We start from the raw sequence: 67500 nt of genomic DNA on the forward strand, positions 1-67500 counted from the left end.
AACAAAAACCTCAATGTAGGTCTGACCTAGACCTAGATTTCATAAACTGACCTACTTCAGCAAAAATCAACAGGAAGTTGGCAAAAACCCCTTCAAAACAAACGTTTCCTAAAAAAGGTAATTTTTGCCTCTTTGAGCTGTAATTTGACCCCCTTAAAATGCTTCAAAACTCACCAAACTGGACACACACATCAGGACTGGCGAAAATTGCGATCTAATAAAAAACCAAACCCTAAAACTCAAAATTGCGCTTTAGCGCCCCCTAGGAATAAAACACAGACAAAACTGCTCCTGGGAAGAAAACAGACAAAACTGCTTGTAACTTCCAGTAGGAATGTCGTAGAGACATGAAACAAAAAACCTCTATGTAGGTCTGACCTAGACATAGATTTCATACTCTGACCTACTTCAGCAAAAATCAACAGGAAGTTGGCAAAAACCCCTTCAAAACAAAAGTTTCCTAAAAAAGGTCATTTTTGCCTCTTCGAGCTGTAATTTCCCCCCTTAAAATGCTTCAAAACTCACCAAACTGGACACACACATCAGGACTGGCGAAAATTGCGATTTAATAAAAAACCAAACCCCAAAACTCAAAATTGCGCTTTAGCGCCCCCTAGGAATAAAACAGACAAAACTGCTCCTGGGAAGAAAACACAGACAAAACTGCTTGTAACTTCCAGTAGGAATGTCGTAGAGACATGAAACAAAAACCTTTATGTAGGTCTGACTTAGACCTAGATTTCATACTTTGACCTACTTCAGCAAAAAGCAACAGGAAGTTGGCAAAAACCCCTTCAAAACAAAAGTTTCCTAAAAAAAGTCATTTTTGCCTCTTCGAGCTGTAATTTGACCCCTTTAAAATGCTTCAAAACTCACCAAACTGGACACACACATCAGGACTGGCAAAAATTGCGATTTAATTAAAAAACCAAACCCCAAAACTCAAAATTGCCCTTTAGTGTCCCCTAGGAATAAAACAGAGACACAACTGCTTTTAGGAAGAAAACACAGACAAAACTGCTTGTAACTTTCGTTAGGAATGTCGTAGAGACATGAAACAAAAACCTCTATGTAGGTCTGACCTAGACCTACATTTCATACACTGATCTACTTCAGCAAAAATCAACAGGAAGTTGGCAAAAACCCCTTCAAAACAAAAGTTTCCTAAAAAAGTTCATTTTTGCCTCTTCAAGCTGTAATTTGCCCCCCTTAAAATGCTTCAAAACTCACCAAACTGGAGACACACATCAGGACTGGCGAAAATTGCGATCTAATAAAAAACCAAACCCCAAAACTCAAAATTGCGCTTTAGCACCCCCTAGGAATAAAACAGACAAAACTGCTCCTGGGAAGAAAACACAGACAAAACTGCTTTTAACTTCCAGTAGGAATGTTGTACAGACATGAACCAAAAACCTCTATGTAGGTCTCACTTAGACCTACATTTGATTTATTGACATCCTTCAGCAAAAATCAACAGGAAAGTGGCAATTACCCCTTCAAAACAAAAGTTTTGTAAAAACCCGTCACCTTTTTTCAAACATTATCTCCTCTGAGCGCGTTTGTTGTGTCGGCTTCAAACTCGGAAAGAGATTGAACACTTCTGAACAAAATTTGCGGAAAGAGTTTTTCTAACTGCTCCGGTTTTGATTTTACGGGCCTTCAAAGTACCGCTGCGCTGCTGCCGTCTCAAGATGGCCGCTTAAAAGCAAGAAGCACCAGCGTGACCACACAATGCAGAGAAGGTAGGTACTGTGCAGGTAAAGATATGTTGTCCGGGTGATGGCAGGAAGCACCAGCATGTATGGGTGAAAGAAAGAAGCACCAGTGTGACCCCAGGATGCAGGGAAGGTAGGTAATGTGCAGGTAAAAATATATTGAATGGGTAAAGGCAGGAAACACCAGCAAAAGTCTGTCCCGTCCATCACTGCTTGCAGCTTTAATAATTAATTTGTTTTTGCAAATAATCATTAACTTAAAATTTAATGGCTGCAACACGTGCCAAAGTAGTTGGGAAAGGGCATGTTCACCACTGTGTTACATCACCTTTCCTTTTAATAACACTCAATAAAAATTTGGGAACTGAGGAGACCTATTTTTGAAGCTTTTTAAGTGGATTTTTCCCCATTCTTGCTTGATGTACAGCTTAAGTTGTTCAACAGTCCCCGGACTGTTGAACAACTCTCCGTTGTGGTATTTCAGGCTTCATAATGCGCCACACATTTTCAAGGTCTGGACTACAGGCAGGCCAGTCTAGTACCCGCACTCTTTTACTACGAAGCCACGCTGTTGTAACATGTGGCTTTGCATTGTCTTGCTGAAATAAGCAGGGGCGTCCATGATAACGTTGCTTGGATGGCAAAATATGTTGCTCAAGAACCTGTTTGTACTATTAATGGTGCCTTCACAGATGTGTAAGTTACCCATGCCTTGGGCACTAATGCACCCCCGTACCATCACTTATGCTGGCTTTTGAACTTTGCACCTATAACGATCCAGATGTTTCTTTTCCTCTTTGGTCCGGAAGACACGACGTCCACAGTTTCTGAAAACAATTTGAAATGTGGACTCGTCAGACCACACAGAACACTTTTCCACTTTGCATCAGTCCATTTTAGGCAAGCTCGGGCCCCACCGAAGCCGGAGGCCTTTCTGGGTGTTGTTGACAAATGGCCCACACTGCCCACATGCGATCCAGCTGGTTGTTTTAGTCCCGATTTTTCGATTTACAAACACATGAATACACTCGGATAACAACGATCGGTTTTCTGTTTGTTATTATCAAACCAAAGAACGGGAGAAATGGATTTAAATGTAATTATTTTTCTGTTCCAAACAACAAACCGATGGTCGCGACGTACACATACCCTCAAACATAACTCGTTTCTTTGGATGCCAATAACAATGAACACCACATTCCCCGTCAAATCACCCCAGAAGTTGAAAACCCATACCTCTGCAGAAGGACCCCCAAAGTTAATCCTAGAACAGACCTGGGAAAATTAAGATGGAGTGATCTTTTCTAATGACCGTAAGTCTTGAACTATACAAACTATTTCAATGGTTGGAATCTGGGATTTTGCATGATATACTAGTTACTATGGTAATCTAATTAGTTACTATGGTAATCTAATTAGTTACTATAGTAATCCAAGTCACAACAGTTCAGACGAGGCATCAAGTAGTGTGGGTGGGGAGCGTTTCCACAGAGCGTTTCCAGAGCCTGAAATTCGAGAGTCAGGGACAGACGCGGAAGATTTTTACAACAAAACTCTAAAGCTTACAGACTAAAAAATGTTGGGTTAAAAAATAACCCAATTTTAACCCAAATGCTGGTTCGGAAAAGGACGAACCCCGTATTTAAGGTATTTTAACTCACCATCCATCCATCCATTTTTCTAACCGCTTGTCCTGTTCAGGGTTGCGGGGTTGCTGGAACCTATCTCAGCTGCATTTGGGCGGAAGGTGGGGTACACCCTGGACAAGTCGCCAACTCAACGCAGGGCCGATATGGATAGACGGACAACATTCCCACCAATTTTTAGTGTTGCCAATCAACCTATCCCCAGGTGCATGTCTTTGGAGGTGGGAGGAAGCCAGAGAAACCGGAGGGAACCCACTCAGTCAGGGGGCGGACATGCAAACTTCCCGATCCTGAACGCAGGATTGAGCCCAGGACCTCCGTATTGTGAGGCAGAGCCACTAACCCCTCACTCACCGTGCTGCCAACATTTTGGGTTAATTTTTTCAACCCAACTTTTGCGTTGAATTATTTAACCAAAAAGTTGAGCAATGATAACTTAATGTTGGGTTAGCCCCAACCCATTTATTGGGTTAAATTATTTAACTCAAAAGTTGAGTTATTCTAACGCAATGATGGTTGATTCGTAACCCAACTATTGGGTTGAATTATTTAACTCAAAAGTTGAGTTATTCTAACGCAATGATGGTTGATTCGTAACCCAACTATTGGGTTGAATTATTTAACTCAAAAGTTGAGTTATTCTAACGGAATGATAGTTGATTCGTAACCCAACTATTGGGTTGAATTATTTAACTCAAAAGTTGAGTTATTCTAACACAATGATGGTTGATTCGTAACCCAACTATTGGGTTGAATTATTTAACTCAAAAGTTGAGTTATTCTAACGCAATGATGGTTGATTTGTAACCCAACTATTGGGTCGAATTATTTAACTCAAAAGTTGAGTTATTCTAACGCAATGATGGTTGATTTGTAACCCAACTATTGGGTTGAATTATTTACCTCAAAAGTTGAGTTATTCTAACGCAATGATGGTTGATTCGTAACCCAACTATTGGGTTGAATTATTTAACTCAAAAGTTTAGTTATTCTAACGCAATGATGGTTGATTCGTAACCCAACTATTGGGTTGAATTATTTAACTCAAAAGTTGAGTTATTCTAACGGAATGATGGTTGATTCGTAACCCAACTATTGGGTCGAATTATTCAACTCAAAAGTTGAGTTATTCTAACGGAATGATGGTTGATTCGTAACCCAACTATTGGGTCGAATTATTTAACTCAAAAGTTGAGTTATTCTAAGGCAATGATGGTTGATTCGTAACCCAACTATTGGGTTGAATTATTTAACTCAAAAGTTGAGGTATTCTAACGCAATGATGGTTGATTTGTAACCCAACTATTGGGTTGAATTATTTAACTCAAAAGTTGAGTTATTCTAACGGAATGATGGTTGATTTGTAACCCAACTATTGGGTTGAATTATTTAACTCAAAAGTTGAGTTATTCTAACGGAATGATGGTTGATTTGTAACCCAACTATTGGGTTGAATTATTTAACTCAAAAGTTGAGTTATTCTAACGCAACGATGGTTGATTCGTAACCCAACTATTGGGTTGAATTATTTAACTCGAAAGTTGAGGTATTCTAACGCAACGATGGTTGATTCGTAACCCAACTATTGGGTTGAATTATTTAACTCAAAAGTAGAGTTATTCTAACGGAATGATGGTTGATTCGTAACCCAACTATTGGGTTGAATTATTTAACTCAAAAGTTGAGTTATTCTAACGGAATGATGGTTGATTCGTAACCCAACTATTGGGTTGAATTATTTAACTCAAAAGTTGAGTTATTCTAACGGAATGATGGTTGATTCGTAACCCAACTATCGGGTTAAATTATTTAACTCAAAAGTTGAGTTATTCTAACGCAATGATGGTTGATTCGTAACCCAACTATTGGGTTGAATTATTTAACTCAAAAGTTGAGTTATTCTAACGGAATGATGGTTGATTCGTAACCCAACTATCGGGTTAAATTATTTAACTCAAAAGTTGAGTTATTCTAACGCAATGATGGTTGATTCGTAACCCAACTATTGGGTTGAATTATTTAACTCAAAAGTTGAGTTATTCTAACGCAATGATGGTTGATTCGTAACCCAACTATTGGGTTGAATTATTTAACTCAAAAGTTGAGTTATTCTAACGCAATGATGGTTGATTCGTAACCCAACTATTGGGTTGAATTATTTAACTCAAAAGTTGAGTTATTCTAACGCAATGATGGTTGATTCGTAACCCAACTATTGGGTTGAATTATTTAACTCAAAAGTTGAGTTATTCTAACGGAATGATGGTTGATTCGTAACCCAACTATTGGGTTGAATTATTTAACTCAAAAGTTGAGTTATTCTAACGGAATGATGGTTGAATCGTAACCCAACTATTGGGTCGAATTATTCAACTCAAAAGTTGAGTTATTCTAACGCAATGATGGTTGATTCGTAACCCAACTATTGGGTTGAATTATTTAACTCAAAAGTTGAGTTATTCTAACGCAATGATGGTTGATTCGTAACCCAACTATTGGGTTGAATTATTTAACTCAAAAGTTGAGTTATTCTAACGCAATGATGGTTGATTCGTAACCCAACTATTGGGTTGAATTATTTAACACAAAAGGTGAGTTATGCTCACGACAATGTTGGGTTATTCCAAACCCAACTATTGGGTTGAATTATTTACCTCAAAAGTTGAGTTATTCTAACGGAATGATGATTGATTCGTAACCCAACTATTGGGTTGAATTTTTTAACTCAAAAGTTGAGTTATTCTAACGCAATGATGGTTGATTCGTAACCCAACTATTGGGTTGAATTATTTAACTCGAAAGTTGAGGTATTCTAACAGAATGATGGTTGATTTGTAACCCAACTATTGGGTTGAATTATTTAACTCAAAAGTTGAGTTATTCTAACGCAACGATGGTTGATTCGTAACCCAACTATTGGGTTGAATTATTTAACTCAAAAGTTGAGTTATTCTAACGGAATGATGATTGATTCGTAACCCAACTTTTGGGTTGAATTATTTAACTCAAAAGTTGAGTTATTCTAACGCAATGATGGTTGATTCGTAACCCAACTATTGGGTTGAATTATTTAACTCAAAAGTTGAGTTATTCTAAGGCAATGATGGTTGATTCGTAACCCAACTATTGGGTTGAATTATTTAACTCGAAAGTTGAGGTATTCTAAGGCAACGATGGTTGATTCGTAACCCAACTATTGGGTTGAATTATTTAACTCGAAAGTTGAGGTATTCTAACAGAATGATGGTTGATTCGTAACCCAACTATTGGGTTGAATTATTTAACTCAAAAGTTGAGTTATTCTAACGCAATGATGGTTGATTCGTAACCCAACTATTGGGTTAAATTATTTAATTCAAAAGTTGAGTTATTCTAACGCAATGATGGTTGATTAGTAACCCAACTATTGGGTTGAATTATTTAACTCAAAAGTTGAGTTATTCTAACGGAATGATGGTTGATTCGTAACCCAACAATTGGGTTGAATTATTTAACTCAAAAGTTAAGTTAATCTAACGCAATGATGGTTGATTCGTAACCCAACTATTGGGTTGAATTATTTAACTCAAAAGTTGAGTTATTCTAACGGAATGATGGTTGATTCGTAACCCAACTATTGGGTTGAATTATTAAACTCAAAAGTTGAGTTATTCTAACGGAATGATGATTGATTCGTAACCCAACTATTGGGTTGAATTATTTAAATCAAAAGTTGAGTTATTCTAACGCAATGATGGTTGATTCGTAACCCAACTATTGGGTTGAATTATTAAACTCAAAAGTTGAGTTATTCTAACGCAATGATGGTTGATTCGTAACCCAACTATTGGGTTGAATTATTTAACTCAAAAGTTGAGTTATTCTAACAGAATGATGGTTGATTCGTAACCCAACTATTGGGTTGAATTATTTAACTCAAAAGTTGAGTTATTCTAACGGAATGATGGTTGATTCGTAACCCAACTATTGGGTTGAATTATTAAACTCAAAAGTTGAGTTATTCTAACGGAATGATGGTTGATTCGTAACCCAACTATTGGGTTGAATTATTAAACTCAAAAGTTGAGTTATTCTAACGCAATGATGGTTGATTCGTAACCCAACAATTGGGTTGAATTATTTACTTCAAAAGTTGAGTTATTCTAACGAAATGATGATTGATTCGTAACCCAACTATTGGGTTGAATTATTTAACTCAAAAGTTGAGTTATTCTAACGGAATGATGGTTGATTCGTAACCCAACTATTGGGTTGAATTATTTAACTCAAAAGTTGAGTTATTCTAACGCAACGATGGTTGATTCGTAACCCAACTATTGGGTTGAATTTTCTAACTCAAAAGTTGAGTTATTCTAAAGCGATGATGGTTGATTCGTAACCCAACTATTGGGTTGAATTATTTAACTCAAAAGTTGACTTATTCTAACGGAATGATGGTTGATTCGTAACCCAACTATTGGGTCGAATTATTCAACTCAAAAGTTGAGTTATTCTAACGGAATGATGGTTGATTCGTAACCCAACTATTGGGTCGAATTATTTAACTCAAAAGTTGAGTTATTCTAAGGCAATGATGGTTGATTCGTAACCCAACTATTGGGTTGAATTATTTACTTCAAAAGTTGAGTTATTCTAACGAAATGATGATTGATTCGTAACCCAACTATTGGGTTGAATTATTTAACTCAAAAGTTGAGTTATTCTAACGGAATGATGGTTGATTCGTAACCCAACTATTGGGTTGAATTATTTAACTCAAAAGTTGAGTTATTCTAACGCAACGATGGTTGATTCGTAACCCAACTATTGGGTTGAATTTTCTAACTCAAAAGTTGAGTTATTCTAAAGCGATGATGGTTGATTCGTAACCCAACTATTGGGTTGAATTATTTAACTCAAAAGTTGACTTATTCTAACGGAATGATGGTTGATTCGTAACCCAACTATTGGGTCGAATTATTCAACTCAAAAGTTGAGTTATTCTAACGGATTGATGGTTGATTCGTAACCCAACTATTGGGTCGAATTATTTAACTCAAAAGTTGAGTTATTCTAAGGCAATGATGGTTGATTCGTAACCCAACTATTGGGTTGAATTATTTAACTCAAAAGTTGAGTTATTCTAAGGCAATGATGGTTGATTCGTAACCCAAATATTGGGTTGAATTATTTAACTCAAAAGTTGAGTTATTCTAACACAATGATGGTTGATTCGTAACCCAACTATTGTGTTGAATTATTTAACTCAAAAGCCGAGTTACGCTCACGACAATGTTGGGTTATTCCAAACCCAACTATTGGGTTGTGCAATTTTGTGCTTCTTGATCCAATAGTTTATCAAAAATGATACCTTTTACTGCTGGTTTGTCCTACTCATTCACAACTATTGATTAAAATTATGTTTATTCCATTAAAACATTCTCAAACGCTAGATATGAGTGACATTTTTATTTTTTACAAGAATTGCCGTCTATGGTCTATGCTCAAATATTTTCATGTAGATAAGACATGTGATTATATATAATTTTAATGAGATTAATCCTTAATAAAATTCCCTTCTATAAAAAAGTACCTTTTTAATTAAAAAAAGCCTTTTACTCCAAAATGCGTTACTCATTGAAAAACAACCCAAAAATGGCTCATAGTTTTGAAAACCCAGATAGGTCTTGAGTTCAAACCCCAACTGAGTCATACCAAAGACTGTAAAAAGGAGACCTATTACCTCCCGACTTGCGGGTGGAACAAAGGGATGGGTCAATTGCAGATGGTAATTTCACCACACCCAGTGTGTGTGTGAGACTATCAGTGGTACTTTAACTTTTAAATTGAGTTAAAATAATACCCTTACAACCCCAAAAAAGATTTCTCTTCATATCAGTAGTCAGTTATCACAAGGCCACCTGCCGCCAGAAAACAAGAAGAAGAAGAACACCTACGTGCGATTACTGCTATCACGGCAGAAGCTGCAAAACAACCAAAGAAACGAAAAGTTTTGTAAGAGGAGGCAAAGAAAAAGAAAAAGGTAAGCTATCCGGATAAAAAGACAGTCAAGGATCAACATTGGCCCGACTTTCACTCGTTGGCGTGAGCTCAAAGACGGGGAATTTCAGACCGATGCAACCTTGGCTCTGTTCATGCTAAACTAGTAAATGAATTTCCGTGTTCAAATAATAATGCTAATGCTATTGTTAGCTATCAAAAATTTTACGTGTTAGCAATAAATAGCCACCACACTACTTCCTCCGTAAAAACTCTCCAGGCGGTCTTTCTTCTTTCTGCATCCATCCCGATACATTCTTGGTTAGAGTGTCCGCCCTGGGATCGGCAGGTTGCATCAGATCTATCAGATTGTAGGCGGTTCTATTTTTTTTAACCCTCCGCGTTTATATTTTGCGGTTTGTTTCATTTTTGTTGCATTTCGCTTGATTGTAAAATATGTCGACAGACAGGGTGGGTGCCGTTCATATGTTGTCAATATTCAGTGTTTTATCGTTCATAGTTAATATTTCAAATCCTGAATTAGTTTAGTCTTTATTTAAAGGGACAATGCACAGAAACATTAAGCTCAAAGACAGAGATGTTCTGTACCAGATTATAGCTAAATAGCTAATTTCCATCCGCAGTCCCAGGCTACCTCAATTAAAGGGATAGAAAAATCAGGCAATAAAATTATTACAATAAAATCGTACCATATCACGTAATCAAATTAAGAAAAGTCGTAAATTGCCCTTTCATGGACACATACTTAATATAGAACAAAACCACACCTCATTTACATCATCACACAAAGACAGGGGCGGTATAGCTCGGTTGGTAGAGTGGCCGTGCCAGCAACTTGAGGGTTGCAGGTTCGATCCCCATTTCCGCCATCCTAGTCACTGCCGTTGTGTCCTTGGGCAAGACACTTTACCCACCTGCTCCCAGTGCCACCCACACTGGTTTAAATGCGGAAAAAATTAGATATTGGGTTTCACTATGTAAAGCGCTTTGAGTCACTGGAGAAAAAGCGCTATATAAATATAATTCACTTCACTTCACTTCACTTCACAATACATGCTCTTGTTCACATTTGTCATCATTCGTCAAAACAACCATGATTTTAACAGACACACCTCACAATTTACAACAAAAATGCTGTCATGGATAAATATGATCCGTCAAACATAGTGGTCACCTTATTGACCGTGTGAGCAGCTTTAATTGATTTGATTTTCATGTACATTCCGGGTGTCCCATTCAGTAAAAAAAACTTAAAATTCCATTTTGGTTTTCAAGCCGGTCTGTCATAACGTTTTTAGCATTCAATCCGAGAAAAAATGGCCCAGGCCTGTTTTACAAACCATGATTATTTCCATAAACGTCATGCTGTTTTATCTTCGCACATTTAACGGCACCACGTCACGCTTATAAACACCACTTGTGCTTGCGGAAAACAAACGCTATTCTTTTTTTTCCTGGCATGATCGCGAAAGGGCGGGAGGTCGCAAGACGGACGGAAAGGGGATCCGTGAAGAATGAGGGGGCACGGCCTGTGGGACTTAGCCTCCATGGATGGCACCAAGCCCCCCCCCCCCGGCCCCTGCTCTCTCCCTTCTGTTGACTCGCAGAGGACACGGACCCCATGGCAATGGATTGGGTTACAGGCCCAGGACTTTCCCTGACTAACTGCTCCACATCGCCACATAAAGTCCACACCAGCAGCTGTCTTTCTCAGCAAACGACACCTCTTGACTCCCACTCTCGCAAGTGTGTTTCTTCATTTAAGGCCGCGTAGTAGAAAGGCATGTTCCCAGGCTCCTCCCCGCTCCCTATTCTCCTTTCACACACCGGCACACCCCCGGCTTCTGTTATGGCCGACGCTGCGTGCACGTCGGCATTCACCAGACAGCTCCGGCATGTCACTCTCCCTGACAGCACAGGACACACACGAACACGCTGAGGACGACAAAGTGGGGACCTCTTCAGACAAAGTGGGGACGTCTTCAGACAAAGTGAGGACGTCTTCAGACAAAGTGAGGACCGCTTAAGACAAAGCGGGGACCGATCAAAGGAGACATTCAAGAACCGAGGTAGGCTTGTCACAACTTTTCCTTGAAGACCTTTCTGCAGAAATGAAAAAGTGTGACTCAAGTCGCTTTTCGGACCAAAGCTTTGGGAAAACGTACCAGTATTTTAAGATGCATGTCAACGTAAACACACACTCGACCTTTAACTTGGGTTCTTCTCGGGTGAAGCTCCAGCAGCTGTTGCACGCTTTGAACTTCAGTTCCACCCGTCACGATAAAAGCTTACAAACGTCGGGACGACTACGATTGCGGGATTAAAACAAGCTACGGGTCTGAAGGCAGTGAAACCCTGGCAAAAAAAAAACGTGCGTTTCAGACAGACAAAGTCGGGCCAAACCGCTTGGTTGAGAATATAAATCTCTTCCAGCCATGCGGTGGAAAAAAATGCTGTCCGTGCAGCCAAGACGGGGTGAAAAGAAGGGACTTTTCTAGGAAGAGATGAGGAAAATGAAAATAAAAAGAGGATGAGGAATATACTCTGTCAAAACTCCCGACATTCAGGGCGATGTTAAACGTCCAGATGTCATGAGAGACCTGTTTGGAGGAGGTCGGATCAACTTTTACTTGCGTCAGGTTCAATCCAGGCGAGCTCAGGTGTGTCCAAAGGTTTTCCACCTAGGGATTGCGAAGAATGCGGGTGGGTCACTTAGATATATGTTGGAGGAAAAAGATGGTAAAATGAATCAGTTGATCAGTAAATGCTGAACTATATGAAAACACATTGTTTTGATAGATTTTGTGTTATTGGCTTCAAAGTAGATATTTGGAAGAGTTATGCCAAATATTTATTTTGTTGTCAATCACAAATTCACTTTAGTCAGATTTAGTCTTAGACCTACATTTATCTGATCTAGTCAGATTTTGATTGGTCAAATCTAGTCTTGGACTTAGATTGGTCAGATCTAGTCTTAAAGTTAGGTTGTTCAGATCTAGTCTTAAAGTTAGGTTGTTCAGATCTAGTCTTAGACTTAAATCGGTGAGATCTAGTCTTATTCTTAGATTGGTCGGATCTATTGTTAGATTTAAATTTGTCTGATCTCGTTTTAAGCCTACATTGGTCTGATCTAGTCTTAGATTTAGATTGGTCTGATCAAGTCTTAGACCTACATTGGTCTGATCTGGTTTTAAGACTTAGATTGGTCTAATCTACTCTTAGACCTACATTGGTCATATCCGGTTTTAGACTTGGATTGGCCTGATCTAGTCTTAGATTTACGTTGGTCAGATCTAGTTTTAAACTTGGATTGGTCAGATCTACTGTTAGATTTAAATTTGTCTGATCTCGTCTTAGGCCTACATTGGTTTGATCTAGTCTTAGATTTAGATTGGTCTGATCAAGTCTTAGGCCTACATTGGTACAATCTGGTCTTAAGACTTAGATTGGTCTGATCCATTCTTAGACCTACATTGGTCTGATCTAGTCTTCGACCTACATTGGTCTTATCTGGTCTTAGACTTAAATTGGTCCGATCTAATTTTAGATTTAAATTTGTCTGACCTCGTCTTAGGACTACATTGGTCTGATCTAGTCTTAGATTTAGATTGGTCTGATCAAGTCTTAGACCTACGTTGGTCGGATCCGGTCTTAAGACTTAGACTGGTCTGATCCAATCTTAGACCTACATTGGTCTGATCTGGTTTTAGACTTAGATTGGTCTGATCTAGTCTTTGACCTACATTGGTCAGATCTAGGTTTAAACTTAGATTGGTCAGATCTATTGTTAGATTTAAATGTGTCTGATCTCGTCTTAGGCCTACATTGGTCTTATCTAGTCTTAGGTTTAAATTGGTCTGATCAAGTCTTAAGACTTAGATTGGTCTGAACTAGTCTTGGACCTAGATTGGTCTTATCTTATCTTAGACTTAGATTGGTCTTATCTGGTCTTAGACCTAAATTGGTCTGATCTATTCTTAGACTTAGATTGGTCTGACCGAGTCTTAGTCCTAGATTGGTCAAATCTATTTTTGGATTTAAATTTGTCTGATCTAGTCTTAGGCGCACAATGGTCTGATCTATTCTTAGATTTAGATTGGTCTGATCAAATCTTAGACCTACATTGATCTAATCTGGTTTTAAGACTTAGATTGGTCTGATCCAGTCTTACACCTACATTGTTCTGATCTGGTCTTAGACTTAGATTAGTCTGATATAGTTTTGGACCAACATTGGTCAGATCTAGTCTTAAACTTAGATTGGTCAGATCTAATTTTAGATTTAAATTTGTCTGATTTTGTCTTAGGCCTACCTTGGTCTGATCTAGTCTTAGATTTAGATCGGTCCGATCAAGTCTTAGACCAAAATTGGTCTGATCTGGTCTTAAGACTTAGATTGGTCTGCTCTAGTCTTGGATCTACATTGGTCTGATTTGGTTTTAGACTTAGATTGGCCTGATTTAATGTTTGACCTACATTGGTGAGATCTAGTCCTAAACTTCGATTGGTCATATCTAATTTTAAATTTAAATTTGTCTGATCTCGCCTTATGCCTATATTGGTCTGATCTAGTCTTAAATTTAGATTGGTCTGATCAAGTCTTAGACCTACTTTGGTCTGATCTGGTTTTAGACTTAGATTGGCCTGATTTAATGTTAGACCTACATTGGTCAGATCTAGTCTTAAACTTAGATTGGTCAGATCTAATTTTAGATTTAAATTTGTCTGATCTTGCCTTAGGAATACATTGGTCTGATCTAGTCTTGGATTTAGATTGGTCTGATCAAGTGTTAGACCTTCATTGGTCTGATCTGGTCTTAAGACTTAGATTGGTTTGATCAAGGTTTAGACCTATATTGTCTGATCTGGTCTTAAGACCTAGATTGGTCTGATCTGGTCTTTGACTTAGATTGGTCTGATCTAGTCTAAGACTTAGATTGGCATATATAACTAAACAAAGCCGTCATTGACCCAACTCTCCCCTGCCACACATAGATTCCAGTCCTGCGTACAATACTCTTTGATCTTCCACTCTTGAGTCAAATCGGCTGTGAAAAGTCTCAAAATTCCTGTCCAATCCCCAGCATTTTTGTGGCTCGGGCCAGGTTTGTGCGAGCAGTGATTATAACGTTGTTGAGCCGGGACAAAGACCGAAAAGGCTCCCGTTCCTGTAAACGTGATGCAGTCTGACGCCCATACCAAGAAAACATCGGTCAGGAAAACCCCGAAGGCATGGCGGACGTTAGACTATGGAGGCACACAGGCAAGCAGTCCCGGTATCTGCGGACTGGAGTCCAGTCAACACTTTATTCTCCGTTCTCTGGTTTCCTGTGAGGTGGACCGAGAGCGCTCCGAGCACAATTGAACTCGTGCCACGGAAATGTGAAAAATGTTAGGCGGTGACTCTTGGGAGAGTCCGAAACCCAAGTGCACTGTGATGTTTTTTTCAGGGGTCGCCCTGGCCAGGAGGAAACCCGGGGCTCTATTTAAAGGTGACACACCGGGACTTGTTTCTTCGCGACACTGAGCTCGAGCTGTGCTACAGTCTTAAATAAATGGGTTGTACTTGTATAGCGCTTTTCTACTTTCAAGGTACTCAAAGCGCTTTGACACTACTTCCACATTTACCCATTCACACACTGATGGAGGGAGCTGCCATGCAAGGCGCTAACCGGCACCCATCAGGAGCAAGGGTGAGGTGTCTTGCTCAGGACACAACGGACGTGACGAGGTTGGTACTAGGTGGGGATTGAACCAGGGATCCTCGGGTTGCAGACGGCCACTCTGCCACGCCGTCCCTTGAATTTCAGTGTTCATTTATTTACACATATACACACACATAACACTCATCTACTCTACGTTGAGTTAAGGGTTGAATTGTCCATCCTTGTTCTATTCTCTGTCACTATTTTTCTAACTACCACTACTTCTTCCTGGAGGCTATCCAGGTCCAATCGCAGCTGCGGCTTGGAACTTACAAGCGTATTTCTTCATCTTACTCGTTGTCGGCGTCGCCACCGGCTGTATCTTCCTCGTTCTTCTGCTTCATCTCCTTGTTGCGGGCCCTGTTGTGCACTGCACTCTCTAAAAGCCGTAGATTTTATTGTCACATATGCATGTACGGCAGTATTTTCCTGTTTAAGAGTGTCACAACATTGCCGTTTGAGGCAGACAAACTGCTTTACGGTACACGAAAACTTGACTGCTGTTGTTGTGTGTTGTTACTGCGCTGGGAGGACGTTAATGAAACTGCCTAACAATAAACCCACATAAGAAACCAAGAACTCACCCTCTATCACTTTACTGTTATAACGTCATTGGGCAGACACGCTGTTTATATTGTGGGAAAGCGGATGTGAAAACAGGTTGTCCTCATGGAGCTGGAGGGGGCGTGGCCTCCAGCTCCGACCGGAATTTCGGGAGAAAATTTGTCCCGGGAAGTTTTCGGGAGAGGCGCTGAATTTCGGGAGTCTCCCGGAAAATCCAGGACAAGTTTGCTTGCAGCCCTATAATCCTGCTTTGATGACAAGTTGAGGAGGTTTCCCGTACTTGATAAAATGGTTCTATTTTTCAGAATGTACAGCAGGGAAGGGATTCATTCCTGGGTGGATCTCGCATGAGCATACTTGCCAACCCTCCCGGTTTTCCCGGGGGACTCCCGAACTTCAGTGCCCTCTCCCGAAAATCTCCCGGGGCAACCATTCTCCCGAATTTCTCCCGATTTCCACCCGGACAACAATATCGGGGTTGCCTTTAGCGTCCTCTACAACCTGTCGTTGCGTCCGTTTTTCCTTTAATATATGCGTCCTTTACACACATAAGTGAATGCAATGCATACTTGGTCAACAGCCATACAGATCACACTGAGGGTTGTCCGTATAAACAACTTAAAAAAATATGCGCCACACTGTGAACCCACAACAAAAAAGAATGGCAAACACATTTCGGGAGAACCCCCGCCCTGTAACACATCAACACAACAGAACAAATACCCAGAACCCCTTGCAGCACTAACTCTACCGGGACGCTACAATATACACCCCCTGCTACCACCAAACCCTACCCACTGTTTAGTATCTCCTGTATTTAGTTCCTGTCTAGTGCTCTTATTTTGTCAGCTTCCTGTCTTGATCCCTGAGTGCTATGTTCCTCCTCAGCTGATTGGCACCTGGCCACACCTGCTGCCAATCAGCCCGCTCCTATTTGTACCCTCTCCGTCTTGTCAGTTGCTGGATCATTGTTTTGTCATTCGGACTTGTCGTTGCCATATGTGGCTCTTGTCGTGTCTGTGATTCTTTTCAGCTACTTCCTGTCGTGCTACATTTTGTCCTTATCGTTGTAGCGGTAAGCTGTTCTTGTTAGCCATTAGTTATTTCCAGTTTTTCTGTTTGCTATCCACTAGCTTCCATGCCAAAGTCCCTTTTTGTTTTCTAGCTTCCAGTGCTAGCTCCCTTAGTTTGTTATTCCGCCCACGTGCGTGCTTTTTGTTTGTTTTTGTTTACGTTTAATTAAATCATGTTTTCATACTTTGGATACTTTGCGCGAATTTATGGTGATTTAACCCCCAATCCCAACCCTTGATGCTGAGTGCCAAGCAGGGAGGCAATGGGTCCCATTTTTATAGTCTTTGGTATGACTCGGCCGGGATTTGAACTCACAACCTACCGATCTCAGGGCGGACACTCTAACCAGTAGGCCACTGAGTAGTACAGCTTCACCTTGGGGAATGTAAACAAGGAAACACCGGCTGCGTTTGTGTGGCTAAAGGCAGCCGCAATACACCGCTTCCCACCTACATCTTTCTTCTTTGACGTCTCCATTTATTAATTGAACAAATTGCAAAAGATTCAGCAACACAGATGTCCGGAACTCTGTGTAATTATGCGATTAAAGCAGACGACTTATAGCTGGGATCGGGCTGGAAAAAAGTGTCCGCTACAATCGGTGACGTCACCCGCACGTGTCATCATACCGTGACGTTTTCAACAGGATATTTCGCGTGAAATCTAAAATGGCAATTTAGTAAACTAAAGCGGCCGTATTGGCATGTGTTGCAATGTTAATATTTCATCATTGATATATAAACTATCAGACTGCGTGGTGGGTAGCAGTGGCTTTCAGTAGGCCTTTAATTCGTCATGTTTCATGTGTCGGGTAATCCCACACTAAACCGTGATCTAATTCTAATTTTGGAGAGATACATGCAATTTTGTTGGGGGGCAAGCCATTCATGTTTACTAAAAGAAGTGACAATGCAGACTGGCCCAGGGGCTCCAGGCTGGTGCTTGGTTGGCCCGGACAAGGTGAGGAAGGGAGGGGAGATATCAAGGGACATGTGGCTAAAATATTGAGATTGAACACAATAATAAATATTATATACATATAAGTATGTATGAGTATATATATATATATGTGTGTATATTATTGGATATTTATACATGCATATGTGTATACATATACGTATGTATATATACACATATATATAAATATATATACATACATATGCACATATATACATACACATATATATATACACATTTACATACATATATACACATATATATATGTGTTTAAAGATATGTATGTATATATATATATATATATATATATATATATATATATATATATATATACACATATATATATGTGTGTTTAAAGATATGTTTGTATATATATATATATACACACACACATACAATTATGTATACACATACACATATACATACATATATATTTATACACATTTACATACATATATACACATATATATGTGTTTAAAGATATGTATATATATATATATATATATACAAAGAAAGAATGCCTGTGTTTGAGGCATACTTGCCATCTGTCCATTTTCTACCGTTTATTCCCTTCGGGGTCGCTGGAGCCTATCCCAGCTACAATCGGGCGGAAGGCGGCATACACCCTGGACAAGTCGCCACCTCATCGCAGGGCCAACACAGCAACATTCACACTCACATTCACACACTAGGGACCATTTTGTCATGATCCGTAGTCTGGATCATGTTTAGTTTAGTTATTTTCCGTTAGTTTGGACTCCCTTTGTACCTTTGTGAGTTAGTTTGGTCACCATGGTAACGTATTCATTTCACCTGCTGCAGGTTCCAGACGCACACCTGTTTTTGTTCATTGCTTTCTTATTTAAGCCTGCCTTGTCCCGTCAGTCGGTCTCGGTCCTTTGTTTGCGGTGTGCAACTGTTTCCTTGGTAATTACTAGATTTCTTGTTACCTGATCCTGTGCTAGTGTTAGCGTTAGCTTCTGTGCTTTCGCCACGCGTTTCTTTTCGTCTGTTTTTGTACCAGTGTTTTTGTTGTTAAATCATTCTTACCTTCACGTTGTTGTCCGGAGCGTCTATGTTTGCGTTGGAGGAACGATCCCGCAATTTAGAGTTGCCAATTTAGTGTTGCCAATTTAGTGTTGCCAATTTAGTGTTGCCAATCAGCCTATCCCCAGGTGCATGTCTTTGTTCACACACCATTCGATACTTATTTAGTATTGTTTATTATTATTATACATATGTTTTAAAGTCCTACTGAAAGCCACAACTAGCGACCACACAGTCTGATAGTTTATATATCAATGATGAAATATTAACATTGCAACACATGCCAATACGGCCTTTTTAGTTTACTAAATTACAATTTTAAATTTCAAATGACGTTACGGAGTGTCAGGAAATATTAGCTAAAAGTTGTCTGCTTCAATCGCATAATTACACCGTATTCCGGTTGCTGAATCTTTTGCAATTTGTTCAATTAATAATGGAGACGTCAAAGAAGAATGCTGTTGGTGGGAAGCGGTGGAAAGCAGCTGTTTTTAGCACCGAGATACAGCCTGTGTTTGTTTGTTTGTTGTGAAGCAGAGCGGTCAAGCGAACATGTTTTCCTTACGTCAACCAGCATGTTTTTTGGATGGGAAAATTGTGATCCATATCTTACCGGAGACATCATTGGATGATTCGTCGTCCTGCAGCAGCTGTCAAAAAAGGCAGCTGTGAGCTTCAATCAGCCTATCCCCAGGTGCATGTCTTTGTTCACACACCATTCGATAATTATTTAGTATTGTTTATTATTATTATACATATGTTTTAAAGTCCTACTGAAAGCCACTACAAGCGACCACGCAGTCTGATAGTTTATATATCAATGATGCAGTCACCTCCCTTACTAACCATAACACAATACCGCACCCTGGTGTCTGTTGCCGTCACCTCCCTTACTAACCATAACACAATACTGCGCCCTGGTGTCTGTTGCCGTCACCTCCCCTCCTAACCATAACACAATACTGCGCCCTGGTGTCTGTTGCCGTCACCTCCCTTACTAACCATAACACAATACTGCGCCCTGGTGTCTGTTGCCGTCACCTCCCTTACTAACCATAACAAAAACCACCCTGGTGTCTGTTGCCGTCACCTCCCTTACTAACCATAACACAATACTGCGCCCTGGTGTCTGTTGCCGTCACCTCCCTTACTAACCATAACACAATACTGCGCCCTGGTTTCTGTTGCCGTCACCTCCCCTCCTAACCATAACACAATACTGCGCCCTGGTGTCTGTTGCCGTCACCTCCCCTCCTAACCATAACACAATACTGCGCCCTGGTGTCTGTTGCCGTCACCTCCCTTACTAACCATAACAAAAACCACCCTGGTGTCTGTTGCCGTCACCTCCCTTACTAACCATAACACAATACTGCGCCCTGGTGTCTGTTGCCGTCACCTCCCTTACTAACCATAACACAATACTGCGCCCTGGTGTCTGTTGTCGTCACCTCCCTTACTAACCATAACACAATACTGCGCCCTGGTGTCTGTTGCCGTCACCTCCCCTCCTAACTATAACACAATACTGCGCCCTGGTGTCTGTTGCCGTCACCTCCCTTACTAACCATAACAAAAACCACCCTGGTGTCTGTTGCCGTCACCTCCCCTCCTAACCATAACACAATACTGCGCCCTGGTGTCTGTTGCCGTCACCTCCCTTACTAACCATAACAAAAACCACCCTGGTGTCTGTTGCCGTCACCTCCCCTCCTAACCATAACACAATACTGCGCCCTGGTGTCTGTTGCCGTCACCTCCCTTACTAACCATAACAAAAACCACCTTGGTGTCTGTTGCCGTCACCTCCCTTACTAACCATAACACAATACTGCGCCCTGGTGTCTGTTGCCGTCACCTCCCTCCTAACCATAACACAATACTGCACCCTGGTGTCTGTTGTCGTCACCTCCCTTACTAACCATAACACAATACCGCGCCCTGGTGTCTGTTGCTGTCACTTCCTTTACTAACCATAACAAAAACAACCCTGGTGTCTGTTGCCGTCCCTTACTAACCATAACAAAAACCACACTGGTGTCTGTTGCCGTCACCTCCCTTCCTAACCATAACACAATACTGTGCCCTGGTGTCTGTTGCCGTCACCTCCCTTACTAACCATAACACAATACTGCGCCCTGGTGTCTGTTGTCGTCACCTCCCTTACTAACCATAACACAATACCGCGCCCTGGTGTCTGTTGCTGTCACTTCCTTTACTAACCATAACAAAAACAACCCTGGTGTCTGTTGCCGTCCCTTACTAACCATAACAAAAACCACCCTGGTGTCTGTTGCCGTCACCTCCCCTCCTAACCATAACACAATACTGTGCCCTGGTGTCTGTTGCCGTCACCTCCCCCCCTAACTATAACACAATACTGCACCCTGGTGTCTGTTGCTGTCACCTCCCTTACTAACCATAACAAAAACCACCCTGATGTCTGTTGCCGTCACCTCCCCTCCTAACCATACCACAATCTCCCGAATTCAGAGGTCTCAAGGTTGTCAAGTAGGGTATGAGGTGTCTTTACGGGTGACGCTGGCTTGATAGATGGCTGATGCTTTCAAACGGTCTCCGTTAAGTGGGCAGTCAAGCCTTTGTCTGCAATTTCAGTTATCTGTGGAGTTAGCGGTTGCTTGTCTGTGGGTGCTCAGAATATTTTTGTTGTGTGTGTCAATGGTGTGATTATTATTCATCATGCAGCTGTAACTAAGATTTACAGTGTTCCTGTTGAATATTTTCCAGAGTGTGTGTTTTTTTGGGGGGGCAAGCCTGTCAAGGAATTTATGTCCGATATTCATGTTGACATTTTTGTTAAATGGGGGATTATACCAAGGTATGTTGTACCGTTTCCTGATTTTTCTTGTTTTAGTGGCTGGTGGGTGGTGTTGGTATCCACTTGAGTGCTTTTTGGTATGGAGGTGTGGCCTGGTTGAATGATTCCCTGTCTGATGACAGGGTTGACAGTCTCCTGGGATGTTCCTGGTTGCTGTCACAGTCTACATATTGTAATGTGGTGTCGGGTTTTGGGAATGGCCGGTATGTGTTATTGCTCAGGCTGAATGTTACATGCAGGCAATTTACAGTGTGTTTGGTTGCCTCGGTTGTGATCCTTTGTCTGTTATTTTTGGAAATGCGGCATATTTCTTTTTTTATTTTATGTTTTCCTAAGCTCTCGGTCTAGCTTTGGAAACGCCCAGTCCCTCGTCTCTGTGCAGCCCGATGTTTATTCCTAATTTTGTGAGCTGCGAGGGTAGGAAGCTTCCTACTAGTTTGCACGTTTCGGCCAAGGTTGGCAACCAGGCTGCTTCCCGGGGACCTGAAAAGGGTTTCAGACAAAATAATGTCTTAAAAGTAGGACATTGTTTATATATATATATGTATCCGTTAGGTGAGGAAAAAACACAGAGGCTATTTCATCCCGACAAGCCTGTTTTGCAATTTTCCCTGCTCTTCAGGGGATTTGAAGAGCAGAGAAACTGACTTAACGGATACATTAGTATATATATAAACAATGTCTTACTTTTAAGACAGTGTTTTCAAATCCTCTGAAGAGCAGGCAAACCTGCAAAACAGGCTTGTAGAGATGAAATAGCCTGTGTTTTTCCCTGACCTAACAAATACATGTGTGTATATGTACATAGCTATAAACAATGTCTTACTTTTAAGACATTATTTTCAAATCCCCTGAAGAGCAGGGAAACCTGCGAAACAGGCTTGTAGAGATGAAACAGCCTCTGTGTTTTTCCCTGACCGAACGGATACATGTGTTTATATGTACACGTATATGTATATAAAAAATGTCTTACTTTAAAGACATTATTTTCAATGCCCCTGAAGAGCAGGGAAACCTGGGAAACAAGCTTGTAGAGATGAAATAGCCTCTGTGTTTTTCCCTGACCTAAGGGCTACATGTGTATATATGTATATATCTATAAACAATGTCTTACTTTTAGGACATTATTTTCAAATAACCTGAAGAGCAGGGAAATCTGGGAAACAGGCTTATAGAGATGAAATAGCCTCTGTGTTTTTCCCTGACCGAACGGATACATGTGTATATATGTACACGTATATGTATATAAAAACGTCTTACTTTTAAGACATTATTTTCAAATCCCCTGAAGAGCTGGGAAACCTGGGAAACAAGCTGGTAGAGATGAAATAGCCTCTGTGTTTTTCCCTGACCTAACGAATACATGTGTGTATATGTACACGTGTATGTATATAAAAAAATTCTTACTTTTAAGACATTATTTTCAAATCCCCTGAAGAGCAGGGAAACCTACAAAACAGGCTTGTAGAGATGAAATAGCCTCTGTGTTTTTTCCTCACCTAAGGGATACATGTGTATATATGTATATATCTATAAACAATGTCTTACTTTTAGGACATTATTTTTAAATAACCTGAAGAGCAGGGAAACCTGCGAAACAGGCTTGTAGAGATGAAATAGCCTCTGTGTTTTTCCCTGACCTAACCAATACATGTGTGTATATGTAAACGTATATGTATAAAAAAATGTCTTACTTTTAAGACATTATTTTCAAATCCCCTGAAGAGCAGGGAAACCTGCGAAACAGGCTTGTAGAGATGAAATAGCCTCTGTGTTTTTTCCTGACCTAACCAATACATGTGTGTATATGTACACGTATATGTATATAAAAACGTCTTACTTTTATGACATTATTTTCAAATCCCCTGGAGAGCAGGGAAACCTGCGAAACAGGCTTGTAGAGATGAAATAGCCTCTGTGTTTTTTCCTGACCTAACGAATACATGTGTGTATATGTACACGTATATGTATATAAAACATTTCTTATATATAAGACATTCTTTTCAAATCCCCTGAAGATCAGGGAAACCTGCGAAACAGGCTTGTAGAGATGAAATAGCCTCTGTGTGTTTTCCTCACCTAAGGGATACATGTGTATATATGTATATATCTATAAACAATGTCTTACTTTTAGGACATTATTTTGAAATAACCTGAAGAGCAGGGAAACCTGCAAAACAGGCTTGTAGAGATGAAATAGCCTCTGTGTTTTTCCCTGACCTAACCAATACATGTGTGTATATGTAAACGTATATGTATAAAAAAATGTCTTACTTTTAAGACATTATTTTCAAATCCCCTGAAGAGCAGGGAAACCTGCAAAACAGGCTTGTAGAGACGAAATAGCCTCTGTGTTTTTTCCTCACCTAAGGGATACATGTGTATATATGTATATATCTATAAACAATGTCTTACTTTTAGGACATTATTTTCACATAACCTGAAGAGCAGGGAAACCTGCGAAACAGGCTTGTAGAGATGAAATAGCCTCTGTGTTTTTCCCTGACTTAACCAATACATGTGTGTATATGTACACGTATATGTATATAAAAACGTCTTACTTCTAAGACATTATTTTCAAATCCCCTGAAGAGCAGGGAAACTTGGGAAACAAGCTTGTAGAGATGAAATAGCCTCTGTGTTTTTCCCTGACCTAACGAATACATGTGTGTAAATGTACACGTATATAATAAATGTCTTACTTTTAAGACATTATTTTCAAATCCCCTGAAGAGCAGGGAAACCTGCAAAACAGGCTTGTAGGGATGAAATAGCCTCTGTGTTTTTCCTAGACCTAACGGATACATATATATTAATAAACTGGCTTTTATACAAACAACCCTCCTGAACATGACAAAATACTCAGCGCAAGCAGATTTAAACCCAAGACAAAATGGTTGTGGGGCAGACCTGTTAACCACACAACCACCATGCTGCACACTAGGAATCATTTGAAAAAAAATGACAGTCTAGAATAAAACTTATGCACAGTCGCACATAAAAAAAAACCCAAAAAAACATCATTTTCCAGCTCGCAAGCAAAAGAAGCAACGGCTGGTTTAGTCATTATTGAAGTTGGACAAAAGTGCGACGTCGGCAGATAAAGTTTAGGGCGGGGAGGAAAAAAAAGGTGAAGATTTTGAGGAGCAGAAAGCAACAAACAAGGAGAGACGTGAAGAACAACAAAGTAGGTGTTCTGGCAGCTTCCACGACTTGAAGAGTGCTTTGTTTAGCACGCCTTCATCCTGGCAGGCCAACTAGCAATCAAGTGCAGCTCAGGCGTGCACCAGCGGAGTAACGGCGCGCACAAGAGCTGGGACCGAATGACTCAGCAGGACTTGGGGGAGGGAAAACCTGCATGAGCACATCTCTCAGAAAATGTCGGGGACCAGGAATTGTTTTGATGCACTAAGATAAACTTGTCCAGGTCTAGGTCTAAGTCTAATAGTCCACAGTAGTCCTGCAAAGATCAACACAAAATATCTCAGCAAGCAACTGACAAAAATACTTGTTTTGTTTTCCCCCCACGAGTCATAAATACAACCATCATCTCAGCACTAAACACTTTATATAAGACTATTTCATTATTATACACTCTATTTATGACTATCTCATTATTATACACTCTATATAGGACTATCTCATTATTATACACTCGTTATATGTTATGATTATGTAATTATTATACACTCGTTAAATAACAATCTAATATTTATATTCTTGTTATACAACTATGTAACTATTATGCACTCATTATATAACTATCTAATTACTCGTTATAGCTCATGAGTATCTCATTTAATTACACTCGTTATGTTTTGACTAATTATTATACACTCGTTATATTTTTTGAGTAATTATTATACACTCGTTATGTTTTTTGAGTAATTATTATACACTCGTTATGTTTTGACTAATTATTATACACTCGTTATATGTTATGACTAATTATTATACACTCGTTATGTTATTAATAATTATTATACACTTGTTATGTTTTGACTAATTATTATACACTCGTTATATTTTTTGAGTAATTATTATACACTCGTTATGTTTTGACTAATTATTATACACTCGTTATATGTTATGACTAATTATTATACACTCGTTATGTTATTAATAATTATTATACACTTGTTATGTTTTGACTAATTATTATACACTCCTTATGTGTTTTGAGTAGTTATTATACACTCGTTATATTTTTTGACTAATTATTATACACTCGTTATGTTATTAATAATTATTATACACTCGTTATGTTTTGACAAATTATTATACAATCGTTATATTTTTGGACTAATTATTATACACTCGTTATGTTTTTTGACTAATTATTATACACTCGTTATGTTTTTTGACTAATTATTATACACTCGTTATGTTTTGACTAATTATTATACACTCGTTATGTTTTTTGACTAATTATTATACACTCGTGATGTTATGACCAATTATTATACACTCGTTATATTTTTTGAGTAATTATCATACACTCGTTATATGTTATGACTAATTATTATACACTCGTTATGTTTTGAATAATTATTATACACTCGTTATATTTTTTGTCAAATTATTATACACTCGTTATGTTTTGACTAATTATTATACACTCGTTATATTTTTTGACTAATTATTATACACTCGTTATGTTATTAATAATAATTATACACTCGTTATGTTTTGACTAATTATTATACACTCGTTATATTTTGACTAATTATTATACACTCGTTATGTTTTGACTAATTATTATACACTCGTTATGTTTTGACTAATTATTATACACTCGTTATATTTTGACTAATTATTATACACTCGTTATGTTTTGACTAATTATTATACACTCGTTATGTTTTGACTAATTATTATACACTCGTTATGTGTTTTGACTAATTATTATACACTCGTTATGTGTTTTGACTAATTATTATACACTCGTTATGTTATTAATAATTATTATACACTTGTTATATTTTGACTAATTATTATACACTCGTTATATGTTTTGACTAATTATTATACACTCGTTATATTTTTGACTAATTATTATACACTCGTTATGTTTTTGGACTAATTATTATACACTCGTGATGTTATGACCAATTATTATACACTCGTTATATTTTATGAGTAATTATTATACACTCGTTATGTTTTGACTAATTATTATACACTCGTTATATTTTTGACTAATTATTATACACTCGTTATGTTTTTGGACTAATTATTATACACTCGTGATGTTATGACCAATTATTATACACTCGTTATATGTTATGACTAATTATTATATACTCGTTATGTTTTGAATAATTATTATACACTCGTTATATTTTTGGACTAATTATTATACACTCGTTATGTTTTGAATTATTATACACTCTTTATATGTTATGACTAATTATTATACACTCGTTATGTTATTAATAATTATTATACACTCGTTATGTTTTGACTAATTATTATACACTCGTTATATTGTTTGACTAATTATTATACACTCGTTATATGTTATGACTGATTATTATACACTCGTTATGTTTTGACTAATTATTATACACTCGTTATATGTTATGACTAATTATTATACACTCGTTATGTTTTGACTAATTATTATACACTCGTTATATGTTATGACTAATTATTATACACTCGTTATGTTTTGACTAATTATTATACACTCGTTATATGTTATGACTAATTATTATACACTCGATATGTTTTGACTAATTATTATACACTCGTTATGTTATTAGTAATAATTATACACTCGTTATGTTTTGACTATTATACACTCGTTATATTTTTGGAGTAATTATTATACACTCATTATGTGTTTTGACTAATTATTATACACTCATTATGTGTTATGACTAATTATTATACACTCGTTATGTTTTGACTAATTATTATACACTCGTTATATGTTTTGACTAATTATTATACACTCGTTATGTTTTGACTAATTATTATACACTCATTATGTGTTATGACTAATTATTATACACTCGTTATGTTTTGACTAATTATTATACACTCGTTATATGTTATGACTAATTATTATACACTCGTTATGTTTTGACTAATTATTATACACTCGTTATATGTTATGACTAATTATTATACACTCGTTATGTTTTGACTAATTATTATACACTCGTTATATGTTATGACTAATTATTATACACTCGATATGTTTTGACTAATTATTATACACTCGTTATGTTATTAGTAATAATTATACACTCGTTATGTTTTGACTATTATACACTCGTTATATTTTTGGAGTAATTATTATACACTCATTATGTGTTTTGACTAATTATTATACACTCATTATGTGTTATGACTAATTATTATACACTCGTTATGTTTTGACTAATTATTATACACTCGTTATATGTTTTGACTAATTATTATACACTCGTTATGTTTTGACTAATTATTATACACTCATTATGTGTTATGACTAATTATTATACACTCGTTATGTTTTGACTAATTATTATACACTCGTTATATGTTTTGACTAATTATTATACACTCGTTATGTTTTGACTAATTATTATACACTCATTATGTGTTATGACTAATTATTATACACTCGTTATATGTTATGACTAATTATTATACACTCGTTATGTTTTGACTAATTATTATACACTCGTTATGTTTTGACTAATTATTATAAACTCGTTATGTTTTGACTAATTATTATACACTCATTATGTGTTATGACTAATTATTATACACTCGTTATGTTTTGACTAATTATTATACACTCGTTATATGTTTTGACTAATTATTATACACTCGTTATGTTTTGACTAATTGTCATACACTTGTTATATTTTTTGACGAATTATTATACACTCGTTATGTTATTAGTAATAATTATACACTCGTTATGTTTTGACTATTATACACTCGTTATATTTTTGGAGTAATTATTATACACTCATTATGTGTTTTGACTAATTATTATACACTCATTATGTGTTATGACTAATTATTATACACTCGTTATGTTTTGACTAATTATTATACACTCGTTATATGTTTTGACTAATTATTATACACTCATTATGTGTTATGACTAATTATTATACACTCGTTATGTTTTGACTAATTATTATACACTCGTTATGTTTTGACTAATTATTATACACTCGTTATGTTTTGACTAATTATTATACACTCGTTATGTTTTGACTAATTATTATACACTTGTTATGTTATTAATAATTATTATACACTCGTTATGTTTTGACTAATTATTATACACTCGTTATGTTATTAATAATTATTATACACTTGTTATGTTTTGACTAATTATTATACACTCGTTATGTGTTTTGACTAATTATTATACACTCGTTATATTTTTTGACTAATTATTATACACTTCTTAGGTTTTGACTAATTATTATATACTCGTTATATTTTTTGACTAATTATTATACACTTGTTATGTTATGACTAATTATTATACACTCGTTATGTTTTGACTAATTATTATATACTCGTTATATTTTTTGAGTAATTATTATACACTCGTTATGTTATTAATAATTATTATACACTCGTTATGTTTTGACTAATTATTATACACTCGTTATATTTTTTGACTAATTATTATACACTCGTTATATTTTTGGACTAATTATTATACACTCGTTATGTTTTGAATAATTATTATACACTCGTTATATTTTTGGACTAATTATTATACACTCGTTATGTTTTGAATAATTATTATACACTCTTTATATGTTATGACTAATTATTATACACTCGTTATGTTAATAATTATTATACACTCGTTATGTTATGACTAATTATTATACACTCGTTATGTTTTGACTAATTATTATATACTCGTTATATTAATAATTATTATACACTTGTTATGTTATGACTAATTATTATACACTCGTTATGTTTTGAATAATTATTATACACTCGTTATATTTTTGGACTAATTATTATACACTCGTTATGTTTTGAATAATTATTATACACTCTTTATATGTTATGACTAATTATTATACACTCGTTATGTTAATAATTATTATACACTCGTTATGTTATGACTAATTATTATACACTCGTTATGTTAATAATTATTATACACTCGTTATGTTAATAATTATTATACACTTGTTATGTTATGACTAATTATTATACACTCGTTATGTTTTGACTAATTATTATATACTCGTTATATTTTTTGAGTAATTATTATACACTCGTTATGTTATTAATAATTATTATACACTCGTTATGTTTTGAATAATTATTATACACTCGTTATATTTTTGGACTAATTATTATACACTCGTTATGTTTTGAATAATTATTATACACTCTTTATATGTTATGACTAATTATTATACACTCGTTATGTTTTGACTAATTATTATACACTCGTTATATTTTTTGACTAATTATTATACACTCGTTATATTTTTGGACTAATTATTATACACTCGTTATGTTTTGAATAATTATTATACACTCTTTATATGTTATGACTAATTATTATACACTCGTTATGTTAATAATTATTATACACTCGTTATGTTAATAATTATTATACACTCGTTATGTTTTGACTAATTATTATACACTCGCTATGTGTTTTGACTAATTAGTATACACTCGTTATTATGTTATGACTAATTATTATACACTCATTATATTTTTGGACTAATTATTATACACTCGTTATGTTTTTAATTAATTATTACACACTCTTTATATGTTTTGACTAATTATTATACACTCGTTATGTTTGGATTAATATTATACAATCGTTATGTTTGGAATAATTATTATACACTTGTTATATTGTTTGACTAATTATTATACACTCGTTATATGTTATGACTATCTAATTATTATACACTCGTTACATGTTAAAATTATCTAATTATTATATACTTGTTAAATAACTAATTATTTTACTGTTGTCATATAACTATCTAACTACTATACACTCATTATAGCTCATTAGTATCTAATTATTATACACTCGTTACATGTTATAATTATCAGTTTGCTGCGTTCTTCCAGGTAAAAACATGATTTAATCTTGATTAAAAAAAGGCACGAACAAAAGGCGCGCACAAGGGGGATTGCAAAAACAACTTGGGACATGAAACATGAACTAAACAACGCAATAAACTGTGGTTTGAATAACAAAAGAACTTACTTGACATTGCATAAAACAAGCCAGACTTGCTGTGGCAAGAACAGAGCATGAAACAAACACAATGACGCCAGGGCGACTGACTGGCAAAGACGAGCTTAAATGCTGCCTCTGATTAGTGCTCGGGAAGCAGGTGAGCGGGCGAGCACTAATCAGAGGCAGGTGGACACAATGAGTAACCAAGGAAACCAGACAAGGGAGTGGAAAAAAAAAACAGGAACTTAAAGAGTCCAAAGGTCAACAGAACATAGCCAAACAAGACCTGATCAAGAAGATATGACAGAATTGTTCATTTGTGTTTGGACAGACGTCAACAGTCCAGCTGAGAATGTGACGACAAGACAGGCGGACAGGATGGAAAGACAAAACGGTAGGTTGCTTTTTTAGTCCCCCGTCACAAAAAAGTGGGGCCCCCCCAAAAAAATTTATTTTTAAGACCTGATGAGGTCCCTGAAAATTCCTGGAGTATATTTTTTTTTATCAAAGAGTCACGTAGTTCAATGACGGCCTATCACCACCCAGCAAACATCGTTTTGCAACTCTCATGCTAGAGTCGAAACGCGGCACATGTTTGCACGGGCAGATCGGGCGGGACCTTATTCTCCCTCACTTTCGCATGCAGAGACTCCACATTTTAATATTTGATCGTTAACCCATCCATCCATTTTCTGCTGGTCCCGTTCCGGGCTCGCGGAGTTCAAGTCAAAGTACCAATGACTGGTCACTCATACACGCTAGGTGTGGGGAAATTTGTCCTCTGAGGAACCATAGCTCGGTTGGTAGAGTGGCCGTGCCAGCAACCTGAGGGTTGCAGGTTCGATTCCCACTTCCGCCAATCTAGTCACTGCCGTTGTGTCCTTGGGCAAGACACTTTACCCACCTGCCCCCCCAGTGCCACCCACACTGTAACTTCGATATTGGGTTTCACTATGTAAAGCGCTTTGAGTCACTCGAGAAAAGTGCTATATAAATATAATTCACTTCACTCTGCATTTGACCTGCACCCTCGTTTACCCCCTCCCAGGGGGTGAAAGATGGCCGCGTTCCGGGAATAATTTTTTGGGGTGATTTAACCAACAATTCCATCCCTTGATGCTGAATGCCAAGCAGGGAGGTAATGGGTCCCATTTTTATAGTCTTTGGTATGACTCGGGCCAGGGTTTAAACCACTCGGGTTAATCCCGAGTCGTTCAGTGGAACAACTATTTACGAGCCCCCTCTATGAGCAAACTTTGCCATTTCCGAACTTTTCGGATCAGCCCAAATATGTCTCTGTGTGCGAGTCATTGCTGAGGAGGCGGAGCCACTCACTTGACATTCCGTGTTCTTACTTGTGTTCTTGGTTTTTCCGCCTTCTGACAAGAGTTTAAACCCCAATCGTCACCCCCCAAAAAACCTCAAAACCAAGAGCCTTTGCGAGGAGTACATTAATGGAACTCGCAAGCCTGACCACAGCCCAGTCAGTAAATTTTAATTGTGATGAGACCAGTCTCTTGTCAGAGCAGACTTGTATCCCAGAGGAGAAAAAGACCCTCTCTCTCTCTTGCCAGAACCACCCCTCGCTCTACCAAAACACAAACATGCAGACACGGCTACCCTTGCCCCCTTTCCACCTGCCCTCGTCCTTCTCCCTCGGTCTGCTCCATAGAAAGTTCACCCGTTACCCCCTTGTTAGGTTAGTTTGACGCACAGTCCTCTATATCACGTTCTCCGGGTTGGGGAGGAGATCTTGCCCCATGTGGAGGAGTTCAAGTACCTCGGAGTCTTGTTCTCGAGGGAGGGAAGAGCGGATCGTAACATCGAGAAGCGGATCGGTGCGGCGTTTTCAGTAATGCGAAGGTGAAGAAGGAGCTGAGCAAAGCTCTCAATTTACCGGTCGATCTACGTTCCCATCCTCACCTATGGTCATGAGCTTTGGGTTATGACCGAAAGGACAAGATCACGGGTACAAGCGGCCGAAATGAGTTTCCTCCGCCGGGTGGCAGGGTTCTGCTTTAGAGATAGGGTGAGAATCTCTGTCATTCGGCAGGAGCTCAGAGTAAAGCCGCTGCTCCTCCACATGGAGAGGAGCCAGATGAGGTGGTTCAGGCATCTGGTCAGGATGCCACCCGAAAGCCTCCCTAGGGAGGTGTTTAGGGCAAGTCCGACAGGTAGGAAACCACGGGGAAGACCCAGGACACATTGGGAAGACTATGACTCCCGGCTGGCCTGGGAACGCCTCGGGATTCCCCGGCAGGAGCTGGACGAAGTGGCTGGAGAGAGGGAAGTCTGGGCTTCTCTGTTAAGGCTACTGCCCCCGCGACCTGACCTTGGATATGCGGAAGAAAATGGATGGATATGTCACTTTCTATCATGTTCAAAGTGTACAAATCTTTACTAAAATAGGAACTCATTATTCATGTTTACATTACACCAACTTTTCCATTTACGAACCATTTTCAAGAACCAATTAAGTTTGTAAATCAAGGTTCCACTGTATTACGGTCCGTTGACCCTCATCTCAAAATATGTTTCCAGGTGTTCTGGGAGTTTGTTTCATAATTTCCTTGTGTGTAGTATACACTGCATCTAAACTTCAAGTGCAATATAATGTTTCACATTCTTGGACTAATTCCAACCCTTAGAGGCACGCAAAAACAAAAGTAGTTAAGTAGACTTAAAGGCTTACTCTACCCAAAAGTGTGCATGTTGGATGAAGGCACGCAGTGACAGACTTAAGTATATCCATCTCTTTTCTACTGCTTGTCCCTTTTGTTGTCACGGGGGGTGCTGGAACCTATCTCAGCTGCATTCGGGCCTTAGGCAGGGTACGCCCAGGAAAAGTCGCCACCTCATCGCAGAGCTAACACAGATAGACAGACAACATTCACACACTAGGGCCAATTTAGTGTTGCCAATCAACCTATCCCCAGGTGCATGTCTTTGGAGGCGGGAGGAAGCCTCAGTATCCGGAGGGAACCCACTCAGTCACGGGAGAACATGCAAACTCCACAACAGAAAAAGCCCAGGCCTGGGGATCGAACCTAGGACCTTTGTACTGTGAGGCAGATGTACTAACCACTGTGTCATCATGCTGCTCCAGACTCAAGTCGACGGGCAGCACCTTTTCCCCACTTAGTTAGATGGGAGAATAGGGCCCTAACTGAGCTAAAAACTACAAAATCGGTGAACAGGCTTTGCAAATAATGTTTGTTTTTTTACTGTTCACAGGAAACATGTCGCCTTTCAAAGCAAATGAGAACTCCATGAAAGGCAAACCTGCGTACTCGGTGGAAACCCCTTACGGTTTCCGTCTAGACTTGGACTTCCTGAAATATGTGGATGATATCGAGAAAGGGAAAACCATAAAAAGAGTCCCCATTCATCGTCGAAGCAAAGGCCCTTTGGCTAACACTCTTCCCCGGCACCTTCACCCCTCAGGCTACCGCCCGAGCGCTTGGGGATCGACCGGAGCCCTCGGCCCCAGGTCTCGACCGCCCGATGACCGTCATCATGGCGCTTCCTGGTTGTTCGATTACAGGAAGCCCGTTTCTCTGAGAGGATTAGCAGAAATGGAGGCCAAGATCAGAGATTTTGATGAGCAGCCCTTGGGCGAGCATATCCGACCTCATCTCCTCCGAGCCTCCAGTCTGCCGCTCACGGTGTTGCTGAGACAAGGATCGGAGTCGACGGATGAACTCCGCAGTCCTTGCGGTTCAAGGGATCACCTCGGAGGCAGAAATAGCTCCTGTGAAGACATCTTTGACGTCCCTCGGGACTGTTCAGGCCTGGTAAGGCGCCTGACGCAAGCTCTTGAACATGTGGAGGAGCTGGAGAAGGAAGTTCAGGTCATTCCAGACCTCAGAGCTCAGATCAGTTTTCTCCAGGAGGAAAAAGAAAGACTGCGCTCGAAAATTCACACGGCATCCTTGAACGGTACTACCGCCCACCCCGTCTCCGCCGAAAACAAAAGGCCGCGGCATGAACGGTGCGGCAACGGTCAAGAGTCGAATCCCGCGCACGGGTGGAGGGCGAGCGCAGATCTGGACGAGCTGCTGACGGTCACCTCCCTCCAAGCCAAAGTCGCCGCGCTGGAGCAGAAGCTCCACGAGACGGAGCTTGAACTCCAGAAGGTCGCAGGGAGGCTGAGGCAGCAGCAACAAGAGGGCAGGAGCAAAGAGGAACAGATCGAACACCTCACCGCACGCCCCGGGGTGTGGGTTTCCGCGGAGCGGGTGGTGGTGGACCAGGAGGGGGAGGAGATGACAAATGTAGAAAGTTCACGGCTGCCCGCGGATGCTGGGGCTCACACTTTGGACACGGCCGTGGTGGTCCACCACATACATCGAATCAAGCGGCTCTTGGATCAGCAGTGGAAGTGTTTGAGCACCACAGACGAGGAGCTGACCAGCCCGAGAGTGATCTCCGTGCAGCAGGAGATGATGGACCTCATCGACGTCCTGACATCCCACTACACGCGGTCTGAGCGCAACCGTGGACAGAGTCTTCAACACCAAGGTACTGCAAGCCCACCCACCACCATAAATACTCTTCTCCAAACCAACTATCAATAATATGTATTTTGTTACAGTAAAAGCCCAAAGTAAGATAATGGTGTGATAATAAATTTGACCAGTAGATGGCAGACAAACATAAGACAGCCTGAAAAATTTAAATAATGACTCTTCATAGTAAAGTCCCATTTAGGATTTTTTTCTGCTGCTATAATTAGCCGTGTGAATTGCTGGTAAAATTCAGCACTTGCATGCTCTTATTTTGTAGACGGTGAATACAGCACTTTCAAGCTCTTATTTTGTAGACTGTGAATACAGCACAGCCATGCTCTTATTTTGTAGATGGTGAATGCGGCACGGAGACCATCGCCGGAGCTTGGACTTCCAACGCTGCTGATGAAGGGTTTGTGAATATTATTATCGTTTCATTTCAGCTTTTATTTGATTTTCTGAACCGTCGTCTGAAGCCACTACCATGTGAGGATAACGATGATCGATCATTTTATTTTGACACAAATGCGTGGAAAACTTCTAAAGTCTCTTTTGTGTATACACATTTTTATTTATATACACATATGTATACATATATATACACATTTATACATACACATATACATACAGTATATATATACACACATACAGTATACATATATACACACATATACATATATATAGTTTTATATATATATATATACACACTTTTACACATATATATTTATATATATACATATATACACACACATATAAATATATATATATATATATATATGTACATACACACATATACATATATACACACACATATACATATATATATATATATATACACATATGCACATATACATATATACACACACATATACATATATATATATATATATACATACACACATATTCATATATACACACATATATATATACATATACACACATATATATACATACACACACACATGTATACACAATATACACAAATTTTTAATATTTTTATGGTGCATAGACATTTTTTTAAATATAAAATCCACAAATGGTGTTGTATGGTGTTATGTGTGACCATGTCTGTTGGCATTTTTTTTTGGTCCGATTTTTTTTTTTTTTTTTTACACCATGACTAGGGATGGTCGCGGGGGAAGATCTCGGATGGATGGACTAGGGAACGTTGTCTGCATTGGGTCATACAAGCAATTGCTGCGAATGGTTTCATCCATCCATTTTCTACCAGGGGTTCTGGAAGTTTGTTTCAATTTTGTTCCATCATTTTCTTGTGTGTAGTATACACTGCATCCAAACTTCAAGTGCAATGAAATGTTTCACATTCTTGAACTAATTCCAGCCCTAAAAGGCGCGCAAAAACAAAAGTAGTTAAGTAGACATTTACAGGGTTGCTCCAGCCAAAGTGCACATGTTAGATGAAGGCACGCAGTGATAGACTTAAGTCCATCCTTTTGTTTTCTACTGGTTGTGCTGGAGCCTATCTCAGCTGCATTCAGGCGGAAGGCGGTCTACACCCTGGACAAGTCGCCACCTCATCCGATGGTTTCGTTCAAAGCATGATAATTGGTAGTAGCCCGCAATTGCTCATGTTGTCCACAAGATGGCGGCAAAGCAGCAGCGTATAAAGTCACTTTTAAAAGGAATTGAAATCTCCCTACAGCCAGATTCCTTATTCACAAATTGATTCACTTTGGGCACCCCTGTTTGTTTTTTCATTCAAAAATATTAAAATTGAGAAATAACTATTTGAATATGATATTTTGGTTTCCCCCATTTATAAAATCTTGCTACATCCCCAGGATGCTCCTTAATTTAAGAATGATGCTTGTTTTCAGAATAAAATACTTATTTCTGACCTATAAGTCCTGCTCATTCCTGGATATATAAATCTTAATTTAGGATGTCTTTTCACTACTTTTAAGTATCCATCCATCCATCTTCTTCCGCTTATCCGAGGTCGGGTCGCGGGGGCAACAGCCTAAGCAGGGAAACCCAGACTTCCCTCTCCCCAGCCACTCCGTCTAGCTCTTCCCGGGGGATCCCGAGGCGTTCCCAGGCCAACCGGGAGACATAGTCTTCCCAACGTGTCCTGGGTCTTCCCCGTGGCCTCCTACCGGTTGGACGTGCCCTAAACACCTCCCATCCTGACCAGATGCCCGAACCACCTCACATGGCTCCTCTCCATGTGGAGGAGCAGCGGCTTTACTTTGAGTTCCTCCCAGATGGCAGAGCTTCTCACCCTATCTCTAAGGGAGAGCCCCGCCACACGGCGGGGGAAATTCATTTGGGCCGCTTGTACCCGTGATCTTATCCTTTCGGTCATGACCCGAAGCTCATGACCATAGGTGAGGATGGGAACGTAGATCGACCAGTAAATTGAGAGCTTTGCCTTCCGGCTCAGCTCCTTCTTCACCACAACGGATCGGTACAACGTCCGCATTACTGAAGACGCCGCACCGATCCGCCTGTCGATCTCACGATCCACTCTTCCCTCACTCGTGAACAAGACTCCTAGGTACTTGAACTCCTCCACTTGGGGCAGGGTCTCCTCCCCAACCCGGAGGTGGCATTCCACCCTTTTCCGGGCAAGAACCATGGACTCGGACTTGGAGGTGCTGATTCTCATTCCGGTCGCTTCACACTCGGCTGCAAACCGATCCAGTGAGAGCTGAAGATCCTGGTCACATGAAGCCATTTTGTCAGCGCCCAATGAGAGGGCGGTACTGGCCTGGTAGTCACTTCACAGTCCGTCTTGCAAGTCTGCGTCACAGAGTTGCGTTAGCTTCACGACCAATATGTAGATTTCCTTCAATGTGATCCAGGTACAAAACCAGTGCCAGCGACAAGCCGGTCGGGCCGAGTCGTGTCCACAAGATGGCTCGTCGTGAGGTCGGCACCAGGCCTTGGGAAACGGACGCAGACCCAGCAAAGGCCTGGACCGAGGAGAGCGGAGAAGTGAGCCAAGACGGGTCGGGACGGACAGATGGAGAGGTGGCATCCGTGGACGTGGCCAAGGTGAAACCGATGCCGACGGGAGAACAGATGGAGGGAAACTCTGAGCCCGGAACAACCAAAGGCAGGTGAGATGACCAGGTAGCAGGAAGGGTTTGTGGTTTCCAGTCATCATCTCTCTCTCATTCTCATCTTTTCAAGCGAGACTGTGAATGCCGACTTTATGGCTGCGTGCCAGTTCCTCAACGATCACATGGACGACATAGAGGACCCGACTGAGGACACGGTGCGTAGTTCTAACACCGATTCCGTCCGAGGACTAAGTGGCGGATGTCACCCGTCTTTGTTGCAGAAGAAGGCCCTGGTCGTGCTCTTTCAGGAGTGGTTTGGTGCGGCGGCGGAGGACGATTCGGTGGCCAGCAGGGTGGCGGCGTACCTGAAGGAGGTCCAGAAGACCACACCGTCCCTCATGGCCTTCCTCGTCAACCTGGCCGACGATAACGGCAACACGGTTCTGCACTACAGCGTTTCTCACAGCCACTACAGTATAGTCAGTCTGCTGCTGGACTCAGGTACTACAAGTACTCCTGGTCACCAAACCCCGTTTGTTCACAGAGACTCCGAATTGTCTCGCAGGCGTGAGTGACGTCAACTTCCAGAACAAGGCGGGCTACACCGCAGTGATGCTGGCCTGTCTGACGGTCCCTGACAACCCAAGTGACGTGGAGGTGGTCCGCAGGCTCATGGGGCTCGGCGACGTCAACGTCCGATCCGAACAGGTACAATGGTCGTGGCAAATACTGCTGACCCGTACGTTGGGTCATTGAAAACAGAACGGAAGCTGATTTCAAATATTTACCCCGGCTTCTTCCCACTTCCAAAGACCCGCACCTGGGGATAGGTTGATTGGCAACAGGTACAATGGTTGTGGCAAATACTGCTGACCCGTACGTTGGGTCATTGAAAACAGAACGGAAGCTGATTTCAAATATTTACCCCGGCTTCTTCCCACTTCCAAAGACCCGCACCTGGGGATAGGTTGATTGGCAACAGGTACAATGGTCGTGGCAAATACTGCTGACCCGTACGTTGGGTCATTGAAAACAGAACGGAAGCTGATTTCAAATATTTACTCCGGCTTCTTCCCACTTCCAAAGACCCGCACCTGGGGTTTTTTTGGTCATTGAAAACAGAACGGAATCTGATTTCAAATATTTACTCTGGCTTCTTCCCACTTCCAAAGACCTGCACCTGGGGGTAGGTTGATTGGCAACACTAAATGGTCCCTAGTGTGTGAATGTGGTCTGTCTACATGTGTTGGCCCTGCGATGAGGTGGCGACTTGTCCAGGGTTTACGCCGCCTACCGCCCGATTGTAGCTGAGATAGGCTCCAGCACCCTGCCCGACCTGGGTAGAAGCGGTAGAAATGGAAGGGATGTACTTTCAAACATCCTATCCTATCTGTTAGCGGTTAGCTACTGTTTCCTCCTACGGTGTGTATTGAAGCATGTTTAGCTAGTCCTGGTCCTGCAGGGATGATACTTGTAAGAAACTCACATTATTCGTCCCCATAGAAGCCAGGATTAGTGATTTAGAAGTAGCTAAAACACCGCCGACTAAGTACGGACGTTAGCTAGCTAGCGGCTAACGTCCGTACTTAGCTAGACTTAAGCACCTCTTGCGGAGCTTCGGTGTTTCTAGCTTCAAAATTGTTATTTTTAAACCCAAAATGCGTCCTATTCTTCTGTTTCTATCTCCACACTATTTCTGCTTGTAAGTTCTCTGTACGTGTGCGTCACAACGGCATCCGACATCCTCTCCTATCTGTTAGCGGTTAGCTGCTGTTTCCTCCTACGGTGTGTAGTGAAGCATGTTTAGCTAGTCCTCGTCCTGCAGGGATGATACTTGTAAGAAACTCACGTTATTCGTCCCCATGGAAGCCAGGATTAGTGATTTAGAAGTAGCTAAAACACCGCCGACTAAGGACGGACGTTAGCCGCTAGCTAGCTAACGGCCGACAAGAGCTAGACCTAAGCACCACTTGCGTAGCTTCAGTGTTTCTAGCTTCAAAATTGTTATTTTTAAACCCAAAATGCGTCCTATTCTTCTGTTTCTATCTCCACACTATTTCTGCTTGTAAGTTCTCTGTACGTGTGCGTCACAACGGCATCAGACATCCTATCCTATCTGTTAGCAGTTAGCTGCTGTTTCCTCCTACGGTGTGTAGTGAAGCATGATTAGCTAGTCCTCGTCCTGCAGGGATGATACTTGTAAGAAACTCACGTTTATCGTCCCCATGGAAGCCAGGATTAGTGATTTAGAAGTAGCTAAAACACCGCCAACTAAGGACGGACGTTAGCCGCTAGCTAGCTAACGGCCGACAAGAGCTAGACTTAAGCACCACTTGCAGAGCTTCAGTGTTTCTAGCTTTAAAATTGTTGTTTTTAAACCCAAAATGCGTCCTATTCTTCTGTTTCTACCTCCACACCGTTTCTGCTTGTAAGTTCTCCGAGCGTGTGCGTCACAACGGCATCAAACATCCTATCATATCGGTTAGCGGTTAGCTACTGTTTCCTCCTATGGTGTGAATTGAAGCATGATTAGCTAGTCCTCGTCCTGCAGGGATGATACTTGTAAGAAACTCACGTTATTCGTCCCCATGGAAGCCAGGATTAGTGATTTAGAAGTAGCTAAAACACCGCCGACTAAGGTCGGCCGTTAGCCGCTAGCTAGCTAACGGCCGACAAAAGCTATTTCTAAGCACCTTTTGCAGAGCTTCAGTGTTTCTAGCTTCAAAAATTGTTATTTTTAAACCCAAAATGCGTCCTATTCTTCTGTTTCTATCTCCACTCTATTTCTGCTTGTAAGTTCTCCGAGCGTTTGCGTCACAACGGCATCCGACATCCTATCCTATCTGTTAGCAGTTAGCTACTGTTTCCTCCTACGGTGTGTATTGAAGCATGTTTAGCTAGTCCTCGTCCTGCAGGGATGATACTTGTAAGAAACTTACTTTGTTGCCGTGGAGGCCAGGATTAGTGATTTCGAAGTAGCTAAAACACAGCCAAAAGCGGATGGACGCTAGCCGCTAGCTAGCTAACGGCCAATAAGAGTTAGACTTAAGCACCTCTTGCAGAGCTTCAGTGTTTCTAGCTTCAAAATTGTTATTTTTAAACCCAAAATGCGTCCTATTCTTCTGTTTCTATCTCCACTCTATTTCTGCTTGTAAGTGCTCTGTACGTGTGCGTCACAACGGCACCCGACATCCTATCCTATCTGTTAGCGGTTAGCTACTGTTTCCTCCTACGGTGTGTATTGAAGCATGTTTAGCTAATCCCCGTCCTGCAGGGATGATACTTGTAAGAAACTCACGTTATTCGTCCCCATGGAAGCCAGGATTAGTGATTTAGAAGTAGCTAAAACACCGCCGACTGCGGATGGACGTTAGCCGCTAGCTAGCTAACGACCGACAAAAGCTAGACTTAAGCACCTCTTGCGGAGCTTCGGTGTTTCTAGCTTCAAAATTGTTATTTTTAAACCCAAAATGCGTCCTATTCTTCCGTTTCTATCTCCACACTATTTCTGCTTGTAAGTTCTCCGAGCGATTGCGTCAAAACGGCATCAGACATCCTATCCTATCTGTTAGCAGTTAGCTACTGTTTCCTCCTACGGTGTGTATTGAAGCATGTTTAGCTAATCCCCGTCCTGCAGGGATGATACTTGTAAGAAACTCACGTTATTCGTCCCCATGGAAGCCAGGATTAGTGATTTAGAAGTAGCTAAAACACCGCCGACTAAGGACTGACGTTAGCCGCTAGCTAGCTAACGGCCGACAAGAGCTAGACTTAAGCACCACTTGCGGAGCTTCGGTGTTTCTAGCTTCAAAAATTGTTATTTTTAAACCCAAAATGCGTCCTATTCTTCTGTTTCTATCTCCACACTATTTCTGCTTGTAAGTTCTCCGAGCGTTTGCGTCACAACGGCATCAGACATCCTATCCTATCTGTTAGCGGTTAGCTGCTGTTTCCTCCTACGGTGTGTATTGAAGCAGGGATGATACTTGTAAGAAACTCACATTATTCGTCCCCATGGAAGCCAGGATTAGTGATTTAGAAGTAGCTAAAACACCGCCAACTAAGTACGGACGTTAGCCGCTAGCTAGCTAACGGCCGACAAGAGCTAGACTTAATCACCACTTGCAGAGCTTCAGTGTTTCTAGCTTCAAAATTGTTGTTTTTAAACCCAAAATGCGTCCTATTCTTCTGTTTCTATCTCCACACCGTTTCTGCTTGTAAGTTCTCTGTACGTGTGCGTCACAACGGCTACAAACTCCCTGCTAGCTCCACAGCTAACTCATCGGCAATCCACTTCTGACGGGGACTTTTGTCAAACGGTACCAATAAAAGATTGGGAAGCACGACTGTTTGTCTCCTCCCCTCCCGTGCAGACGGGCCACACCGCTCTGCACCTGGCGGTGAGACACGGACGGGTGGCGATGGTCCGCCTGCTGCTGAGCTGCGGGGCGGACGCCGACCACCAGGACGGTCAGGGGACTACGGCCCTGATGTTTGCCTGCGAGAGGGGACACACGCACATCGCCAGGCTGCTGCTGGAGAGGACCCGGTGCCGACTCAGCCTCACTGATCAGGTACCACCAGCTAGTCAGCAACCATCACAGGACAGGGGTAGGGAACCTATGTTTCTAGAGCCAGATGTGGCTCTTTTGATGACTGCATCTGGCTCTCAGATAAATCTGAGCTGACATTGCTTAAGGACAGGGGTCGGGAACCTTTTTGGCTGAGAGAGCCATGAAAGCCAAATATTTCAAAATATATTTCCATGAGAGCCATATCATATTTTTTAAGACTGAATACAACTAAATGTGTGCATTTTTAAGTAAGACCAACATTTTTTGAGTATAATAAGTCTCTTATTCTTTTTCATAACATTGTTATTCTGAAGCTAACCATCCATCTCCATCCATCCATCTTCTTCCGCTTAACCGAGGTCAGGTCACGGGGGCAACAGCCTAAGCAGGGAAACCCAGACTTCCCTCTCCCCAGCCACTTTGTCTAGCTCTTCCCGGGGGATCCCGAGGCGATCCCAGGCCAGCCGGGAGACATAGTCTTCCCAACGTGTCCCGGGTCTTCCTACCGGTTGGACGTGCCCTAAACACCTCCCTAGGGAGGCGTTCGGGTGGCATCCTGACCAGATGCCCGAGCCACCTCATCTGGCTCCTCTCCATGTGGAGGAGCAGCGGCTTTACTTTGAGTTCCTCCCGGATGACAGAGCTTCTCACCCTATCTCTAAGGGAGAGACCCAAACTCATTTGGGCCGCTTGTACCCGTGATCTTATCCTTTCGGTCATGACCCAAAGCTCATGACCATAGGTGAGGATGGGAACGTAGATCGACCGGTAAATTGAGAGCTTTGCCTTCCGGCTCAGCTCCTTCTTCACCACAACGGATCGGAACAACGTCCGCATTACTGAAGACGCCGCACCGATCCGCCTGTCGATCTCACGATCCACTCTTCCCTCACTCGTGAACAAGACTCCTAGGTACTTGAACTCCTCCACTTGGGGCAGGGTCTCCTCCCCAACCCGGAGATGGCACTCCACCCTTTTCCGGGCGAGAACCATGGACTCGGACTTGGAGGTGCTGATTCTCATTCCGGTCACTTCACACTCGGCTGAGAACCGATCCAGTGAGAGCTGAAGATCCCGGTCAGATGAAGCCATCAGGACCACATCATCTGCAAAAAGCAGAGACCTAATCCCGTGGCCACCAAACCGGAACCCCTCAACGCCTTGACTGCGCCTAGAAATTCTGTCCTCGGTGAGAAAGGGCAGTCCAACCATGTTTTTGTTTGTCCTTTGGACTCTTTAAGTTCCTGTTTTTTTTCCACTCCCTCTCTGGTTTCCTTGGTTACTCATTTTGTCCACCTGTCTCTGGTGGACAAAACGCCCGCTCACCTGCTTCCCGAGCACTAATCAGAGGCAGTATTTAAGCTCGTCTTTGCCAGTCAGTCGCCCTGTGCTGACTTGTTTCATGCCTTGCCATAGTTTCGTGCTTCATGCCATGCCAAGTAAGTTTTGTTTGATTTATGTTCATAGTCTGTTTATGCGTTAGCTTTCTTCCTTAGCCCAAGTTGTGCCTCCGCTGTGAGCGATTTTTGTTTGTAGATTTTTTTAGTTAAAATTAAATCATGTTTTTACCTAAATGCCATGTCCCGAGTAGTCCGTCTGCCTTCCTGGTAGAACGACCCCCCCCCATCATGACATAAAATACTTCTTACCATCAATGCGACTTCTTGAACAGGTGTGGTAGGAAACGGATGGATGGATTTAAATGCATGAGAATTCAAAAGTGTATTACAACTGAGTACCAAAACTGGGAAACACATTTTTTGGGGCGGCCCTATGGCTACGAAACACAAAAATGTATTATAAAGGAACCAGAATGTGAGCAAAATAAATTTTATCAAAACTTGTATGTTTTTCAGGAAGTAATTTTTTATTATTTTTTTTATTATTTTACAAAGTAATGCTGACAAATTCACTCTAAAGGAGGAATTTTTTCCCCTCATATTCTGGTTCCTTGATATTCAATTTGCCAGTTTTACTTTGTAAAAAATAAAATAAAAATAATATACAAAACATTGAAACAATAAAAACACAAAAGTTCAAATGAAATCCATTAGTCATAATTTTTGCCCTTAATAAACTTCTCGTAGTTTGATATTGTCATTACTGCCACAAGTGGTGGAAAAGTGTATTGCAACTGAGTACCAAAACTGGGAAACACATTTTTTTTCCCGGCCCTATGGCTACGAAACACAACCAGGAAGTAGTCTTTGCCGCTGAGTACTTAAATTATTATTTCTTTTTCTCTCTCTCTCCGTTTCCGTCTCAGGGCGGTCGCACCGCACTCGCCATCGCCGTGCAAGGTTGCCACGGCGACACGGCCGCCCTTCTGCAGGCCCACGCCAGGACTCCGGCTCTCTAGCGACCTCATTTTTCACAAAAGCATGCTCCCTATTTTACAACTCACCCTCCTTATTAAATCCAAACAAAAGGCAATCTTCCCGATGCCCCTGAAGGCAACACCCGGGGTTGGGACGAAGAATCGGAAACCTTTCGGGTTTGACTAAAACCCGCACGCAGGTACTATCTTCACACCTGTGCATTGTTGAAATAGTCCCATTTTGTTGAAATGTTGTAATAAATCGGTTATAACTCTTGTCATTTCTTTGGTTTTCTTACACGTTTTAGTCCCGTTTGCAAGTGTTGTAGAGTCAACTTTGCCCGCAGTCGCCATTCCAAGACGTTAGGTGGCAGTAGTGTGCAGGATTCTTATTTTTTCTTCTCTTTGTCATTAAAAAGTTTTTTGGGCTCGGTGCACTAATTGTAAGTATTTTAATGTTGATTTGATTAAATAAAAACAATAAAATAAAAACAAAATTCAAAATTCTTCCGCGGCCCGGTACCACTCCGGTGGATGGGGACCACTGCCCCCCCTCTGTCAGCTTACGTGGCCTACCACTTGGCGGCTGAGTTGCTGTTGTTCCCAAAAACTTCCATTTTGTCATAAGAAAGTTGACTTTGGAGCATTTCCACGCTGGAAATCACTGAAAGCGGCCCGTTCTTTCACAAATGTTTGTAGAAAACGGTCTCCGTGCCTAAGTGCTTGATTTTATACACCGGGCCTTGCGATTAGGACACCTGATCATTTTGATGGGTGGCCAAATACTTTTGGTAATGTGGTCTCATTGGAATCATGGAGCCGAGCTAACTGATAGCAGCGGTCTGATAGCAGTTTTCTAAACTGGACTTTCAATCGAAGCAGTAGGTAATAAAGGAAGATCTCCATCGAGACAGAAGAAAGATAAGGAAGACTTCTATAAACAAGTTATCGATGCTTTTGATCAGAAGGAGCTGGCATGGATTTCACTTATAGGTAAAGGTAAGACCATAATAACGTTTTTTTTTTTGTTAAATGTGCTTTTCATGATGGTATCCTTACATCAAACTCAAATTTTTACCGCATGCCTTTGGTAAGTGCCAGAGTGAGAAGAGGTTTTAAAATAATTAGCACATGCTTACTTTTACTGCATGCCTTTGGTAAGTGCCGGAGTGAGAAGAGGTTTTAAAATAATTAGCGCATGCTTACTTTTACCGCATGCCTTTGGTAAGCGCCGGAGTGAGAAGAGGTTTTAAAATATTTAGCGCATGCTTACTTTTACCGCATGCCTTTGGTAAGTGCCGGAGTGAGAAGAGGTTTTAAAATAATTAGCGCATGCTTACTTTTACCGCATGCCTTTGGTAAGCGCCGGAGTGAGAAGAGGTTTTAAAATAATTAGCGCATGCTTACTTTTACCGCATGCCTTTGGTAAGCAGAGGAGTGAGAAGAGGTTTTAAAATAATTAGCGCATGCTTACTTTTACCGCATGCCTTTGGTAAGTGCCGGAGTGAGAAGAGGTTTTAATATAATTAGCGCATGCTTACTTTTACCGCATACCTTTGGTAAGTGCCGGAGTGAGAAGAGGTTTTAAAATATTCAGCGCATGCTTACTTTTACCGCATGCCTTTGGTAAGTGCCGGAGTGAGAAGAGGTTTTAAATTAATTGGGGCTCCGGCAGTAATTATACAATAACTTTGGGGCGGCATAGCTCGGGTGGTAGAGTGGCCGTGCCAGCAACTTGAGGGTTGCAGGTTCGATTCCCTGCTTGTGCCGTCTTAGTCACTGCCGTTGTGCCCTTGGGCAAGACACTTTACCCACCTGCTCCCAGGTAAAGTGGTTTAAATGTAACTTAGATATCGGGTTTCACTATGTAAAGCGCTTTGAGTCACTCGAGAAAAGCGCTATATAAATATAATTCACTAATTGAAGGAAATACGGTAGTTTGCATTGCAATAAAACTTCATAATTCAGGTCAACCTTTCAGGCAGATTTTATGTATCAATATATAGAGATATTCAAAAGTAAAACATCACAAAAAAAAAGTCCAAAAAGTTCAAATCAAGTCTGTCTTTTTTTGCAAGTGCGACAAAAATAAAGCAAACAACAACAAAACAAAAAAAAGGCACAAACAGAATTATTTTCAACATGAATGGTGTTTTTTTTCCCCTTTAGAGAGGATGCACAGTATTGTTGTTTTTTTTGGGGACATGAACGAAGAGAGAAAAAAGAAGGATGCAGGGTAAGAAACGACAATGACGACTTTGGTGAACAATTGTGATTTCTTACAAGCGGGAAAACGCCGTGCTGTCTTTGTACAAATCAGTGAAGACGCCTGGCAACACTTTGATCTAAAATCTTATGTACATGTTCTGCTTTACATCCTATCGTACATTATCAAAAAACCTCATATGAAAACGTATTTACACGTCGGAAAAACATCGCCGTCCACGCCAGAGCAACACACACTCGGACATGACGCACAAAGAAATAAATAACATGCCAATAATGACCTGAATGTGTCAATAATGAATTAAAATTTGAGTTGAGAAAAATACACGTCAATAATTTGATTGAAAATTATTTGGGTATTACAAGAAATAATTATTTAAATTGTGAAATAATTATTTAAATTGTGCAATAATTATTGAAATTGTGAAATAATTATAAAAAAAATTAAATAATTATTTCACAATTTATATCATTATTTCAAAAATAAATATTGAAATAATGATTAAAATTTTAAATCATTATTTCAACAATAATGATTGAAATTGTGAAATAATTATAAAAAAAATTAAATAATTATTTCACGATTTAAATAATTATTTCACAAATAAATATTTAAATAATGATTACAATTTTAAATCATTATTTCACAATTTAAATAATTATTTCAAAAATAAATATTTAGATAAAGATTTAAATTTTAAATCATTATTTCACAATTTAAATAATTGTGAAATAATGGTTTAAATTTCAAACATTATTTCACAATTTGAATATTTAAATCTTTATTTCACAATTCAAACAATTATTTCAATATATATATATATATATATATATATATATATATATATACATATATATATATATATATATATATATATATATATAGTATCTAAATACGGTTTTGCTTATTTCATGGACCTGTATGGAAGAAATTCATGAAATAAAATAAATTAATAAAATAAGTAATAAAACCAAGAATTTAGTCATGAAATAATTAATCAAATCATTAAATAACTATTAAAGAAATCTTGAAATAAATAATAATAAATATATTAGGAAATAGTTATTTAAATTTGAAATAATTATTTAAATTGTGTAATAATTATTTAAATTGTGAAATAATGATTTAAATTTTAAATCATTATTTCAAAAATAAATGTTTAAATAATGATTAAAATTTTAAATCATTATTTCACAATTTAAATAATTATTTCAGAAATAATTATTTAAATTGTGAAATAATGGTTTGAATTTTAAACATTAGTTCACAATTTGAACATTTATTTCACAATTTAATTAATTAGTTCACATTTTAAATAAGCAAAACCGTATTTAGAGACAATATATACATATATATATATATATACATACATGTATATATATATATATATATATATATATATATATATATATATATATATATATATATATATATATTGTCTCTAAATACGGTTTTGCTTATTTCATGAACCTGTGTGGAAGAACTTCATGAAATAAAATAAATTCATAAAATAAGTAATAAAAACAATAATTTAGTCATGAAATAATTCATCAAATCATTAAATAAATATAAAAAAAATCTCGAAATAAATAATAATAAATAAATTGTGAAATAGTTATTTAAATTTGAAATAATTATTTAAATTGTGTAAAAATTATTTAAATTTTGAAATAATTATTTAAATTTCAAATCATTATTTCACAATTTAAATAATCATTTCCGAAACAATTATTTAAACTGTGAAATAATGGTTTACATTTTAAACATCATTTCACAATTTGAACATTTATTTCACAATTTAAACAATTATTTCAATACATATATATATATATATATATATATATATATATATATATATATATATATATATATATATATATATATATATATATATATATATATATATATATATAGTCTATAACCTGTGTGGAAGAACTTCATGAAATAAAATAAATTCATAAAATAAGTAATAAAAACAATAATTTAGTCATGAAATAATTCATCAAATCATTAAATAAATATAAAAAAAATCTTGAAATAAATAATAAATTGTGAAATAGTTATTTAAATTTGAAATAATCATTTAAATTGTGTAATAATGATTTAAATTGTGATATAATGATTTCAATTTTAAATCATTATTTCACAATTTAAATCATTATTTCACAATTATTTAATTGTGAAATATACTTCCGGCTCAAGGCACGAAACAGGAAGCACATTTTCACAATTATTTAAACTGTGAAATAATGATTTGAAATTTAAATCATTATTTCACAATTTCAATAATTATTTCACAAATAATTATTAAAATTGTGAAATAATGATTTAAAATTGAAATCATTATTTCACAATTTAAATAATTATTTCACAATTAAAATAATTGTTTCACAACTAATTATTTAAATTGTGAAATAATGATTTAAAATTTAAATCATTACTTCACAATCTAAATAATTATTTCACAATTAAAATAATTAGTTCTTAATTTAAATAATTATTTCACAATTTAAAACATTATTTGACAGTTTAAATAATTATTCAAAAAACAATCATTTAAATTGTGAAAGAACGATTTAAATTTTAAATCATTATTTCACGATTTAAACACGTATTTAACAATTTAAATAATTATTACACAATTTAAATATTTATTTCAAATTTAAATAACTATTTCACATTTTATTTATTTCAAGATTTTTTAAATATTTACTTAATGATTTGATGAATTATTTCATGACAAAATTATTGATTTCATTACTTATTTTATGAATTTATTTTATTTCGTGAAGTTCTTCCACACAGGTTCATGAAATAAGCAAAACCGTATTTAGAGACAATATATATATATATATATATATATATATATATATATATATATACATATATTTTTATTTTTTTATTTTTTTTTTTACAAATATTAGCCGCACCGGACTATAAGCCGCACATATGTACCGGCGTGAAAGGTTTTATGAATGTTTATTTAAATACCTTAATTGTTTCCAAACAGAGTCTGTAACAGGGCAGTAAAACGGCTGATCAAACAAAACAGAAGTGAATTAATAATACTAACACAGACACTCGTAAGCGTTTTCATGCATATTTGCACGAAAACATTAGTTTTCATGCAAATATGCATGAAAACACTCCTACAGACATCAACACATGTGACACTCTAGTAACTCAGAATAGTTTTAGTTATATTGTAAACCTTGCAAATGTTGCTTGGAGTGACGAATGAAGAATTCATACGAGTATGAATAATAGACGAAACAGGATATACTTTCGGTTCAAGGCACCAAACAGGAAGTCCAATTTCAACCTGCAGTACCTGCCATAGCACAAACAATAACACACCTTTTGGGTGTTCTGTGGAAACTTGTTTGTTGCACACAAAACATCATGGCCGTCATGCCAAAAAACAAAAAAATCCATAAATTAGCCGCACCGTTTTATAAGCCGCAAGGTTCACAGCGTGGGAAAAAAGTAGGGGCTTATAGTCCGGGACTATGGGGAAATTGATGTGGAATAATTAAATGATTTACATTATTTAATAGTGTATTTATTTATTCCATTTTTAATCGATTAATGACACAATGATGTCATTATTCTAAGGTGGTATTCGGGTATTTCCTTCCGTCCCGTTTGACCCTCCAAACTCAGGGGGGTCGAATTTCGGGAGAAGGGACGACTGGGGTTTTGTGACCGCACGCTGCCCCCTGCTGGGCTCCAGGGAAGCCCGACACAGTGCTTGTTTTTTTTTTTTTTTTGCGGGGGACAGCGCACCACGGGCCCGTCCTCTCAATTATTGCTGCTGTCAAAGCTCGTACGAGTCGTACGAGTTTCGAAATCACAGCGAGGGGATACATGTTGATAACTGCACTCTGAAAGAACGCTCACCCTCATGAGCTCAAACGGGTGAGCTTGGGAATGAATTGCTTTTTTTTTTGTCCCTTTCATGGATCTGTACAGATTGTCCCATCGACACAAAAGTAAAAAAACACAACCTTTGTTACAAAATACTTGGCACACACACACACACACGCCATCAACGCGAAACATGAGAAATATTGGCACGGAACATGGCGGTGTTTGATCTGCATGTGCCTCGGCGGCCTTCTTTCCCCCTGAAGCCCTCTTGCCGGTTCACTTTGCGGTGGCGAGCATCGGCTGCTCCGCGTACCAGTGAGTCCCCGGATCGGGCATGCTGCCCCCGAGTGGCAGGGCGATGAACTGCGGGCAGGTGCCGCCCCCTGCGCCGACGACTCCCACGCCGACGGCCTGCGGGTACGTGTGGTGGTGGTGGTGGTGGTGGTGCGCGTGGTGCCCTGCTGCGTCAGTCCGGCCGATGTGGATCTCGTCCTCCTCGCCCTCGCCGGTGGTCTTCCGGTAGACGGGATTGTCAAAGTTCATGCTCTTGGTGGAGTTGCGCTTCCAGTTCCGCCACACCAGGTAGACCCCGGCGCAGACCAGGCCGAAGACCACTGTGGCAATGATAGGAACTGCATGCGTTTAACACACAGCCGCAGGGCGGGCGTTAAAGAGGCGTAGCAAGCTTGTGGCGTGAAATGACAAAGAGGGGCCCGGCTGGCATGCGCGGCTAGGCAGGTGGCAACGGTGGTGGAAAGATGGGGTGGGTGGCAACGATGGAGAGATGAGGTTGATGGCAACGACGGAGGGATGACACAGATGGCAACGATGGAGGGATGGGGCGGGTGGCAACAATGGAGAGATGAGGTAGGTGCCAACGGTGGAGAGATGGGGCGGGTGGCAAAGATGGAGAGATGGGTCGGTGGCAACGATAGAGGTGGGGGGAGGTAGCAACGATGGAGAGATGAGGTAGGTGGCAACGATGGAGGGATGGGGCGGGTGGCAACGAAGGAGAAATGGGGCAGTTGGCAACGATGGAGGTGGGGGAAGGTAGCAACGATGGAGAGATGAGGTAGGTGGCAACGATGGAGGGATGGGGCGGGTGGCAACAAAGGAGAAATGGGGCAGGTGGCAACAATGCAGAGATGAGGTCGGTGGCAACGATAGAGGTGGGGGGAGGTAGCAACGATGGAGAGATGAGGTAGGTGGCAACGATGGAGGGATGGGGCGGGTGGCAACGAAGGAGAAATGGGGCACGTGGCACAGAAGGAGAGATGGGGCAGGTGGCAACGTTGGAGAGATGGGGAAGGTGGAAACAAAGGAGAGATGGGGCAGGTGGCAACGAAGGAGAAATGGGGCAGGTGGCACCGAAGGAGAGATGGGGCAGGTGGCACCGAAGGAGAGATGGGGCAGGTGGCAACATTGGAGAGATGGGTCGTTGGCAAGGATGGAGAGATGAGGTCGGTGGCAACGATGGAGGTGGGGGAAGGTAGCAACGATGGAGAGATGAGGTAGGTGGCAACGATGGAGGGATGGGGAGGGTGGCAACGAAGGAGAGATGGGGCAGGTGGAAACGAAGGAGAGATAAGGCAGGTGGGTGGCAACGATGGAGAGATGGGGCGGGTGGCAATGATGGAGAGATGGGTCGGTGGCAACAATGGAGGGATGAGGTCAGTGGCAACGATGGAGGTGGGGGAAGGTAGCAATGATGGAGAGATGAGGTAGGTGGCAACGATGGAGGGATGGGGCGGGTGGCACCGAAGGAGAGATGGGGCAGGTGGCAATGTTGGAGGGATGGGTCGTTTGCAAGGATGGAGAGATGAGGTCGGTGGCAACGATGGAGGAATGAGGTCAGTGGCAACGATGGAGGTGGGGGAAGGTAGCAATGATGGAGAGATGAGGTAGGTGGCAACGATGGAGGTGGGGGAAGGTAGCAATGATGGAGAGATGAGGTAGGTGGCAACGATGGAGAGATGGGGCAGGTGGCACCGAAGGAGAGATGGGGCAGGTGGCAACGTTGGAGGGATGGGTTGTTTGCATGGATTGAGAGATGAGGTCGGTGGCAACGATGGAGGTGGGGGAAGGTAGCAACGATGGAGAGATGAGGTTGGTGGCAATGATGGAGGGATGGGGCGGGTGGCAATAATGGAGAGATGAGGTAGGTGGCAACGATGGAGGTGGGGGAAGGTAGCAACGATGGAGAGATGAGGTAGGTGGCAATGATGGAGGGATGGGGCGGGTGGCAACGATGGAGGGATGGGGAGGGTGGAAACGGTGGAGGGATGTGGCAAAAGGCAATGGTGGAAGGATGGGGCGGGTGGCAACGATGGAGAGATGGGGTAGGTGGCAAACATGGCGAGATGAGGTAGGTGGCAACGCTGGCGGAATGGGGAAGGTGGCAAGAATGGAGGAATGGGGCGGGTGGCAACGACAGAGAGATGGGTCCGTGGCAACAATGGAGGAGATGGGGCAACATTGGAGAGCGAGATGGGGACAACGATGGAGAGATGGGGCAGGTGGCAACGATGGAGAGATGAGGGCAACGATGGAGAGATGGTGGCAACGATAGAGAGATGAGGGCAACGATGGAGAGATGGTGGCAACGATAGAGAGATGGGTCCGTGGCAACAATGGAGGAGATGGGGCAACATTGGAGAGAGAGAGATGGGGACAACGATGGAGAGATGGGGACAACGATGGAGAGATGGGGCAGGTGGCAACAATGGAGAGATGGGGCAGGTGGCAACGATGGAGAGATGAGGGCAACGATGGAGAGATGGTGGCAATGATGGAGAGATGGGGGCAACGATGGAGAGATGGGGGCAACGATGGAGAGATGGTGGCAACGATGGAGAGATGGTGGCAACGATGGAGAGATGGGGGCAACGATGGAGAGATGGTGGCAACGATGGAGAGATGGGGGCAACGATGGAGAGATGGTGGCAACGATAGAGAGATGGGTCCGTGGCAACAATGGAGGAGATGGGGCAACATTGGAGAGAGAGAGATGGGGACAACGATGGAGAGATGGGGACAACGATGGAGAGATGGGGCAGGTGGCAACAATGGAGAGATGGGGCAGGTGGCAACGATGGAGAGATGAGGGCAACGATGGAGAGATGGTGGCAATGATGGAGAGATGGGGGCAACGATGGAGAGATGGGGGCAACGATGGAGAGATGATGGCAATGATGGAGAGATGGGGCAACGATGGGGAGATGGGGGCAATGATGGAGAGATGGTGGCAACGATGAATAAATGGGGGTAACTATGGAGAAATGCATTTACTGTGGCGTTAAGAAAAACTATATCAGGAGGTTCTGTAGGCCCAGTGGGTATTTGTAGACCAAAAGGGTCCAAAATCCATCACTGACATTTCTAAAGTAAGGCCTGTCGAAATGTTGTGCTTAATGAACCTATTTTGAGTGTTTTAAGAGAAAAAAGTGACCTATGCCTGACTTAAATGTATTTTGTCCTCTTTGGCAATGTGGGTGTGCGTGTTGCTACATTGTGTTGCTGTACATTGTGTACAGAAACACAACACTGTGTGATGCCAAAAATGCAGCAATGTCAGACACACAGACGATGACTCCTGAGGACACGTGGAGAAGAGGACCTTCCCTGGTGCCTCCACAGAAGAGTCATGGCGCATGGACCAACACAAACAAGAAGACTTGTGGTGACTCACCAATAGGGATGACCACTCCGAGGACTGCCACTGTCAGGTTCTCACCCAAGATGAAATGTTCGCCTCCAGCTAGAAGAGGACAGGAACCAAGACCAAGGCATTAGAAGAAGGGTGTATACTAGGGCAGTGAATCTTTGGGCACCACACCATTCGATCTGACTCTTGGGGGTAACGATTCGTCTTGATTCAAAACAATTCTGGATTCAAAATCAATACTTTTTAATAACATTGGTTGCCAGTTCTTTGATTAGTTCTGGTTTGAAGTGTTTGGAGTTAAGAGCTTTGTCATGAAAAAAATCAGGCTTGTAAGTTGAGGTACGACTTTTCATGACAAATTTAATTGAACATTTAGACCAGGGCTTTTGTAAACCGTCTTCGTTATCGTACGGCCAATCATTGTGTGAAACACACTAGTCCGTGTGTCCGCGTATCATCTTTTTGCTTTTTTAAAATCGAAACTGAAACATAAGTCACGATGAGGCTAACTATGTGTACACTCCTCAGCCTTCCCGGTAAGTTTTATTCAGGGGTACTGGAGAAGAGGCTACGCCGGACAGTCAAACTTAGGATCCAGGAAGAGCAGCGTGGTTTTCTACCTGGTTGTGGAACTGTGGACCAGCTCTATACTCTTGGTAGGGTTCTTGAGGAAACATGAGAGTTTGCCCAACCAGTCCACGTGTGTTTTGGGAACTTGGAGAAGGCATTCGACCGTGTCCCTCGCAAATTCCTGTAGTCTTAACAGGGTTCTTGAGGAAACATGAGAGTTTGCCCAACCAGTCCACGTGTGTTTTGGGAACTTGGAGAAGGCATTCGACCGTGTCCCTCGCAAATTCCTGTACTCTTAACAGGGTTCTTGAGGAAACATGAGAGTTTGCCCAACCAGTCCACGTGTGTTTTGGGAACTTGGAGAAGGCATTCGACCGTGTCCCTCGCAAATTCCTGTACTCTTAACAGGGTTCTTGAGGAAACATGAGAGTTTGCCCAACCAGTCCACGTGTGTTTTGGGAACGTGGAGAAGGCATTCGACCGTGTCCCTCGCAAATTCCTGTACTCTTAACAGGGTTCTTGAGGAAACATGAGAGTTTGCCCAACCAATCCACGTGTGTTTTGGGAACTTGGAGAAGGCATTCAACCGTGTCTCTCGCAAATTCCTGTACTCTTAACAGGGTTCTTGAGGAAACATGAGAGTTTGCTCAACCAGTCCACGTGTGTTTTGGGAACTTGGAGAGGGCATTCGACCGTGTCCCTCGCAAATTCCTGTACTCTTAACAGGGTTCTTGAGGGAGCATGGGAGTTTGCCCAACCAGTCCACGTGTGTTTTGGGAACTTGGAGAGGGCATTCGACCGTGTCCCTCGCAAATTCCTGTACTCTTAACAGGGTTCTTGAGGGAGCATGGGAGTTTGCCCAACCAGTCCACGTGCGTTTTGTTAACTCGGAGAAAGCATTCGACCGTGTCCCTCGCAAATTCCTGTACTCTTAACAGGGTTCTTGAGGAAACATGAGAGTTTGCCCAACCAGTCCACGTGTGTTTTGGGAACTAGGAGAAGGCATTCGATCCGTGTCCCTCGCAAATTCCTGTACTCTTAACAGGGTTCTTGAGGGAGCATGGGAGTTTGCCCAAACCAGTCCACGTGTGTTTTGTGAACTTGGAGAAGGCATTCGACCGTGTCCCTCGCAAATTCCTGTACTCTTAACAGGGTTCTTGAGGGAGCATGGGAGTTTGCCCAAACCAGTCCACGTGTGTTTTGTGAACTTGGAGAAGGCATTCGACAGTGTCTCTCGCAAATTCCTGTACTCTTAACAGGGTTCTTGAGGGAGCATGGGAGTTTGCCCAACCAGTCCACGTGTGTTTTGTGAACTTGGAGAAGGCATTCGACCGTGTCCCTCGCAAATTCCTGTACTCTTAACAGGGTTCTTGAGGGAGCATGGGAGTTTGCCCAAACCAGTCCACGTGTGTTTTGTTAACTTGGAGAAGACATTCAACCGTGTCCCTCGCAAATTCCTGTACTCTTAACAGGGTTCTTGAGGGAGCATGGGAGTTTGCCCAAACCAGTCCACGTGTATTTTGTGAACTTGGAGAAGGCATTCGACCGTGTCCCTCGCAAATTCCTGTACTCTTAACAGGGTTCTTAAGGAAACATGAGAGTTCGCCCAACCAGTCCACGTGTGTTTTGGGAACTTGGAGAAGGCATTCGAGAGTGTCTCTCGCAAATTCCTGTACTCTTAACAGGGTTCTTGAGGAAACATGAGAGTTTGCCCAACCAGTCCACGTGTGTTTTGGGAACTTGGAGAAGGCATTCGACCGTGTCTCTCGCAAATTCCTGTACTCTTAACAGGGTTCTTGAGGGAGCATGAGAGTTTGCCCAAACCAGTCCACGTGCGTTTTGTTAACTTGGAGAAGGCATTCGACCGTGTCCCTCGCAAATTCCTGTACTCTTAACAGGGTTCTTGAGGAAACATGAGAGTTTGCCCAACCAGTCCACGTGTGTTTTGTGAACTTGGAGAAGGCATTCGACCGTCTCCCTCGCAAATTCCTGTACTCTTAACAGGGTTCTTGAGGGAGCATGGGAGTTTGCCCAACCAGTCCACGTGTGTTTTGTGAACTTGGAGAAGGCATTCGACCGTGTCCCTCGCAAATTCCTGTACTCTTAACAGGGTTCTTAAGGAAACATGAGAGTTTGCCCAACCAGTCCACGTGTGTTTTGGGAACTTGGAGAAGGCATTCGACCGTGTCCCTCGCAAATTCCTGTACTCTTAACAGGGTTCTTGAGGAAACATGAGAGTTTGCCCAACCAGTCCACGTGTGTTTTGTGAACTTGGAGAAGGCATTCGACCGTGTCCCTCGCAAATTCCTGTACTCTTAACAGGGTTCTTAAGGAAACATGAGAGTTTGCCCTACCAGTCCACGTGTGTTTTGGGAACTTGGAGAAGGCATTCGACCGTGTCCCTCGCAAATTCCTGTACTCTTAACAGGGTTCTTGAGGGAGCATGGGAGTTTGCCCAAACCAGTCCACGTGTGTTTTGTGAACTTGGAGAAGGTATTCGACCGTGTCCCTCGCAAATTCCTGTACTCTTAACAGGGTTCTTGAGGAAACATGAGAGTTTGCCCAACCAGTCCACGTGTGTTTTGGGAACTTGGAGAAGGCATTCGACCGTGTCCCTCGCAAATTCCTGTACTCTTAACAGGGTTCTTGAGGGAGCATGAGATTTGCCCAACCAGTCCACGTGTGTTTTGTGAACTTGGAGAAGGTATTCGACCGTGTCCCTCGCAAATTCCTGTACTCTTAACAGGGTTCTTGAGGAAACATGAGAGTTTGCCCAACCAGTCCACGTGTGTTTTGGGAACTTGGAGAAGGCATTCGACCGTGTCCCTCGCAAATTCCTGTACTCTTAACAGGGTTCTTGAGGAAACATGAGAGTTTGCCCAACCAGTCCACGTGTGTTTTGGGAACTTGGAGAAGGCATTCGACCGTGTCCCTCGCAAATTCCTGTACTCTTAACAGGGTTCTTGAGGAAACATGAGAGTTTGCCCAACCAGTCCACGTGTGTTTTGGGAACTTGGAGAAGGCATTCGACCGTGTCCCTCGCAAATTCCTGTACTCTTAACAGGGTTCTTGAGGAAACATGAGAGTTTGCCCAACCAGTCCACGTGTGTTTTGGGAACTTGGAGAAGGCATTCGACCGTGTCCCTCGCAAATTCCTGTACTCTTAACAGGGTTCTTGAGGGAGCATGGGAGTTTGCCCAAACCAGTCCACGTGTGTTTTGTGAACTTGGAGAAGGCATTCGACCGTGTCCCTCGCAAATTCCTGTACTCTTAACAGGGTTCTTGAGGAAACATGAGAGTTTGCCCAACCAGTCCACGTGTGTTTTGGGAACTTGGAGAAGGCATTCGACCGTGTCCCTCGCAAATTCCTGTACTCTTAACAGGGTTCTTGAGGAAACATGAGAGTTTGCCCAACCAGTCCACGTGTGTTTTGGGAACTTGGAGAAGGCATTCGACCGTGTCCCTCGCAAATTCCTGTACTCTTAACAGGGTTCTTGAGGAAACATGAGAGTTTGCCCAACCAGTCCACGTGTGTTTTGGGAACTTGGAGAAGGCATTCGACCGTGTCCCTCGCAAATTCCTGTACTCTTAACAGGGTTCTTGAGGAAACATGAGAGTTTGCCCAACCAGTCCACGTGTGTTTTGTAAACTTGGAGAAGGTATTCGACCGTGTCCCTCGCAAATTCCTGTACTCTTAACAGGGTTCTTGAGGGAGCATGAGAGTTTGCCCAAACCAGTCCACGTGTGTTTTGTAAACTTGGAGAAGGCATTCGACCGTGTCTCTCGCAAATTCCTGTACTCTTAACAGGGTTCTTGAGGGAGCATGGGAGTTTGCCCAAACCAGTCCACGTGTGTTTTGTGAACTTGGAGAAGGCATTCGACCGTGTCCCTCGCAAATTCCTGTACTCTTAACAGGGTTCTTGAGGAAACATGAGAGTTTGCCCTACCAGTCCACGTGTGTTTTGTGAACTTGGAGAAGGCATTCGACCGTGTCCCTCGCAAATTCCTGTACTCTTAACAGGGTTCTTGAGGAAACGTGAGAGTTTGCCCAACCAGTCCACATGTGTTTTGTTAACTTGGAGAAGGCATTCGACCGTGTCCCTCGCAAATTCCTGTACTCTTAACAGGGTTCTTGAGGCAACATGAGAGTTTGCCCAACCAGTCCACGTGTGTTTTGGGAACTTGGAGAAGGCATTCGACCGTGTCCCTCGCAAATTCCTGTACTCTTAACAGGGTTCTTGAGGAAACATGAGAGTTTGCCCAACCAGTCCACGTGTGTTTTGGGAACTTGGAGAAGGCATTCGACCGTGTCCCTCGCAAATTCCTGTACTCTTAACAGGGTTCTTGAGGGAGCATGGGAGTTTGGCCAAACCAGTCCACGTGTGTTTTGTTAACTTGGAGAAAGCATTCGACCGTGTCCCTCGCAAATTCCTGTACTCTTAACAGGGTTCTTGAGGGAGCATGGGAGTTCACCCAACCAGTCCACATGTGTTTTAGGAACCTGGAGAAGGCATTCGACCGTGTCCCTCGCAAATTCCTGTACTCTTAACAGGGTTCTTGAGGAAACATGAGAGTTTGCCCAAACCAGTCCACGTGTGTTTTGTAAACTTGGAGAAGGCATTCGACCGTGTCCCTCGCAAATTCCTGTACTCTTAACAGGGTTCTTGAGGGAGCATGGGAGTTTGCCCAAACCAGTCCACGTGTGTTTTGGGAACCTGGAGAAGGCATTCGACCGTGTCCCTCGCAAATTCCTGTACTCTTAACAGGGTTCTTGAGGAAACATGAGAGTTTGCCCAACCAGTCCACGTGTGTTTTGGGAACTTGGAAAAGGCATTCGACCGTGTCCCTCGCAAATTCCTGTACTCTTAACAGGGTTCTTGAGGGAGCATGGGAGTTTGCCCAAACCAGTCCACGTGTGTTTTGGGAACTTGGAGAAGGCATTCGACCGTGTCCCTCGCAAATTCCTGTACTCTTAACAGGGTTCTTGAGGAAACATGAGAGTTTGCCCAACCAGTCCACGTGTGTTTTGGGAACTTGGAAAAGGCATTCGACCGTGTCCCTCGCAAATTCCTGTACTCTTAACAGGGTTCTTGAGGAAACATGAGAGTTTGCCCAACCAGTCCACGTGTGTTTTGGGAACTTGGAGAAGGCATTCGACCGTGTCCCTCGCAAATTCCTGTACTCTTAACAGGGTTCTTGAGGGAGCATGAGAGTTTGCCCAAACCAGTCCACGTGTGTTTTGTAAACTTGGAGAAGGCATTCGACCGTGTCCCTCGCAAATTCCTGTACTCTTAACAGGGTTCTTGAGGGAGCATGGGAGTTTGCCCAAACCAGTCCACGTGTGTTTTGGGAACTTGGAGAAGGCATTCGACCGTGTCCCTCGCAAATTCCTGTACTCTTAACAGGGTTCTTGAGGGAGCATGAGAGTTTGCCCAAACCAGTCCACGTGTGTTTTGTAAACTTGGAGAAGGCATTCGACCGTGTCCCTCGCAAATTCCTGTACTCTTAACAGGGTTCTTGAGGGAGCATGGGAGTTTGCCCAAACCAGTCCACGTGTGTTTTGGGAACCTGGAGAAGGCATTCGACCGTGTCCCTCGCAAATTCCTGTACTCTTAACAGGGTTCTTGAGGAAACATGAGAGTTTGCCCAACCAGTCCACGTGTGTTTTGGGAACTTGGAGAAGGCATTCGACCGTGTCCCTCGCAAATTCCTGTACTCTTAACAGGGTTCTTGAGGGAGCATGGGAGTTTACCCAACCAGTCCACATGTGTTTTGGGAACTTGGAGAAGGCATTCGACCGTGTCCCTCGCAAATTCCTGTACTCTTAACAGGGTTCTTGAGGAAACATGAGAGTTTGGCCAACCAGTCCACGTGTGTTTTGGGAACTTGGAGAAGGTATTGGACCGTGTCCCTCGCAAATTCCTGTACTCTTAACAGGGTTCTTGAGGGAACATGAGAGTTTGCCCAACCAGTCCACTTGTGTTTTGGGAACTTGGAGAAGGCATTCGACCGTGTCCCTCGCAAATTCCTGTACTCTTAACAGGGTTCTTGAGGAAACATGAGTTTGCCCAACCAGTCCACGTGTGTTTTGTGAACTTGGAGAAGGTATCCGACCGTGTCCCTCGCAAATTCCTGTACTCTTAACAGGGTTCTTGAGGAAACATGAGAGCTTGCCCAACCAGTCCACGTGTGTTTTGGGAACTAGGAGAAGGCATTCGATCCGTGTCCCTCGCAAATTCCTGTACTCTTAACAGGGTTCTTGAGGGAGCATGGGAGTTTGCCCAAACCAGTCCACGTGTGTTTTGTTAACTTGGAGAAGCCATTCAACCGTGTCCCTCTGAAAGTCCTGTGGAGAGTGCTCAGAGAGTATGGGTTATCAAACCACCTGATTCTGGAGGTCCACTCAGTGTCATAGCTTGGTCCGCATTCCCGAAAGTAAGTCGGACCCGTTTTCAGTGACAGTTGCTCTTTGTCACCGATTCTGTTCATAACTTTTATGGACAGAATTTCGAGGCACAGTCAGGGGCGTTAAGGGGATTATGTTTCTGCTTTTTGCAGATGATGTGCTCCTGCTGGCTTCTTTTGGCCAGGATCTTCAGCTCTCACTGGATTGGCTGACAGCCGAGTGTGACGCGACCGGGATGAAAATTAGTCCATGGTCCATGGTTCTCGCCCGGAAACGCGGGGAGTGCCATCTCCGGATTGGGGGGAGGAGATCTTGCCCAAAGAAAAGGGGCCTAAGTACTTTGGGGTCTCCTTCACGAGTGAGGGAAGAGTGGATCATGAAATCCACAGGCGGGTATGGCATCTGCTCTGTATCAATAGTGGTAGTGCAAAAGGAACTAAGCTGGAAGGCAAAGCTCTGAATTTACCGGTCGATCTACGTTCCAATCCTCACCCATGGTCATGAGCTTTGAGTTCTGACCGAAGGGACACGATCCAGGGTACAAGCGGCCGAAATGAGGTTTGGTGACGGAGTTCTCCCTTAGAGATAAGCTGAGAAGCTCTGTCATCCAGCCGAAGCTCAAAGTAAAGCCGCTGCTCCTCCACATCGAGGGGAGCCAGATGAAGTGGTTGGGGAGGTGCGACCACAGGGAAGACCCAGGACAGAGTGGAGAGACTATGTCTCTCGGCTGGGCTGGGTATGCCTCTGGAGCCCCCGGGAAGAGCTGGACAACAAGGCTGAGGAGAAGGAAGTCCTGGCTTCTCAGCTTAGGCCGCCGTCCCCCCCAAGAAAATGGATGGATTGAACCATTTGTAGTACGTCTGTATTGTGCGATTTTTAATGTATCTTATAATTTGATGAATCACACATCACTGGTAGTGGTTTATATGAATGGAAATGAGTCCACACCCGTAGCATCAGTACTGCAACCGACAGTAAATCCAAGAGAAGCCCAGTGGGACACCTGGCAGATGTTACTAGTTACTCTTGCCTCTATCCCTCCTAACTCACCCAAGATCAAACATGCATCCTGTAAAGAAGTTGCCGGCTGGCTTACAGTGTTGCGACACGCTGCTGTCCCCCGCCGGCGTGGTGGACTCAACCGTCACGGTGGCGGTCGAGTGAGAGCCCAGCGCCTTGGACTCCTGCGACGCCGCCGCCGCCGCCGCCTTCAGCGTGCTGAGGGGCGTGTGCGGCTGGAGGGCGGCGAGAGGCGACGTCGTCAGGAGCGCGGCGGCGTCCGCCTGGGACACCGCCTCCGAAGGCGGCAGGGTGTCTTTGGGAGCGGTTGCCGTGGCAGCGGGCGTGGCGGCCTCTGGCGAGGATGTGGGCGGCATGTCGTTTCTTGGCACTGCAAAAAAAATATGTTTTAGGTAAGATGCTCAATTGTTTAGGTTACGTATTTTTAAGAACATGGGGAGCATGGAATCATGCAGAGACAGAGTTCAATTTCGCTCATGAGGAGAACGCATGGAGCTGCACACTTAGTCACAGTCTCACCCTAAATCATAAAGCGCATCAAAGGGTCGTATTAGGATTTTTTTCTACATGTAAACACTTTCTTGTGGTCCACGTAACATGTAATGGTGCTTCTTTGCTGAAAATGTTGCATGGATTATGTTTTACAGACTATCTTCAAGTCGCTTTCTGACCGTCTTTTCAGGATTCCCGTAAGCCGACACACCACCAAAATTTTCGGGACCCAAAATATAAAAACTTTTTGACATACCCGATTGGGAAAGTGGCCGTGCCAGCAATCTGAGGGTTCCTGGTTCGATCCCCACTTTCTACCAACCTCGTCACGTCCGTTGTGTCCTCGAGCAACACACTTCACCCCTTGTTCCTGATGGGGTCGTGGTTAGGGCCTTGCTTGGCAGCTCCCGCCATCAGTGTGCGAATGTGGGTGTGAAAGTGTGTATGAATGGGTGAATGGTGAGTACCTTGAAGGTAGAAAAGCGCTATGCAAATATAACCCCATTTACCAAAAGGGTCCTTGCGGGGCTCTGCAACGCCCCTGAGGGGCTTGGACCGCCCATAATAAATTTAAATAAAATAAAATATGAAATTAAATAAAATTTAAAAAATGAAATAAATAAAATAAAAATGTTAATAAAATACATTAAAATAAAATAAATTAATATTAATTAATAAAAGCACTTCAGACTGTCATCATTTGTAGCAAATGTGACAGACATTCTATTTGTTTTGCGTGTTTGTTTAGTCTTTTACATGAAGCTCAAAGACTGATATGTTCTGTCCCAGATTATAGTTGTTAAAATAATCATGTATATAAATTATCACATAACTTTAGTATGCTTAAAGTCTGTTGCTATAGTTATTAGCTATTGTGCTTAAGCTGTGCTTTTCCTATCTGTGCAAGGACAAAAAACGTCTTGTCTGAGGGGTGGCCTCAGCCGCAGCAAACTTTGTTTTAGCCCGCTCACAGCCAAGGACTGCAAGGACCTCAACGCAGACGAGACGACAGCACGCAGACCAAGCAGAGACAAGGCGAAATCACAAGGCCCCCCAGCACATCCCGTCACGTATTGCTTTGCACGATATATGTGAACCCTCCTTTAAGAGGCGGCCTCAGTGATGTTGACTACCGAACTCCTGAATAAATAGAGGGAGGCGGGAGCTGAACCTTAGAGCAAAGGGCGAAAATTCGAATAAGTGTGCAGCGCCATGCGTTCTCCTCATGAGCTAAATTGGACTCTGTCTCTGCATGGTTCCTTGCTTCTTGTCCGTTTAATAGATGTCATCAGTGTTTGAACCTGACATTAACTCATTTCCATCTGAAATCCTTGGATACAAAAATCATGCAAATAAAATTATGAAAATAAAATCATACTATAGCAAGTAATCAAATTAAGAAAAGTAATAAAATACCCTTTCATCGACACATACTGTACACATACAAGACGTACCAATGCAGTGGTACGTCTTGTAATGTATTGTTTTCATTCAGTATGGTTGGCAAAGTGGCCGTGCCAGCAACTCGAGGGTTCCAGGTTCGATCCCCGCCCCCGCCGTCCTAGCCACTGCCGTTGTGTCCTTGGGCAAGACACTTGACCCACCCGCTCCCGGTGCCACCCACACTGGTTTAAATGTAACTTAGATATTGGGTTTCACTATGTAAGAGCGCTTTGAGTCACTAGAGAAAAGCGCTATATAAACACAATTCACTTCATTATTCAGGATCTTGCTTTACGTGTTCAAGCTCATGTTACGGGTCATAAGTGTGCGGATTTTGGGGGGAGGCCAAGCGCCAAATAAACTGATTTTAGTTTGTCGATTTGCGATACAGAGGTTGCAATTGGGGGTTGAATCACCAAAAATGATTCCCGGGCGTGGCCACCGCTGCTGCTCACTGCTCCCCTCACCTCTCAGGGGGGTGATCAAGGGTGAAATGCAGAGAATAATTTTGCCACACCTAGTGTGTGTGTGTCTATCATCGGTACTTTAACTTTAACAAATGTTTTGGGTGGGCAGCACGGTGGTAGAGGGGTTAGTGCATGCGCCTCACAGTACGAAGGTCTTGAATTCAGACCCGGGCTCGGGATCTTTCTGCGTGGAAAGATCTTCTTCCCACTTCCACAAAAACTCCACTTCTCCCAGTCTGTGGAACGCTCTCCCTGACCACCTGAGGGCACCTCAGACTGTGGATGCTTTTAAAAAAGGCTTAAAAGCTGCTCCCTAGTCTGTGGAACGCTCTCCCTGACCACCTGAGGGCACCTCAGACTGTGGATGCTTTTACAAAAGGCTAAAAAAAAAACAGCTTTTTAAAAAAGCCTTTTTATAGACATGAATGCTGGTTCTAGCTATTGGGCTGTTTCTAGTTTTATATATATATTTTTTTTTATTATCTTTTTAGGGTCCTTGGCCCATGGCAAAGGACTCCTGTGGAGTCCTTTGCCATGGGCCAAGGACCCTATTGAAACTGTAAGGTTTTATTATTCTTTATTATTATTATTCCATGGAGTCCTTTGCCATAGGCCAAGGACCCTATTGAAACTGTAAGGTTTTATTATTCTTTATTATTATTATTCCATGGAGTCCTTTGCCATAGGCCAAGGACCCTATTGAAACTGTAAGGTTTTATTATTCTTTATTATTATTATTCCATGGAGTCCATTGCCATGGGCCAAGGACCCTATTGAAACTGTAAGGTTTTATTATTCTTTATTATTATTATTCCATGGAGTCCATTGCCATGGGCCAAGGACCCTATTGAAACTGTAAGGTTTTATTATTCTTTATTATTATTATTCCATGGAGTCCTTTGCCATGGGCCAAGGACCCTATTGAAACTGTAAGGTTTTATTATTCTTTATTATTATTATTCCATGGAGTCCATTGCCATGGGCCAAGGACCCTATTGAAACTGTAAGGTTTTATTATTCTTTATTATTATTATTCCATGGAGTCCTTTGCCATGGGCCAAGGACCCTATTGAAACTGTAAGGTTTTATTATTCTTTATTATTATTATTCCGCACCTATGCGCTGTAATTTGACCCCCTTAACATGCTTCAAAACTCACCAAATTTGACACGCGGCCCCTAAAACTAAAAAAAAACAGACAGCTTGTAACTTCCGTTAACAATGTCGTAGAGACATGAAACAAAAATGTATATGTAGAACTGACTTAGACCTACATTTCATAATTTACCTTTTGGGGCAAAAATCTACCGAAAGTTCGTAAAAACCCATTCAATACAAAATTTTCGCAAAAAATGCAATTTTTGCCTCTTTGAGCTGTAATTTGACCCGCTTAAAATGCTTCAAAACTCACCAAACTTGGCACACACATCAGGACTGGCAGGAATTGCGATCTGACAAAAAAAACAAACCCCAAAACTTAAAATTGCGCTCAAGCGCAATTTTTCAATAAAACACAGAAAAAACTGCTCCTAGGAAGAAAACACAGACATTCGGTAGGAATGTCGGAGAGACATGAAACTAAAACCTCTATGTAGGTCTCACTTAGACCTACATTTTAATAGCTGACATCCCTCAGCAAAAATCAACAAGAAGTTAAAAATTACCCCTTCAAAATAAAAGTTTTGTAAACACCCTTCACCTTTTTTCAAACGTTATGTCCTCTGAGAGCGTTTGTCGTTTCGGCTTCAAACTCGAGTTTGAACCCTTTTGATTAAAAGTTATCGAAAGAGTTTTGATTACTGCTCCGGTTTGGATTTTACGCGCCTTCAAAAAACCCCTGTGGAAATTTTCCTACAAAAATGTCATTTTTGCCTCTTTGAGCTGTAATTTGAACCCCCTTAAAATGCTTCAAAGTGCAAGTTAAAGCTCTACTATGCCAAGCGAAAGCCATTTATCAACAACATCCAGAAACGCCAATCTGTAATTTGACCCCCTTAACATGCTTCAAAACTCACCCAATTTTACACACACATCAGGATTGGCGAAAATTGCCATCTAATAAAACACCAAACCCCAAAAGTAAAAATTGTGCTCTAGCGCCCCCTAGGAAAAACCCCTGACAAAACTGCTTGTAACTTCTGTTATGAATGTCGTGCAGACATGAAACAAAA

At 41.4% G+C, this 67500-nt stretch overlaps 2 protein-coding genes across 3 annotated transcripts in view; one reads left to right on the top strand and one right to left on the bottom strand.

Moving 5' to 3' along the window:
- The first annotated feature begins 10958 nt into the window (after positions 1–10958).
- On the top strand, positions 10959–45446 carry LOC133552098 (KN motif and ankyrin repeat domain-containing protein 4-like). Of its 2 annotated transcripts, XM_061899424.1 has the most exons (10): positions 10961–11433; positions 31077–31139; positions 33980–35266; positions 35605–35665; positions 38079–38336; positions 38410–38494; positions 38561–38780; positions 38845–38987; positions 42653–42853; positions 45120–45446. In XM_061899424.1, exons 2-10 carry the CDS (start codon positions 31124–31126, stop codon positions 45210–45212), a joined length of 2364 nt encoding a protein of 787 aa, XP_061755408.1. In that variant the 5' UTR covers positions 10961–11433; positions 31077–31123; the 3' UTR covers positions 45213–45446. The 2 variants fall into 2 exon arrangements, with proteins under 2 accessions (XP_061755409.1, XP_061755408.1); XM_061899425.1 differs by lacking the exon at positions 31077–31139 and having other exon boundaries at positions 10959–11433.
- Positions 45447–50187: 4741 nt separating this feature from the next.
- The window catches only part of LOC133550486 (low-density lipoprotein receptor-related protein 8-like), a 122880-nt gene continuing 105567 nt past the window's right edge, over positions 50188–67500 (bottom strand). The window contains exons 13-16 of the mRNA XM_061896466.1: positions 66716–66718; positions 63004–63297; positions 54956–55024; positions 50188–51899 (exon numbers count right to left, since the gene is read on the bottom strand). Coding sequence (XP_061752450.1) covers positions 51544–51899; positions 54956–55024; positions 63004–63297; positions 66716–66718 — 722 coding nt within the window. The 3' untranslated portion in view covers positions 50188–51543. The remainder of the gene's footprint in view (positions 51900–54955; positions 55025–63003; positions 63298–66715; positions 66719–67500) is intronic.

This window comes from Nerophis ophidion, linkage group LG04, assembly GCF_033978795.1.
Source record: "Nerophis ophidion isolate RoL-2023_Sa linkage group LG04, RoL_Noph_v1.0, whole genome shotgun sequence".
Classification (NCBI taxonomy): Eukaryota; Metazoa; Chordata; class Actinopteri; order Syngnathiformes; family Syngnathidae; genus Nerophis; species Nerophis ophidion.

Excerpts from the sequence above, each read along its gene's own strand:
- LOC133552098 (XM_061899424.1), top strand. Across the intron at positions 38,337-38,409 it reads CCCGGAACAACCAAAGGCAG|CGAGACTGTGAATGCCGACT; the intron begins GTGAGATGACCA and ends CATCTTTTCAAG. Across the intron at positions 42,854-45,119 it reads GACTCAGCCTCACTGATCAG|GGCGGTCGCACCGCACTCGC; the intron begins GTACCACCAGCT and ends TTTCCGTCTCAG.